The sequence below is a fragment of the Larus michahellis genome, chromosome 6 (genome assembly GCF_964199755.1).
Source record: "Larus michahellis chromosome 6, bLarMic1.1, whole genome shotgun sequence".
Classification (NCBI taxonomy): Eukaryota; Metazoa; Chordata; class Aves; order Charadriiformes; family Laridae; genus Larus; species Larus michahellis.
Window position 1 is genome coordinate 66,738,613 of NC_133901.1, and position 72,089 is coordinate 66,810,701.

General features: G+C 40.9%; 1 protein-coding gene across 3 annotated transcripts; it reads right to left on the reverse strand.

The window, feature by feature from the left end:
• Nucleotides 1–4,759: 4,759 nt before the first annotated feature.
• Nucleotides 4,760–59,714, reverse strand: CACUL1 (CDK2 associated cullin domain 1). 3 transcript variants are annotated; one of them, XM_074592317.1, is made up of 9 exons: nt 59,263–59,714; nt 52,618–52,744; nt 47,964–48,066; nt 37,562–37,657; nt 31,796–31,898; nt 18,627–18,716; nt 13,970–14,108; nt 9,878–9,921; nt 4,760–8,247 (listed from the first exon to the last, which is right to left on the reverse strand). In XM_074592317.1, exons 1-9 carry the CDS (start codon nt 59,555–59,557, stop codon nt 8,207–8,209), a joined length of 1,038 nt encoding a protein of 345 aa, XP_074448418.1. In that variant the 5' UTR covers nt 59,558–59,714; the 3' UTR covers nt 4,760–8,206. The 3 variants fall into 3 exon arrangements, with proteins under 3 accessions (XP_074448418.1, XP_074448419.1, XP_074448420.1); XM_074592318.1 differs by lacking the exon at nt 37,562–37,657; XM_074592319.1 differs by lacking the exon at nt 13,970–14,108.
• Nucleotides 59,715–72,089: the final 12,375 nt, after the last annotated feature.

The following is a 72,089-nucleotide window of genomic DNA, read 5'->3' on the forward strand; positions in this document are numbered from 1 at the left end:
GCTCCGTTCTTTCCCGAAGTCCAAGGGAGACCTATCTTTTCTGCTCGCCTAAGTAAATCCAGGGCAAAGGACAATCTTTTTTTTCCCCTGTTTATTAGGCAAAAGAGGTACGGACCCCAAAGGTTAGCCATGGGCCATACCCGCACTGTCGTTACATCTTTAATTAAAAACTTCACTGCAATGCCCAGGGCACACGCGCCAGGGCCGCGGGCAGCGCTGGGCACCCAACCTGCGCAGAGCTGAGCGGGGACCCTGGGAGCAGCCGTGCCAGTCCCACGCGGGGCTTGGAACCAGAAAGCCACAATTACGATCTCTTACAAAAGAGCCCAGAGATGACGTGCTTCAGGAGGAGCACAGGGGCTTTGGTAAATATGCCTCAAAGGCGATTCCTGAAATTTGCACATCACTGACTGTGGTTTATTTTAATATAAGAATCAAAGAAGCAAGTGTGATGATAGGCAATTTTGATAGCAAGGCATTAAAGTGCCCTGTCGGTGAGAGAGACCATTCTGCAGCCACAACTGCGGATGTTAAACCTCAGCCACAGCAGCTGAATTGCTGCCAAACGGCTCTGCTCGGTCTCCTTTGCTGCATTTGGATCTTCAGGTGCAAGCAGGTCCTTAGGAGATGAGCAGCTGTGTTGGCAAGCAGGCAAGAGGAGCAGGCAAATTATAAGCTCGCTCGCTTTCTTGTCCTGTATCAGCAAATCATGAAGTGGCTGATGACCAGTTAGTCTGAGTTCAGAGAACCTGCAGCAAGGAAAGAGTTGTAGAAACTCTTTGCTAAATAAAATGAATGAAACATTCTCATGCTGTAAGTCTGTCTTGTTTCCTTGTACCCAAGGAAATCATCTTGATAATTCCCAATTCATCAGCAGGATCAGAGCGTGACATCACAGATTCCCATTTGAACTCATCTGTGATGTCAGAGTTTGAATCGTAGAATGGTTCAGGTTGGAAGGGACCTTAAAGATCATCCAGTCCCACCCCCCTGCCCTGGGCAGGGACACCTCCCACCAGCCCAGGTTGCTCCAAGCCCCGTCCAGCCTGGCCTTGAACCCCTCCAGGGATGGGGCAGCCACAGCTTCTCTGGGCAACCTGGGCCACCACCCTCAGAGTGAAAAATTTCTTCCTGATATCTAATCTAAATCTACCCTTCAGTAGACACTTGAGTCTGTCCTGCAACACCTATGTGCTAGAAAAAATGAATGATTATGGCTTGTTCCAGTAGTCTATAGTATGGATACATGGCTTTGTATGACAACAAATGTAGCTGGGTTACAGCAGGCAGAGCAGTCAACAAGCACATGGCAAGTGAGATCCTTTGATAGAGATTTCCACAAGATGTTTGGTAGGCTCTCTTACCAAAAGCTCTCTTTACAAAGCTACCTCGAGGTAATGAAAAAGCTTTTCCACGTCAATAAATTGCCACTGGAAGACTATGGAGCAGGAACCGACAGTTCTGACGAGAGAGAGAAGTCACCAGATGAATACCACAGCACCGGGGTCGTGCTAACTGCTGCGTTCATAGAGTGCTGAAAAGGAGGGGCACAGTGAAACGCAAAGTTCACATGGTATCATCCAGGGAAGTAGAGGAGGATTGACTATAAAGAGCTACAGGGCTTCATTCCACTAAGCAATGGGGTGAAAATCCAGATTACTTACGTTTACGTTGACTGACAAAATGATGCATTGGGAAAACACAATTCTAATTTTCCTTTCACAAGGAGGAGCTGCTATTACCCACAAATGACATCCTGAGATTATAACAGCGCTAAGAAGCGTTAGCTTGATTTACACCGGTTATTAAGAAAAGGCAAATTCAACGCTGCGAACTATTAGAAAAGAAAGAACAAAACGTTATTATGCCAAAACATGAATGAGGTGAAGGATTTATATCAACAATTGTGCGTGCAGTTTTTCAATTCCTGACACATCCCTGGAGGGAAAGATGAAACAGAGGGATGCGTGGAGAATTTCATTTTATTCCATGGGTCGGTCTCTCTCTCTCCTGTGTATCTGTACTCAATAACTACGACACTCTCCGACGCAGAAGGCCGGAGCCATAACTGGAAAGCGTATTATCACTTGAGCACACTTTCAGAAGTTGTAACTGAGGGAACAAATAGGATAATGAGATTATTTAGATTACAAGCAGATAATCACCAGGTATAATGCATCTCTGTATTTTAAGGGAAATGGTTCTATAGCTCAGACGAAATTCTGCCTAACATTCATCCCAACAGACTAAAACGTCAAAACGGCATACCTTGAACAATTCGGTCTATCCAACTGGGAACAGCAGGTGCCTGCTCAGTAAAGACTTCATACAAAGATCATTAAGAAAAAGAACCACACAGACCTGTTTCCCTTCTTCTTTTGCACAGGTAGGACGGGTCCTGTCTGGCAAGTTCTGCTCCCGGCTCCTTTGATGAGAAGGGTTCAAGTACCAGCAGGCCATGACTAGTAACAGAGACCCAAAAATGGAAATCTCGAAGTTTACCCATTTAGTGCTGGCTGGTACCTGCTGGAGACATGTCTTGTTTCACATTGATCATGTAGGGAGTTTAAGTTAGGCACCTTAACAAACAGGTAATTTTAAGACTTTGTGCCTTGACCCGTTTCAAATGAGGCATACGTCGCTGCTCAGCCATTCCTGCCACGGGAGCAGGTGACCACGAAGATAAAATGTGAATTTGCAGTCCCTCAGCTGTCCTGTGGTAGTTTACCCTGCGGAGACTCTTTGGGTGTCTGCTCACAGCACAACCCACCTCCCAGGCGCTCCACGCGCCTACGGGACAGCAGCAGGAACCCGGCCGGACGCCCCACCTCAGCTCTCGGGCCGTCTGTTCAGACCTCTGCCCGCCTTGTACTTTGAACGGGTGCTCTTATCCTGGCAACGCACCTCGTCCACGGGGTAACATCTACCGACCATCCTCAGGCACTCATTTACGACCCGTTCTCTGTACCAAATTGTTCAATTTGCTGACAGACGGCAAATGGCACTAACAAATAAATTACCTGCTGCCTGCCAACACAAACCCACGATGACCCGGGTCATCTCAGAAACTGTAACAGTTTTTCTTAAGGAATGATTACTTGAAAAACTATACTAAAGAGGCAATAAGCGCCGCTACTAAATTCATTCTGTTGCCATCATTAGGGGAGTAACTTTCTTGTCCTGTGCTAATTAGATCAGTTAGCAGAAGCTCAGAAAGAAGAACATTAACCAAAGTGTATGTGAAGCATCCCAGGGACAAGACACAGGCAGCCAGAAGGGATTTCTGACTATTCATTGCCTATGAAATTTTGGAAACCCCTTAAACCAGTCGTTCAAGCTAGGTGAAGATATATGGGTTTAATCCTTCCACTCCCTCTAGCAAAGTACAAAGCACTTTGTCAGGGAGCTTTCAACTGAGGCCCAATCAGCAAGTTTGGGTGTTTTGCTAATGCAGTAACGCTGATAGAAGATCAGCTGACAGAGGATGTGCCTCCTGACAGAAGGTAAGACTGCCCCTCGCACGCGATTCTGCTTCCCATTTAAAGCTGATGTATTTCACTGCTGAAAAAGATGAAATTCAGATTCTCCAACATTTTTCTGTTAATGGGCACCATGGGATTAAAAAATATCTTGTTGGACCAGTATTACACCAATTTACAGTATAAAAAGTAATGTCCTCTGGGACAAAATAACTTCCTCCGTCCTGTAACGACACCTGCCAAAGGTAGCCTATCCCTGGTTCAGACCTTCCGTGATTACCACTACCTGAAGTTCGTAAGCCTACCAAAAAGATCATTATTTACCCTAGATTAAATCCAGAATCGACGTTGCCTGGGAGACCAGCAGGCAAAAACCAGAGACAGATGACCCATAGTCCTCCTCCTTGGAGGAAACATCCCTCTCCTGTACCAGCCAGAGTACATTTCCCCAGAAGGAAAGATCAGACTCCGCTTGCAAATTCTCTTCTATCTTACCTAGAAAAAAACCCAAAAACTGAACGGGACTGAAATGTCCGTTTGCTTTCACAGCAGTTGTAATAGTTACTAGTAGTTATGGACTGAGGTCAGGCTCTGTGCTGAGAATATGCAGGATGGGACAGGAGTAGCTGCTACAGTACGTGACTTGCACGCATCAGCCTAGCGCAGCATCCGCCCTGCAGGGCTCCCCCCTCCCCGCTTACGCTCGGCCAAAGGCGCCGCACAGAGAGGGCGAGCGAGGGACGGGTATCTGCTACCGCAGAGCCCCAGCTCAGAGAAAGGGGGACACACAAAACCTGACCATCGATGTTTTTCCTGCCCGGTGACAATGCTGGGAGGACAGTTTGCAGCCGAGTATTACACCACGCAAACACCTCCACAAAGATGCCGTGATCTTTCATGTGCGTTTAAAGTCTTCTACTGGAGGTGCTCTAAGGGCAATGAACATTAACAGACTTTACAGTTTCCAGCTGTGAAAAGGTCAACACAAGATATGCCTCAAAAAAAGAATCTTTAACCAGAGTGGCATTAGCACAGTGACGATCCCCATGTTATCACACGGTCCCAGCAGCGCAGAAAGGGAAGCAGACTAACCCAAGCAGTGACCATTCCTCCCTAGCAGGACCTTTCCATTGCGGTCAAGAACTATATTGATCCTAAAGGTACCATAACTTGCCCATTATGAGCTGAACTAAGTGCCCTCTGGGTATCTGGTGCTCGTCAGGTCATCAAAACATCTTTGTTTTCTCTCAGCTGGAGCTGGGTTGAAGACAGGAGTCAAATTCAAGCAGTTGGTTTTTTTATTCCGCAGTTCTACAGAATAGTCCTTTCACCGGGGTTGTCACAGCATACATGGAAAACATTTTTCAGTCACTCAGAACATGGCCTTTGTGGTTGGTTTCTATGTTTGTTTTGTTGTTTTGTTTTTTTAAACCTGTAAACAATCATATTAGGGAAAAATTAAAAGGGGTGAATCTGGCTGATCATATTTCTACCTAATGACAGGAGTAAACAACTTCTGCTTCAAAGTATTCATCCACGAACACTTCCTCAACTGCACAAAGGCATCAAGGAGATGCAACTGTAGAGGAGTTGAGCATTTACCTAGTTAGACACCACCCCACCCCCCCCCCCCGTCAGCATTTGTATTAAAGACCTTTTTGACCATATATTGACAATTACCTGCTATTACAGTAGTCAGCAGGACGAATTTAAATATTTCAACTTCCTAAATCAAGAAATTAAATTCATCTAAAAATATTTTAATGTAGCAAGTTTGGCTATAGAACCAGTGCAACATAAAGAGGACACCCATCGTATAACCAACTTTACCGCTTAATCTTAACAGAGTAAGCTACAGCTGCAACGGATTTACCACAAGTTATTTGGTTAAATTAAATACTGCAGTTAGGATCATGCTATAGGTAGTTGTGGCTTTACAGTACCAACGCTCAAGTTGGCTGGGTTAGTTTTACTGTAAGTAAAATGCAAGTTTACAGAGAAACAAAATAATTTAGTATAGTACGCTGTATTCCGTTTCATGCTCAGTCACAATGATAACGTCTTCGACAGATAAACAATATTTCAGCATTATGTTAATAATGCCAAAACATACAGGAATTTTAATGCCAAGTTTACAACATAATACAGTGCTAAACAAACAGATTTCTCAGGTACGGTGGCCAACTGAGAACGCTACACAGGACTGAGAAGCATCTGAGCACTACACCCAGTGCGCACGAAGTGAACCACGCGGTTGGGAACGTTCTACCTTTTGATGGAATTATTGTTCTAGAAGTTTGTGTCCCAAACATAGTGCAACGTAAAATGAACGTTGAACCCTCGCCTCAAACACGAAGCAAAAGGGCTACGTGTTATTTACAAACTTGAACAAGTAAAACCACTTTAACAGAAAAACACCGTGATCACTTGACAAAGACGACAGAGCTTGATTACTGTATTCTGTGAATTAGAATGGTAACGAAGTTGTAAACAAATTTTAACCAAATTAGGTTAATCCATCTATTCTTAACTCAAGAATATTATCATTTCAGCAAACAGCGATTTTTAAAGCTAAGGACACTATCAGAGGTTTTATTTTTGTTTAAAGCCAAAACTGATAAAGACCTGGAGGCTGGCAAATCATTTTTGTTCCCTATCAGCCTTCATTAAGTTCTCCATTGCATACTTCAGCAAAATCTTCAAAATTCCTGATTTTGTTTAATTCTGCTTCAACTGAAAATTGAAGCAAACACTACCAACACTTGAAAACCCCTCCTCAGAGCGGTTTGGTTTTCCACTCTTGGGGATGATATTAGACCGCTGGCATTGCTCTACACAGAAAACAAAACACCAAAGCGTTCATTTTTAATTTAAAAGAAAAACTTCCTTGAAATTAAACAGGCTTTGCAAATATGTAAAGAAATATATAGGTAAATGAGATTTGAATCAGTCAATCACAGCAGTGTCCTCCGCATTCTTCCTCCCCCCCCTCCCCGCTTCCAAATCAACAGCATTGCTCAAGTGGCTGATGTGAAACAGAACTAAATCCATTTACATGAAGGCTGGCTACAAAACAAAAAGAAAAAGAAACTTTGTCCCTGACGCATCTACATTTTTATCTTTTTCCTGCATTTTGTAACGAACTCATGCAAGCATAAAGGGGGCTGTGTTGGGGTTTTTCTGTGGGTTTTTTTTTTAAACAGGCATAAGAGTTTTGCAAGCCAAAGCTGAACAAGCTTTTGTTTCAGAAAGATTTTATACTACCAACTCATTTATCTTCAAAACTAAAGGTGACAAAAAATAAATCCATAGTAATAAAAAAAAAAAAACAAAACACAAACACAACCCTGTAGTCAAACTGCTTTTTCAAGTATGTTTCTCCCCTCATGAAAGAATTGCATTAGCCACGCTACTGATGAAAACCCATGTCACAATCATTAGGATTCAGACCAGAGGTCCAGATCTGCTGGACCTGGGCTCAGCTGTATCTCCAGCTGAGTTTACGCAAGACTGGAAACAGGAAGCCGATGGGTACACATGCGCGTATTAACGCCACTCCTCGACACCCTGATCCTGACAACATCCACTACCACACCCCCATCACGTCCCCGAAGCAGGAGAAATGGCACAGGAGCCACAAAGTGATCTTGGACAGGTACCATCATTCGCTGATCAATCAGGTGCAAGTCTGGTTTGTGCTGCCGGAGATGCCCTCTGCAGACCGACTAGCTGGAGAATTTTGCCCACGATGTTTCTACATAGCACAGCGTAAACCACGTCTTAGTTATTTCATTCAGTCTGGAATTCACACCTCAATCTATTGCAATTATGGAAGCCAAGGAAAAGTCAATGAGAGAGGTTCTACAAGAGCTGGTCCCAGCATTAAACGCTAATACATATGAAAAATAAAAGGGGACAAACTTCCAAGTCACTATTAGCGATGGTGATAGGTTCAACTTTTCTTCTTTCTTAAATACACCTCCCATCAATGCAAGAGAAAAGTGCAACTTTGCAGCATGTTTGTTCACATCAAGTTTTTCCTCAAGAACACATTTTGCAGTAACAAAATATGGTCTATAAAGTTGCAAAGTGCACGAGCTGAAGGCACAGAGTACAAACACATAGGAAAACACATTTCAAAACAAAAAAACTAACAAAAAAAAGCAATAAAAGAAAAATCTGGAATTTAAGACTCCCTGACAGAAGATACATTTATATGGGACCAACTCTTAAAAGGTGACAATTTTTAAACTAATGAACAAATACTGCAAAATAATGAAACTTTATTCTTATTATTTAAGTAAAAGCTCCAGAAAATACCTTGTTTAAAAACTAATACACTGACGTGTTAACTAGTTTTAAGAATGTCCTTAATATTAAGAAAAGAGTGCAAAAAAGATTCTTCCATTCTAATGCTCTTGGAAGCTGCTGATTTCGGCTGCCCATTTCCACTTTGAAAGGATTGTTTTTCAAGGTGCATTCCTCACAAAAATCGCAGAACATGAACTTGTTGAGAGGCCAGACCAAGGAATCGCATCTTTCAAAGTCATCCCAATTGTAGCAGCAACGGACATTTTATTATATAAAGAAGAAAGTCCAAAACTCTTCTTTGAGGCATAGTTCGTGTCAGAGCTTGAGTATCAGCAGTTGCCAAAGGAGGCCCCGGATACCACCTGCTCCTCCAGTGTCTGTTCTGGCTAGGAAGAGAAGCTGATCCAGTATATTCACTATCTGTACCCCCTGGAGCTTGCACAAGCTGATGAGCCATCTGAAATTACACAAAAAGTTCAAGAAATTCTCTCATATTAAACGTCCACCTTATGTCCTTTGCTCCCCTTCCCCCAACCACCCGAAAAACAGCATTGCCTGCAAAACACAAACAGCGTGAACTGAAGCAGGTATACCAAGTAAACAGCTATTCACTCCTTTCAGGTTGCAATAAGAGTTCAGCATAAAACTGCGTGACATTTTACGATAGGAAATAAAGCAAACATACTCTGCTGAAAGCATAGGAAGAAGGACAGCAGAAAGAATGCGATAAAATGAACTGAAGTTAACAGCAGCACCAGAACAGATGCTATTTCCCAATCCCCAAGGCTATTTAATGACCAGCAATCAGAACATTGTATTTAAATCCTAACCTAGAATTTATGTGACTAGATTCTCCCCTGGCCGAATCTTTAGTCAGCACAGAAGAGGGAACCTTTGACTGTCTGCACCCAAATTAGGGATGTCTTGGAATAAAGCAACCAAAGGAAATAACATTCCTCCCTGTGCTTCTTTCCCCCCACTCCCTAACCCTTAACGGGGGAAATTAAGGGAGTTACAAAGTGAAGAACCTCGTAGTTAAACATGCAGCAAGAGACTTCATCTACAAATGGAAGAGAACTTCCCAGATACTGCCTTTAGTATCTCAATGCAGGTGGATCCCGTGTTGTATTAGACACGTAATTGAAGCTTCGAAGTTGCAAAGCACAACCTTTCCATACCCTCTGTTCTGTCAACAGACAGAAACACGCATCACCAGCGGGTGATTTATATCAGAGGTGGACCGTCTCAGCATTTCTTTGCTGTTATGTATATCCTGACCAGGCAGAGACTCAGGACAGCTATGTTCTTTTTCCTTAAGACCTCATCCGTGTACTTAAATGAAGTGGAAGTATCTTGATCTGGGTAGCTAGGTTATCTTACTACTTTATAGGTGGCTGTGGGACTCTAGCACAGTTAGCCAGGCTCTAGACTCAAGAATCATAGAACCATTTAGGTTGGAAGACCCTTGGGATCATCGAGTCCAACCATCAACTCCACTCTACAAAGTTCTCCCTTACACCATATCCCTTAACACTACATCTAAACGAGTCTTAAACACATTCAGGGATGGCGACTCCACCACCTCCCTGGGCAGCCTATTCCAGTGTCTAACCACTCTTTCTGTGAAGAATTTTTTCCTAATGTCCAGCCTAAACCTACCCTGCTGCAGCTTGAACCCATTCCCTCTTGTTCTATGGCTAATTACCTGTGAGAAGAGACCAGCACCAACCTCTCTACAATGTCCTTTCAAGTAGTTGTAGAGAGTGATGAGGTCTCCCCTCAGCCTCCTCTTCCTCAGACTAAACAGTCCCAGAAGTTTGTATCATTCATAGAATCATAGAATGTCTTGGGTTGGAAGGGACCTTTAAAGGTCACTGAGACCAACCCCCCCGCAGTAAGCAGGGACACCTTTAACTAGATTAGATTGCTCACAGCCTCATCAAGCCATCACGAATGGTAAAAGTCACACGGGCAGACAGCCAGCTACAACGTGGAGTTGCAGCCTCTGATACCTCGCCATCCCCCCGAGAACCCAGAAGCCCACTGCTACCTGTATCCCAACCCGTCAGGCTTAGATGCACACTTACTGTAAGTTAACTCTTCTCCAGCTCTCTTGCGTGACTGGTCACCTCTAGGAAAGAAGGGGAAGACAGGTATTTTCATTTTAAGAACAGGAAAACAATAGTGAAGTTATCTCAGCACAACCATCAACTTCCACCAACTTTAGAAACAAAAAGCAAACATAGTAGCAATAACACATAACACACCTGCAGGATTCTCAATTAACTCTAACAGAAGTGTAAGCTATAGTTTATAGATTTAATTAGCCCATCCTTTTCTTGAAGATAGTAGGTTCAATTTTATAAGAAGATGGGGAAAAATTGCTCCTATGCAGTGTGGTCTTAAGTCATGCATAACATTGGTTTCCTTAATTCAAACTTATTAACCAAACTTTACAGAACTTCATGAAAAACTCCACATCTATCAGTCTAAAAAGGTAAGATGCTCCTGAAAACCCAACAATCAGACTCTAAGCAAGTCTGCGCTGACAGCATTCCCTCTTGTCCTGGTTTGAGGTAAAACAGAAGCAATTTTCTGATTTGTAATTTTACTTTTTAGCTGGGCCTCTTCTAACTGACTAAACTCTGAAATTAACAGCACATTGTTCAGAAACTGTTCACTCTCAGAGTGATAAGACCTGATTATACCAAGGAATGGTATGCCCAGAGGCTCTTGCTTAGACTTATTGCTGTAACAACCAAGGTCAGCTAACTTCGCTGCTTGCCCCGTTAGAGGGTCGGAAGCGGAGAAGCGTAGAGGGGTCCCACCTGCAGGGAGGAGCAGACGGGACAGGTGACCCAACACTGACCAACAGGGTATCCCATCCCATCTGCATCACGCTCAGTATAAAAGCTGAGGGGGCAAAGGGGCAAAGGGGGCTCTGGCTCGCTTTTTCTTCAATGGCTGACGTCTGAGGAAGACCCTGTCTGTTCATCTGCCTTTGATCCCGATCCGAGCATTCCTGACTCTAGTTCTGGAATTCAGTTCCTGTCCATCGCTGACTCCAGTCTGGGACTTTCCCTGTGTCTGCTGGTGACGCAATCGTCATCCTGGGAGCAGAATCCAGTTTTGTACATATTGTATGCTTTTTTCCTTTAATTTTTATTATTCTATTATTATTTATTATTTTCTTATTTATCATTATTTTCATTAAAGTAGTTTAGTTCTTTTTCTAAACTAGTAAATCTCCTTATCTCTTCCTCTCCTCTCTGGGGGGGTGGCGGGGGAGGGGGAGAGGGCCATCTGTCATTCTGATTGGCCAATCCAGCCAAAACCACGACACCTCTTCAAGCAGATTTAAATAACTAACTAAAGTTCTATAAACACTGGTTTCATCACTCCCGAAAACCCAAAAGTTAAATTCCCATCTATTTGGAAAACAGTTTTTCTTTTTATTCTTGTGCACACAAAACCATAAAGCCAGAAAAATCCTCCTGCTTCACAAGTTTCTTGTGATGATAGATCTGCTGTTGAAAAAGTTGTATAAGGGAGAGAGAGAATCCAATACATTTTTGTCACAATGATTATAATTTCACATTTATCTGCTGTAAGTTGGTGGAAACTGGGGGTTTTTCTAATAATACGAGGTGTTCTTCCCTGAAACCACTCTTGAGGTGATGGACCTGCTGTGTATGCCTTGATTAAGGTCTTTCATAAGAGAAATGCTGACAAGCAAATGGTTTGTGTTCCCACTTTCTGCAGCAACAGTATTTGCTAGCGCTGATAAGCTATTTCAACTAGAACCTGACATGCCATTAATGCTGATGAAGATACCTCACTGTGCTGTGTTCTTTATGGTAATTGTTGCAGGAAGTGCAGCAGCAAAGACATCACCATTTTTTGGCGCAATTATAGGAGAAGAGATGACATTTCATGCTAATCCAGAAGAGAGCAGACTTAGCACACTCCTTGGTAAAAGAGAACACCTACCCTTTTATACACGTAAATATATACATTTGTATATGTAGGAATGTAACCTCAAAGCAATTTTGAAAGGTTATAAGTAAATACAACTTACATTCCTGAACACAGGAAGAAGCATATTACATTTTGAAATCCCTTTCAAGGCGAAATACATTTCAAATACTACTGCAAAATGCCATGTAGCAAATTGCATTACCTGTACTTCAGTTTTCTTTTACCTGTGTCCTTTTAACGATGACAGACTCGACTCTTAACACTTTATATAACCTTCATGTTTACCAGACTGCACTGACTCCCTGGCATATAAAAATATAAAGCATATAAAAATATATTGTGCAAAACACATTCATCAGAGACTAAATGCCATCAATCAGCTACTCCACTGCAAGGTTTCATTTTGCTTTTTTATGTAATAAATTGAAAGCAAGCTACATAGAAACAGCAGTTGCACCAAAGCGTGGGCTCGGGTGGGCCAATTTTCTAAACCTACAAGACATACCAAAACTCTTCACGTGTCCAATACCCAGAAGATCACACGCTGCAGACAAAAGGAAGAGGAACTCCTAGAAATGAGACTCTGCAAACAGTGTGCCACAGAAACCTCTACTCAGTTCTTTCCTCTACAACTGTCCTCAAGCGCTAATCTCTTTTTGTCCTCACCTATCACACAGGACAGAAACAGTTTCCTATGGATTTGCATTAGTTGCAGTGCTAGAGACGTGGTTTTCTGCATAAACGAGGATTTGTTAAAATGTCTTCTGAGGATCCCACCAAGGGAGCACCAGAGAGGCATCTAGCCTTTGCAATGGCCAGTACCCTTCCTACTACCCTTCCTATCCTCTAGGATACAGATTCCTCCTCAGAGTACCAGCCAAAGAACTTCACAGCCAAGCTGACACACCCATCTTATTTTCAGGTACCTAGGGAAAAATGTTTTTGAAACCCGTATGTTTTTGTGGATATGGAGTTACTACTTGAAACTTCATTTTTAGTTCTCTATGAAGTGTGAAACCGGTGAAACGCAGTTGCAGAACTACTATAAGCCACCTACAGAATTAGTAAGATTGAAAATTAGACAAAACTAAAATGTTCCTTTTTGTGTTTTGTTCTGTGCATTACATTCCTTTGTCAGCATTATACGCCTACTCAGTTTCAGTCTTGAACGTCTATTTCTTGGGCCAAAGGCACTGCTCTTCTCAGCCCAAACTCTTATGGCTTTGTTTTTAGTGTCTTCACTCATGCTCATCTATCAAAAAATATTTTCCCTCAACAGAAAGCCTTACAAGGAGTGAGTCTACAATACCATTTGCATTTGGGTCAGTAGTAGAGTTCTGACACTCAATAGCTTTGAATACAGAGATTACCTTCCAGGAGAACTACTCGAGAGTGTGAAATCCAGGAGTACATCTAACACTAAAGGGTGTTTAAACTACAGCACCAGATTTTCAGTGCTGCTGTTGCACAGGTAACAGCAAGGATGAAGACACACTCTCTTCACACAGAAATGAACCTCTTGGAAACAGAGCACGATAGCTTCCCCAGCCTGGCCTTGGTTTGTCAGCCTACTGCAAAAGCGCTGTGCTTCCACCTAGGCGCTTAAATAGAGGAGCAGAGAGCAACAGGCACAGCCCAGAGTGAACAACATAGGTTATGAGAATTTTTCACTGCCTCTTTTACTGTTTGCTCTTCCCCCCCGCCCCAATTCATTACTCAGAAGAGAAATGTGTATTTAAAATAAACACCTTGACCGTATCAATAACTCTGAAAGTGGAATAAGGACAAGTCATCAACTGACATTTTCAGAAGCATCATGAAAAAAAAAAGACAGCTCATAGAAAAAAAAAATGGCCAAAGTAAATAAAGGCTGAATGAGAGCATGATTGTGCATCAGAAGCGCAATCAAAACGCAGGGTGCCATGAACTGTAAAGCAATCTGTTTCATGAAAATATTTCAAGACTTCCAAATCATCTGTTTTTTCGTATCGTCTGCAGGGTTGGCAATGCTCAAAACACATGGAAAATGAGGCCATTTTGAAGGTTCTTTTTTAACTGAAGGTTCTTTATTAACTCTTAAATTATTTCTTCAATATTTTAGGTGTATCCCTTTTTAAGGGGATATGGAATGGAATGTCCAATGAATGCTGGACATTCAGCACCGTCCAGCACAATTACTACTGGTGACTAATAATTATTACCTATCAAATCCATTCTGCATAAGCTCTCTTTGAAGTTTCTGGTCTTGAGCAGCATATTCCTGAAGCTCAGATTCCACAGCAGGGGGCAGAATATTTGGGATGAATTTCGAAAATAAAGCTGGTGCCATCTGTACCCATTCTGTAAGAAGAGAGGAAGCAACAACAAAACACGTGGAAAAGATCTTCTGTGAAAATTTTACTCTTTGACAAATGTAATTTTGATCTATTTTAAATACATTTTAGGTTCTTGAATTTAAAAAAGAAAACAGAACCAAAAAAACCCAAGCCATCACCCAAAACCCACAGAAACCAAGCCTTAAAGCAGAACAAATAATCAGACTGTTAAAATCAGATGTTTACATGAAGATAAAGGAATTACTATTTTTTTGGGTCATCAACTTCATCATCAAATTGAAATTCAGCTTTTGCTGCATCTCACAGGGCCTGCTGAGTCTCTGGACAGGCTCAAGGACAGGCACTGATGATCAGCAAATTCACCTTGATAATCAGATAATTTGTGACACTTTACTCCAGCAAACGTATTCACAAAATTTACACCTCTCTTCGCCGAGCCTTACTTCTAGAAAACACAGTAATATCACCATACAACGCTGCTTCTCCATCCCCCGTTTCTAATGAATTAATGCAATTCTCTCACTGATCTTCCAGAGCTGAGATGAACACTTTTTAATGATCATTATATAATTTTAACCTGTATTAGTTCACCTTCAGGATAGAAATGTGATTTAATTTCACTACACTGAACATTGCCTTACAGAAGCAAGATAATTTACCTTACAGCTGCTTCAAGGCTGATGGTAAGAAAAACAGAAGACTGCGCAAAGGATGAAAATCGGGTTTATAGAAACCGTATGAGAAGTTCTAAGAAAAATAAATACTTGGCAAGTATTTCTGAAGCCAGACTTTCCAGAGATTGTAATGGTTACCTTAAATTTCATCTTTACTTGGAAAAAAGGGATGCTTTTAAATATATTCACTAAGGCACATCACGCATTTTTATCGAATTCCCACATAGGGTTACTTGGTCCATGACAAGCTTCAACAGTCTCTAATTAGCAAACTCACTAAATAACCATTACTAGCATACAGGTGATTTAAACAGAACACAATGCACTAACCTCTCTCATCGCAGAATGATTTAGGTTGGAAAAGATCTTTAAGTTCATTGATTCCAACCATTAACCTAGCATTGGCAAGTCCACCATTAAACGACATCCCTCAGCACCACATCTACACGTCTTTTAAATACCTCCAGGGATGGTGACTCCACCACATCCCTGGGCAGCCTGTTCCAGTTCTTGATAACCCTTTGGGTGAAGTAGTTTTTCTTAATATCTAACTTAAACTTCCCCTGGCGGGCTTGAGGACATTTCCTCCTGTCCTTATCACTTGTGAAGAGACCAGCTCCCCCCTGGCTACACCCTCCTTTCAAGGAGTTGTAGAGAGCGGTAAGGTCTCCCCTCAGCCTCCTTTTCTCCAGGCTGAACAACCCCAGCTCCCTCAGCTGCTTCTCATAAGCCTTGTGCTCCAGACCCCTCACCAGCTTCATTGCCCTTCTCTGGACCCGTTCCAGCACTTTAATGTCTTTCTTGTAGTGAGGGGCCCAAAACTGAACGCAGTATTTGACGTGGGGCCTCACCAGTGCCAAGTACAGGGGGATGATCACTTCCCACTTCAATAGTCCTGCTAGGGACTATTCCTGATACAGGCCAGGATGCTGTTGGCCACCTTGGCCCCCTGGGCACACTGCTGGCTCATATTCAGCTGACCGTCAACCAACGCCCCCAGGTCCTTTTCCACCAGGCAGCTTTCCAAACACTCTTCCCCAAGCCTGTAGCACTGTGTGGGGTTGTTGTGACCCAAGAGCAGGACCTGGCACTTGGCCTTGTTGAATTTCATACCACTGGCCTGGGCCCATTGATCCAGCCTCTCCAGATCCCTCTGTAGAGCCTTCCTGCCATCGAGCAGATCAACACTTCCATCCAACTTGGTGTCGTCTGCAAACTGGGGGTGCACTCAATTTCCTCATCTAGATCATTGATAAAGATATTAAACAAAACTGGCCTCAATACTGAGCCCTGGGGAACACCAGTTGTGACCAGCCACCAACCAGATTTAATTCCATTCACCACAACTCTTTGGGCCTGGACATCCAGCCAGTTTTTTTACCCAGTGAAGAGTACATCCATCCAAGCCATGAGCAGCCAGTTTCTCTAGGAGAATGCTGTGGGAAACAGTGTCAAAGGCTTTACTGAAGTCTAGGCAGACAACATCCACCACCTTTCCCTCATCTACTGCCCTTCCCTCATCCACCAAGTGGGTCACTTTGTCATAGAAGGAGATCAGGTTAGTCAAGCAGGACCTGCCTTTCATAAACCCATGTTGACTGGGCCTGATCACTTGACTGTCCTGTACATGCCATGTGATGGCAATCAAGATGGTCTGCTCCATAACCTTCCCCAGCACCAAGATCAGACTGACAGGCCTGTAGTTCCCCAGTTCCCTCAGACCATAGCAGCATTCAATTAATAAAAAAAGAAACAAACCCAAAACTTTACAGAGATGAAATGGCACTTTTCATGTTATGAAACACAGTAAAAAGCTAGCACGTAGAACATGTTACCTACTAAAAACCTACTGCTACTGAATACTTTAGCCAAGCTAATAAACTGACTTGGAATGACAACATGAAATGCTGTGGTAGCTTATTTCATGCCACTGACAGATCATTATAGGTGAGGTGACAACAGTGTTTCAGATTAAATCCAAGTGGACCAACTACTAGCCTGAGCACCTGCCCAGACTTCAGCATTTTCTATCGTGGCCACCATGTACTGGAGCTAGAATTAGAAGACAGTCTTTTCTGGCAACATTTGAAGTCTAACAGCTGTCAAGTACTTTCAACTTGAAGAGAAAGTAAAAGAAGAGAAGAGAAAGCTCGTGGCCACCAGCCACATCAGCACCGCTTCTCCTTTTGCTGTCTGCGCTGCCTAGACAGATGCTTCCCAGTGCTGCTCTAATACCCCAGCACCTCCCACTGGCCACATTTTCTGCTACTTCCCCAATTATCTGCTCCTCAGTCCCCATGATATATCCAATGGAGCATGCCCCAAGAACAAATGAGCAGCACTACCTCAGAGGAACTCTTGCCATGATTGTTTCAGAATTCATCCTCAAGAAACAGCACCACCACCACCACCAGAACAGCCTTTTACATCAAGAAGTTTATCCTGTCCTCTTCTGGTTGGAATGACATTAAGTTCCTCATTTTCTCACAGGCTGAGAAGTTTGAGGACCAAGTCATGAGAGCAAACGTGTATCTGTTTAAGCAATAGCTTAAAGTCAGTCACCTAGCTCTTCCTACCCAGCTGTGGAAAGCAGATACTACAAATTGCAGGATCAATTTTTATACTTAAATATCTTACAGACATACAACAACTATTCAAAACCTAAGACCCATGATACCAACCCAAACCAGTATCTGTTGTGTTCAGAAGTAGACAGCAAGACAGGGATCATCTGAAATGGACAACTGGGAAATCACAAGTCCATCACGTACAATATTAAGTGTGGTACAACAAAGCCATACTGAGCTGCTTTCAAAAGAATTATACTTTTATACTTACATATATAACCTTCCTTTCTTAGGTACTAAACAGTTTATAGACATTAAATTAGTATTGCCTTAAAAGTGATGGTAAAATATTAATTTTGCTGTTGCAGAAATAATCCTTGTTTACTGGAAGTGCTTTATCCATGCCTTTTGTAAATGCAGGATCCTCCACATTCCTGGCTTGTATAAATACGAAACATTGCACTAAAGCTTTTTTGTAAAGCTTTCGTATTCGCATTTCTATTTCTCTAAATGGGAGTTGCAAAGCAAAAACAGACTGAAGTTCAGACACAATCCTTCTCTCAGTCACACCAAGGTAAGGAGAAAGTATCAGCATTATAAAAGGAAGGGAAGTAAGTACCACTTATTTATGGATATTTTTAACATTTCCTGTTTCTAAAATCTTTTCAGACACAGGCGAGAGCTCCACTCAGTTCTCCAAAACTTACAGAACCGAAGATTTTGGTACAAAAATGATTAAAATCTGCAACACCATTTTCCTTTCAATATAATCGTTGTCACACAAGACATCATGATTAATTTAACTCGCGAGTTAAATTAAGCTCTTCCATGAAATAATACCAACCAATTAACGGGTTCAGAGAAGAAATAGTCATTCATCTCATGTCAAAGATCTGGTCATTTGAAGGACGACTCATAATATAACTGTCACCATTTCAATACTTGTAAACTCCTGCCATGACTGACTCATTAAACAGCCTTCTTTCTTCATTTCTACAGAGCAGAAAAAATAGGTCTTCCCTTTGTCTCCAGAGTAGAGGGTTGGGTGATTTTTTTTAAATTAATTTGGTTTTGGTATGGTACCTTGTGCAGGTCACTGAGATGGACAACAAGAAGCACCAGGGTGTTCACATAGTAGAACTCAGAATGATGATGGACAGAACACAGCGCATATTTGTTTGTTAAATGTGCATTAGGTTAAGAATGCAACCGCCTACGTATTTAGTAAAACATATCACAACCACTGTAAGAGACATTCCTAGAAACATTTTTCTTTTTTACCTGGTCGTAGTGTATACAGGCCTTTCACAATATTTGCCATGGTTGAAGGAGTTATTTGAAACGGTGTTGACTGAGCTTCCAAAAGTAAAGCTGAAACAAAAATTATGAGAATTAACAACTTTTCTAATCAAGCAATACAGGTTCTTACACACACATTTTTGTATCAAAGAAACACAGCAGTTGTGCTTCTTTTGTTATCTGATGTCCTCGACAAAGGAAACAGCCAGGTATCTGATTGACAACTTAATACTCAAGCGTGGTAAAACATCACCTTTAAATAGAAGTATTCTGTTCAAATTATGTATGATGAAAACGTGAAATAACTTATTTTTCATCTGTTTTCAGACAGGTAGCAGGAGTTGTGAGGAAAACCCAAGCAAGCGATGGCTCTAAGTATTCAGATGCAGAACTGAAGTAAACAATTTATTTTTAGAAGCACTCTCATACTGAGTGTGCTAAACAACTGGAGATCTATAAATCATCGCTTTACATACAGTATTTAGCATCTTGTCCATAAAACTAAGGCTGGATTGAAGGTCTAGGAATGAAGTACACGTACTATAAAAAAAAAAGTAAAAATCAAATAAGAAAGGTTGTTCTTTTAAACCCAAGTGAACATTTCTGTTTCATTTTTGGTATCTTCTGTAGTAAACATTGCAATAATTGCATCTTCCTCTTGATGAAAAGTCTGCCAACAGCGGATTTACTGTTTATATTACAATATCCAGGCCTTCAGCCTTGTATTTTTTTTGTTGTTTGTATATCCATCTGAATTACAGGAAACAAAATTAATAAGGTTTTTCAGTTTTTCTACCTCTACAAAGGAGTTGAGCAGTATGTACCTTTCTGTACCCGCTATGCAGAGGAGAAATGACCCTTACGATTCTACCTTGTGCTTACACTGTAGAGACTCTGGTTTTTAAACTTCAAAGCTTCCCCAGTTCTGTCTTCATTATCTGCCGCTAGAGTACTTAGCATAAAAAGAAAAATCTTTGGTAGCATGTTCTTCTCTTTGTGAAACTCTAAGCGGCTCACGTAATAGTAAGATTAAAAAGAAAGTGTTTTTTTCTAATCTCCAAGTAATCAAGGTGGTTATATTTAACTGTTATAGCTGAATTTGTTTTACAAAGAACCATGTTAAAAGTGCTTTCTCCTTTCAGCTGAAGCCTTGAGTGGGTAAGAGTCTGTGATTTGTTTTGTAATGACATATTTACAGCCTCTTTCCTAAAGATTTTTTGAACAGCCTCTTGGCAGCCAGGAAAGGTACAAAGCATAAAATTAGAAAGGGGATAACGCTTTATAAGGAAGATATGCGGACAGTAATGCACAATTCATACAGTGCATGTGTATTTACATATATATATTTAATTAGACTGTAGCTACTCCAGCATAAGCTTCAACAATAGATTTGTAGTGTCAAGAGAATTCTAGATTTGCTCTTCATATATGGACACCAAATTATGTTCCAAAGCTACGTATTACGAACTATTTAAAATGGAATAAGCCTAAAAAATTAATACTGACTTGAAGACCACAAGTCCAGAGTTAAAACTCGCTTGAGCATTTTAATAGCTATTAAGCAGTAATTCAATTAACAGAGCTTCTTGATTTTATTCCTGATAAACTGAAAACTGTGCTCTCCAGTAGTATCCAAGTTGTAACTAGCAAGAGCAATTTAAAAATATTTCAGAAGCTACTTTACAGAGTTGCGTGTGTAGAAGGCATACTGTGGAAGAGAAAGAAGCTATTGAGAGTTGCTTTGGGGACAAACCCAAGCATTAGCAGCAGCTGCCCACAACTACATAACTAATTAGAGGGCATCTGATCACTTGAATATCTCCAAGTAAATGGAAAATTGCAGGTCACATTTATTCCATCTATGGATGAAATCTGAAAAATGGTGCCCATACCCTGAACACACAGTCATGCGTACTGTCATCTTTCAATTTATTTATTTTTTTTAAACAACATAGAACAAGTAGATGGCAGAGACAAATAAAAATTTTACTTTATGATATGTATGGATCAAAGACAAGAGGTGATGAGCACAGCAGGCCAGTGGCCCACCTCACTCCTCTCAGCCTGCGGTGCTGGAGACGCGCTGGGGATGCAAGATTTCCTCCCACCTTTCTCCTTCCCCTTCAGGTAATGAAACCGCTACAGCACTCCCACAAGTCATCCCCTAACATGTTCAAGGTGATGACCAACAGAATTATTTGTAAAATCAAAAACCAGTTTAAGAGGATAGTCCACGTAGTTCACTGTTATAAACATGCAATATTATTTGTCACTTTTTTAAAGTAATATTGTCCCATGAAACTCATTTCAATTGTGATCCTTTGAGGTAATGTGAATGGATATATTTGCAATATAAAGCAAGTAAAATGAGCAGCCACCTGTTTCTGTTCTAGATCACTGACCACATCACCTGGCATTAGAAAGGGATTTCATGAATAAACCAGTGGAATAATTCACCTGGAGATTAATTCTACAGAAATATCTTCTTCATCACTTTATTGCAGCTTCAGAAATTAGCATTTCTTATCTTTGTTTCTGCAACTGCTTACACCACATGCTACAATGAGAGCTTCAATCACTCCTGCTTTACAGTCAGTAAATACAAACACGATGGTATTATATTCAACAGCAACGTAACAAAGTAATGGCATGTATTTCCTGTTTCTCCACAAAGGAAACTGAAAGAATATACTATTCATGAAACCATACAGTATAAACTCATCCAGCCTACACCTTTTCCAAAAGCTAGGTATCAATACCTGAAGGATGAATAGCACTGCTGTAGGAAATGTATTTTCAGAATGATTTCCTTAAGGATGAACAAGGCTGGATAGATCCAAAAAATCTCAATGGAGGTTTACAGACAAAGATGTAAGTGTATAAGAGATATGAAACTCCTTCACACGCAAATTCATCTTCAGTTTTGCAATGAAACCTACTCAGCCTTTCAATCCTGTATTACTTCTTGAGAGGGTCACTTTAAACTGACAGCATAGAAACAGCTGTGCCAGACACACTGAAGTTACCTCTGCTGTTATTTTACAATCTTACAAAAGACCTCCAAATGTTAAGGCTTTGTATTGTGCTTTATTAGAATAATTAATGAGACTCCACAACACAGGAGCTGCAGGCTCCCACCTACTCCCAGAAGCTCCACCTGCGGCATTTACAAAGACAGAGCAGGGTGAGGCAGAATGAAACCCAGCCTCAGATGAACGGCAACGGTAACGACTCTCTGATACTATCTGACCACCTCCACGGTGTTTATGAACTAATATTGCATTTTACAGACTAAGTAAGCGATATGCAAAGAAGTTCATTAACCTGCAAATAGTCTTGAAAATAACTCACAGCAGAATCAAAGAAGAGAAGTGTGGGTTCCCATGATGAAATGCTATAAATGCAGAAAGATACAAGATGCTTTGAAACATTCTTGAATATATACAATACCCAGAATGGCCACAGGAGTTTTTTGGGGAATGATGGATGAACTGTATTGGACTGAGCGAGGTATGAACCTGCAGCACTTCAGGTACTCTGCAGTAACCGAGTTACTCCATTATTGCAGAGTAACACTGAGGAAGCTCGTCCCTCAATGCAGGTTTAAGCTATTTGATAATTACAGTGGGGTACCTGGGGCAAGATCCGGGACCTCAGTAATTCCAGGAGCAGCAGATGATATCTTACAAGTTCAAACTCACTCGTTCATGAGTCAAGATTCACTTGCAAAACCTAAGAATTAGCTATTCTAAAAATCTTTTTCTATCCTTCAACATTCCTTTCAAAATAGATTTATTTTGCTTGGTAAAGATGTAATTTTTCTGCAGAACAGTGAAACTTTTGTAGTAATCTAATAGAACTTCAAAGTAAGATATTTTAACAAGTCATACATAAGTATAGCTCAGGCAGATGTATTCAGAATGGTAATTATTCAACAACGCATTTAAAAAAATTATAAAGTGTATTTCCATTAAAAGCAACTCCAACAGTTTCCACAACAAAGGCATTAGTCAGCTGTTGCTCCCCAGTCTTCAAGAGAAGCAGAACTGATTGCTTAACAAAGCTACAAAGTAAACCAAATGTATTCCGGAGATCTTTATCCCATTGTACAAACTCTGCTCTTTCGTACTTAATTCCAATATGTACGCAATATTTATATTATTTTGCAGAATAACAACTTTGATACAGACCTGTACATGAGACACAGGGGGATGCACAGCAGCAGCGATGGAGCTATCACCAGCGCACAGCCTCAACAAACCGCCGTAGCACTGGCTCACCTGGCAGTCCTGCCCTCCAGGAATACCACCAGATCACATACAGTCCAATCTATAGTTTAATAAATTACCTTTCTCTCAGCTAAAGTATATCGGCTCCATCTGACCACACACACCCTTCTACTTCCCTGTGATAGCATCAGATTCACCTTGAATACGGTTCCTGTACCCCAGCCTTCACTCCCAAATCCAGTCCACGCAAAGCACTTGACTGGACCCCACAAGCCAACTGCAATTAAATAGGAAGGGAACCGCTACGGCTGGCGTCCAAGATGTGGCTCCAGGGTTTTGCTGTTGTTGTTTTGTGTTGAGATCCTTTGGGAGGCTAGTTGTTTTTTAGGTTTGGGGTTTTTTTGTTCTTTGTGGTTTGGTTTTTTTGGGGGTTTGTTTTGGTTTTTTTTTTTTTTTTTTTAAACCTACTGCCTATTTTATTATTAAATTGACCGATGGATCTTGATCATATATTACCTTTTCATTACTTTAACCCACGTCCACTTTTTCCATGTTAACTATCAATCCAGACCTTCAAAAGCCTTTTGCATGAGAATTGACCTTCTCTCTGGCATAACCCTCACGTTTGCAGTTACAAACTCCTCGTGATTCTGCATTTTTATTTGCCTTTAACAGAACTTAAAATGTTTTTTTAGCAACTTAAATTCTTCAAAAGTTTGTAATGAGTTAAAATGTAGATTAGAAAAAAAGACAGAAAAAGTTGTATTTATTACTAAGCATTTGCCACGACGCATTCAATAAAGCCACAGATTACTTTTGAAATATTCGCTACATAGCCCAAAAGCTTTATTAAGTATCTAATAAAAATGCTACGAAATAAAAATTCCGAGTCTTAATCACATGGAAAATATTCAGTTTTGTAACAAGAATAAATATGAAAAACACAGCTATAAATGTAGAAAAATATACTTTTGGGCTTCTGTAACTGGAAAATAAGGTGATATTTTCGTTTACAATTTTATGAAGGCTTATTGAAATGGGAACATTATTTCTCTTTCTTTACTGAGGACCAGATTAAACATGACAGTCATTACGTGAGACTACATTTCCCAATTGAAAAATTCCCTTACTTTGAGGTGCTGCAACTTAATCAACATGAAACAAGAAAAACAAGAAACATAGCTGCAACTCTTTAAAATAACTTAAGTTCTTCGATGACTTTAGTTCAGTGACAAAATTTGTGTGTAGATTAGGTGTTATTTAAAGAATATGAGAGTATTCTATGACACTGTTGGTATCAATACATACTGTTTCCAACATGGTTAGAATACAATTACTTCACCCTTAGCTGTCGATTTACAGCTACCACTTCAATATTACTGATATCACCCTTAAACTGGTGAGCACGGTATTCTTGATTATTCCGACAGATCCACAGAGCACAGAGGGTGTAAGGAAGATTAACAGCTACAAAAGCTACTCTACAGAGCCCCTGCGAGTGTCGGGTACCTGCTGAGGTCTAAGAACAGACTGACATCGATGCGATAATGCAGCGTTTTGGAGGAATAGTCGATTACCCTGCACTAGCAGGATCCCAGCACACTCCCCACATGCTGGAAAAGAAGCAGAACATACTGCGGGTGATTTTCACTATTGATTATCTGTGTCTACTGATATTTGGAAGGAAGACAGGAAGGAAGGAGAGGAAGGAAAAATGTTGTTTTTAAGGTTAGAATTGGGAATTTGAAGTGGAGGGGATAAGGTTAAGCTATTTGCCTACATAGAATAAGCCAGAAATTAAACACTGAGAACAAATTCACAATGCTGTAGATGCATAGAAATCTTTACAAATTACTTTTAGTGAAGAACTTGACAATAAATGCATACTCCCTACATCTCAAAAAAGGATCCTTTATGCTACAGAACCCTCTTACCCCCAAAAACATTTACTGTCAAAAGCTGGCGTTTCAACAAGGTTATACCTGGGCAAAAGAGTAAATTAGCTTTTTGTTGTAATGTAATTCTAACAGAAATCTCCCTGGTTTAGTCTGGTACAAATACACTGGAATAAATCAGTACTTTCTGCTAGTGCTCTGCAACCGTGCTGCATTTTTAAGGCCCTCGGGAAGGAATCTTATTTCATTTACCGATCCAGACATGTAGCCTGATTCCAAAGACAGAGAGCAAGTCACTCCTCAAGCAAGTAATTCTGTCTTTTTTAATTTATTTTTTTAAATTTTTTTGAATAAATCTACCGTTTTATTTTTCTGTATCATTCTTAAACTTAAAAAGCAAGAGGCATAGCTTTATGAAGGTGTCACATTTAAGATTGTGCAGATTTTCTTCTCATACTGATTTTGCAAGCTTTAAGGAAAAAAGTAAGCAAAGTAGCATCGTCTAGGGGCTGAGTAAGACCCAATATATTACAGAAGGAAAGAGCATCAGCAACTGAATGGCACTTTTTTTAACAACATATTGCTTCTGCCATCACAGTAGACACTCTTATGTCTCAAAGAAAAAAGAATAGGGATTTCAAATGCTTAAGGGCAGATTCTGTATTAATGCTTTAGTTCAGATCAGAAATGTGCTTCTGAAGGAAATTCACTGATCATCCCCACTTACCGCTGCTTGGTTCGTATGACAGAGCTGCCTTGGAGCATATTAACTTGATTCCTTTCGGGCAAGATTAAACCAGATGTGCTCGAACTACTAAGTGGCATCCTGCCCACAGGACCAGACATTAGCAAGTGTGAAACAAAACTTTCCAACACACATGTAAAGGCGAACACTGGGTCCCCAACACCAACATGTAGGTGTTTCATACTCTGTAGATATGCTCCCTTTACACCACACCACTTATTAACGTGGACATAGCCTACACCATGCACAGGAACCTTCAGTTCTTCCTACAGGGCACATACCTTTCAAGATATAAACCCATGGTCATCAAATTCTGCTGCACCAAACCCATAATGATGCTCTACGCATTTTTGTCAAGACCAGGACCATTGGGCTATGCTGACCTTCGAGCCAACTCAGTAGAGCCATTCAAGAACAAGTTCATTTACGAAACAACTGCAATTCTCTTATAAACATTAGATCTTAAATGAAACTGAGAAGCACAAAGAAGAAAAACTTCTTAAATGTAAATTTGGAAAGGCAGCATACAGAAAGGGTGGGAGCAACACTTTCTGTAAGAAGGTGAAAAATAATGTTCCCTCCCCCATTCAGAAGATTTTCTCTGCAGTTTGTGGGTCAAGGCAATAACAGGTTGCTCCTCAATATGAAGATTATTTGACACAGATGTCAAAATGGAGGTGGGGGGCGGAGAAAAGAAATGCCAGCTTAAGCAGGGAAAAAGTCAATCCAATCCATCTTTTCCTTGTCTATCCCTGACAAAGGGTGAGGTGTGGGGAGCAAATAAAAAAACCGCAACACATCAAAACAAACCTCCTGTTCTTCTCTGTTGTAGCTGTATAGCCAGGCTACAAACCTGGCATCAGTCACAGTCCTTCTCTCAGCCTTTTGCACTGCTCTTCTTCTCCTGGGGTATTCACAAAGAAAAGCTAGATATGGAATTTATTAACGAAAGCCATTATGTCATAGCAGTACACAGCCAAAGAGATGAGGGTCCCTTGCTTCGCTGACATCAACAGGCTTCTGGAGGTCAAGACAGCAAAACACATCTGCTAAGTATGTCGGTCTGGGTGCCCACGGAGCAACGCACCCCCTTCCTGTAACAGCCATAACTAGATTCATTCTTTATAATTTTGTATTTAATTTGTACCCACTGCAACCAAAAAGGACAGTTGGACAACTTCATTGTTAGAAAGCTGTTCGCAACCTTTTCCAACTTTTGAGTTAACTTTTCTAGTACTTTTCAGAAAGCCTCAATGCATGGGAAATATCCTTCCTGCCGTCTTTATAAAGGAAAACCTTTTCCAAGGTATACGGCCCTTCTATTGAACTATAATATACCTCCATCAAAAAAATAAAAATTAGGAAAACAGAGCAGCAATATCTCTTCACCTCAGCCGAATCCAAGTGACATAACTGGGAAGAAATGAAGCTGTCATGAAGAATCTTCAGAGAAGAGTTTTTCCTAGTAACTAATCAGAAACTGCAAACATAATGAAATAGACTGATTCCTCCCCTCCTGCCGACTTTTTACAAAAAAAGATTTTCTTGGAAAACCACGAGAAATGCTGCTACTTTTGGTGAATATACACAATACATTTTTACACTGGATTTTAGTTATGAACATGGAGAACTGGACTCAATAATTACCTACTTGCTATTAGAAACTACATACAGATAACTGTTCTGTATTCTCAGGTTCCAATAGCCAATTCTGTAATTATCTTGAGATTTCTCATGAACAAAAAGATAAAGCAAGCCAGAAGTTGAGATCTAGTGCTTTAATCCTCAATAAAAGTTTTGCCTAAACTTCATGTGTTTTCAAGCCCATGCTCTAGTTCTGAACCAGTAAATTTCAGGGAATTGTCCCATTGGCAAGCCGTATGCCACCTTGGATCCTGGTATCAATTTTAAGAGCAATGAAGTCCTGGGCCCTATCTGTTCTATAGGATTTTCACCATGGTCCAAGAGGCTTCCTTTCCTCTGGATAAAAAAGACCTGTTTCTATGATCTATTCCTGATAGAGCAGATCAAAGATGGGAACACGCAAACATTGATTGCTCACCCCAGTCAATAGGGACAAAACCAGAAGTGTTGAAGAAAGCAGTTCTCCCTCTGACAGAGGTCATGACTTCCTAGTTGAGTAACTTTTGTCCAGAAGTACAGGCAGATGCTTCTTTGGAAAGAACCAGCTTGTACTGAATGATACCTATCAATTCACTGTTCCTGCAAGAGTAGAAGCCACCTCCTGAACTCAAAATACTAACATGGAAGGAAAGAAACAGCTCACACACAGACGGAAATGCCAGAAGTACTTCAGTGATATGGTAAGCCTACTACTTATTTAGAAGTGCCGTAATCAATCTGATATACCCCATTTCCCCCACAAACACCATTGCAAGCAAAGAATAAGGAGAATTATTTTCCTCAGATTGCCTTCTAAAACTGCTTTCACCTATATTCACCTATACAACCAGTTTAAGTTATTGCTGCTTTTCTTCTCAACGTGGAGATGCAGAGAACCTCAACAACCCTCCCAGAGCAGGACTCCAGCCTAGCGCTCACCTTCCTTCCTTTAGGTTCTGGAAAGAGAACAGGGATAATTGCAAACCCTTGTAATTGGAAACCAGGTCACCTATCCGTCAAGCAGAAACAACAGTACGCTGTTAATAGCTTCTCTCTTTTTTAGATTCAAAAGCAAGCTTGTTTGGGGCACTAAGCTGGCAACATCCAAAAAGAATAGCAGTTACTTGCAAATACTCTCTGCCATTGAATTCTACCTCCCGCAAATACTGGAAGTAGAGAGTTTCAGGAGCTGTTATTCAGTTTCACCACTGAAGACAGTTAAAATCTGCAACAACTGCCATTCTTCTAGACACAAGAACAAACAGGCAGGATGTTTCCAGAGCACTGAGATGACTGGAAACCCAGGTCTAACCTACTGGAAGAGACAGTGGCTGCATAAGGAGAGAAAACACCTATTTCTGAATTTTACTGCTTACAAGTCATCTCATGCAGGACTCTAGCAAGAACAAAGACAATGTTCTCCACCACCCCTTCCCTAGTGACAAGGGGTTAATATCTCCATCCCACCGCCCCCAATTTCTGAAGTTTATTGTAAATAAGATGCTATATCTTTGCTTCTTACATTCAGTTAAGCCGTTCTGCACACAGCAACTTCTCCCAAGCCATTTAATACAGCAGTCTTATCAGCAAGAACCAGCTTTGGCTTTGTAAGGAAAATAATCAGGTTATATTCACTTAGTCCAAATGTATCTGCTTTAATTTGAAGTATATTGACTTGATAAATATGTGTGAATGTACAAGCGTTTCACAAATACAACTGCGTTCATGGAGCTGTGCATTATATAATTTTTTATGTATTTAACTGCTTACAAGTGCTCTAGATAGTAGAGCTTTTTAAAAAAAAATTCTATCAAAAAAAAAAAGGAATCAAATTGGTGTTTGTGAAGCCAAAATTTGTCCAAGTTCACTTAGAGGAGATTTCTTCTGTAAATAATGAATTCACACCTTAATCACTCTATTTTCTGCAACTAAGTGCTCAGATAAGTGCTCCCACCACTTGGACCATTGTGCCAGGAGTTCATTCTGCATCTTCCGCTACGCAGCACAGGACCAGGGCCGACTCAGCCAGTGGGAGTTTGAGCAAGATCAAACACTAAGGAGGAGATCTGTGCTGCACTGCTTTTCTGGCATTCCTCCCCCCGTTTTTTGAAGTGGAGCGGAAACTTTTTCTTAAATCAAATGAACCTGAAATGTACTTACAGCCCTTCCTGAACACCACTTCAAATAAAAATGCCAGCTTCCAGGCTCTGATAGAATGACAAGATACTACAAACAAAAACCCCTTCATACAAAAAAACCACCATAGCAACAAATTTCAAGAGCAAGAGCAGATGTTTTTCTTGTCCTCTGAGTCTAGATCACAAACTGATTAAACTGATTTTGTTGTTTGCTTTTTAAACTAGAGGGAAGGCATGCGTCTTCTCACTGAAGGGGCAGCTGCAGCATCTCTTTAAAATATAGCCCCAGGATTCCATTTCTCTATATAAGACCATATTTTCATTGACTTTAAAATTCTTAAGCATACCCACTCAAAACCTTGTTCTTTTCCCCTTCATAATACAAATACACTTTTCTGTTGAACCAAGTCTATATCGAATATCAGGAAACGGTACCGCACACTGACAATGACATCAGGAAGTAATTAACAAATGCTGACTTATATCCTGTTTTCATACAGCACTCACAATTCCAGAAAAATTAAGGTAATATTCTTATCTCCTATGGTCTGAATTTCAGCAAGCTAGAAAGAACACCTGGGAATGGCAAAAAAAATAATACACTAGCACTTTTTCAGCACCTCTACAGGACTATATCGTGTGCTGTGTGTCTTCAATTATTTCCCAGGAATCTGTTATCAAGTTTAGAATTTTACTTATACTTTAACTCAATGTAGTGATCCTATTATCCAAGATTTAACCAAGTCAGATCACAGTTAGGAGTTTATAGATGTCAGTATGCATTACCTTACCTAGGAGTAAGGGACAAACTAAATCACTTAGTTTAATAAACTGACTGAAATGAAATCCAGGAAGTTGCTCATTAAACAACAAACTCCATATACAGCAATACGGTTCGGTGATGGCTTATTTTTATTTTTCAATGTTTTCTTTTAATTCTACTTCTGCAACTAGCACAGAGCTGGGAAAAAGCATTTCAAATTTCACACTCACACAGCCACAGGTCTTTTTCTTTCAATAGTTCATCTGCAATTTCTATTTGATTTTCATATAATCATCTACAGAAAACTAATTACATAGCAACACACATCTGACATTACTTACGCTCTAGAGATTTGACGGTGTTACTTTTGCTTTGTCATTGAAAAAAAAAACAATAAATCACATTAATGTTTTCACTGCCTGAAAAATGCTTATACTTAAAATGAGATTTATTTCATTTTAAGATAATATCAGCTGAATTTTCCATGTTCCTGTTGCAGCAATCATCTTACCAGGTTTTAGGATACCATTAAGTCTCTTCGGCACAAATAAGAAGTCCGGTCTGTGGGTGGACATTCCTCATTGTCCTGCGAATTCCAAGGTGATCTGATCTGGTACATGGCTAAGAGCTCTTCTTAGGGAGACTTTTCCAAACAGCAAGAACAAGCTGGCATCAGAGCTGATGATCTCCCACCATTCTAGGGTACCAGGCTCCCTGACCTCAGGGTAGTCACCTTGTTCACCCACCCTTCTCCCAGAATGCCAACTCACAGTGATCCTAAAAAACATAGCAAAGCTCCTTTCCCCCAGCCTTTTGCTGGGGAGAGAAGACCATTACTACCCAAGACAAAAGGAGAAATATACTCTACTTTAATGGCCCATCCTTTGGTCTCCGTTTAGCATACGGATAGCAATTGATTCTGAGAAGAGGAAGGGAGCAGCTGGATGAAAACAGGGACACTGCAGTAGGGTCACAGAAAGGAGTACACCAGGCTCGATCCTGAACTCAAGACGGGGAACTATTCAGTTGCACAAAGCACCTACAATTGCAATTCTCCTGGTCAACTGCTCACCGCTATGCAAACTTTTCCAATTTGAATTCCAAGCCTGATTATCTCTGCCTTTGTTAATTGCCCTCTCGAGCTAACCAGGCCAGTACCGAGGTCCCCATGCCCACACAAACACACGCTGGTGGTGGCAGGTTGCAGGCAAACTCAGTGGTTCACCGCAGGAGTTACCCACAGGAGCACTTAACGGGAAGCATATCACTTAAAGCATATTCTATTTGCATTAACCCATTAGCTTAACAGAGAAACTGCTGTCAGCATTACGCAGTTCGCTAACTAGCAGGGAGTACTCAAGCACACCATGACAATAACCCCAGCGGTATCACAGGTCTTTGACCACACCACATCTTAATGCTAACTGACAATATTTTGATAATGAAATTAAAGAGTGACAGCATAAGCAACAGGACAATAAAGCATTCATTGTATCATAACCACAAGTCATAAGGGAAAATACATATTGGTTCTCCCACATACGCAAGAAAACACTGACTTTGTACAAAGTCATATTTTTGAAAAAAAAAGTTGATGTGTGGCATATTTCTTCATGTGGATGCCTTAAAAAGGAATTTGTATTTAAGTTCACTAGTCATTTGCCATTTTCTCCTTATTTGCTGTGGATCTCTGCAATACCTGAAAGCACTATGTTCTTCCAGAGTCCCATTATAAGAAAAATTCAATAGATTACTTACGCATTAGGTTGTAAATGTGCTTTTCTGCAACATGTTCCGTAAACAGCTTTATAAGGTCATCTTTTAAGTCTCTGTTAAGCTTGGTTTCTATGTAAAATTTATTCTGGAAAATAAGACAGAAATTTTCAAGTTTGTTTTTCATAATAGCAAATAAAGTAAACTTACTTTTTCCCTGAATAAAAATAGTTCAAAATTTTCAAGTTCTAGAATATTTGACCTGTAAAGTGCCTCCTTGGTGACTGCATTCGTATTAAATAGAACACTCCTGTACAACAAAACTCTATGTATCTAAAATTAAGAATGAATATAGTACTATTGGTAACAAATCTACTTACATACAGGCATGTATTTATTTATTTTTTTTTTACTGTATCTACAGATGTATCTGCATATGGATCCAGACTGGGGAGTTTGCAGAAAAAAACCACTGTATTTTAGAACTTTACAAACACTCTAACACCAAAATAGGGCTGGACATCATGTTTATAACAAAAGAAAACATTTTAACCGATGTCTAGAAGTGATTAAGCCATTAAAATGGGTATGTTACAATTATAAATCATCAGTAAAGCTATCCACTTCTGTGGTTCATCAGTAATCTCAGAGGACAGCTACTCAGGACTAATCATCTGTGGAAATAAGTGATATATACGAATCTATAAAAAACTGAAGTACACTAATTTTTTTTTTGTATTCACTATTCACTTATCTTGACCCACTCAGCATTCATAATAAATTCAATTCTTCAGCCCTCAAAGGAAATTCTATTCATGAGTTCCTTGAGGGCCTCTACACCTTATGTACTATTTGGTGTTATCCCTCAGTTCCCAGCCTGCAATTAATAGTAAGATTTCTTGTCTGTATTTTATTCATACGTGGGTTTTAAATGCTGGAAAAAAAAAAAAGACTGTTTCAAGATAAATCTCCTATCGGTACAACACTAACATGGAAGCAGAGCAACTGAATTCATCTGGACAACTTATGTAAAAGAGTTAAACAGGTACTATAACAGAAAATCAACTTAATCAAAAATTATGTACTGGAACACTTATCTGAGAGATTTACTAGAGAAAGGGATATCTTAAGGGAGAAGGGTTTTTCCGCATTTTAAATCAAGTCGTTCTCCTATTCGCTAAAGCATTTAACAAAATTGGAACAAACCCTCAGAACACTATTAGAGCAATTCTTACATTTTTTTGTGAAACCCATTCTCTTGGCCATTACCATAACTACACACACACACACAACAGAATAAACTATCCATGCAGAAACCACTTAAATTTTCAAGGCAGGCATTCAGCAGCAGTTATTTACCTTTAATGAAAACTGAGCCTGTTAGAACAAAGGCAATCCAAGGGCTGAATACATGCCCCTGCTGAAGTTAGACTTTGTTGCAGTGATGGACAACGATTGTAAAAAAGATTTTAAAAAAAAAAAGTTAGTACCTTCCTACTGCCATTTCCCTCCCTGAAGCTCTCCTGCCTGCAGAGGTTTTGTCAAGGGCTATCACTCAGTTGTTTGCCCCTCCTGTGGGCCTATTCTTGAACAGAGATTGAGGAAAAGGCTCTGCACACAGAGTAACCTGTCTTGTAAGAAACAAACTTCATTTGGACTATTTTTGTCAATGGTGAATTGCTATTGCAACAGAAAGTCAGAGCAGCTGAAGATACACACCTTTCTAGGAAGTGTTGAGTTATAGACCATACCACAGTCTTTCCTCAGACCCAAACCATTTCCACCTTGAGCGTCCCGAGCACATACTGCCACGTACCTACTGGTGCAACACACAGGAGCGACCAGAGCATCCCAGCACGAGGCTACTGACCCGAACCAAACCTGGCAACGTCAAACCGCTGACTCTTATGAGTTCACAGATGAGATGCACCCAGCTAAAGAAATAACTTACTCTGTTCCTTTCCCAGCCTCAAGACCTTCTTACCTTAAAAGCTGCTGGCAACAACATGTGCAAACTGTGATGCTTCCTTTTGTTCAAGAGTTGGAAAGACTATGCCTTAAGTTGTATAACTAGAAAAGCAACAAAAAGAAACCCCAGGAGTTTCAAGCTGAAGAGTTAGAATACGGTACTTATACACTGAACAACTGTAAAATACTCTTCATGTGTGCTCACTTGGAAACACCTTTCCAAAAAGATGCTACACTTGCATGAATTTAAATAGACAACGAAAAATCATCTAAAATCAAAAAATCATCTAAAATAAGTACTTCATTTCTAATCGACAGTGCTGAAAGGAGATAGCAGGAGAGCTGTCACCTTCACCATTCTTGTTAGTGGAAAACCAAGAAGACTTTCTGTATAAGATGTCACCACCTAGGCTGTACCAGTATTTCTGGAAAAGAATACCAAGTCACCTAAAGGTCTAACTGACAGGTAAAAGGTAAGCAGATACCGATACCTGAGAAAGTCCGATATAAGCATTTCTACTACAAACCACCACATCATAAAGCAACGTGGCAAATGTTAAAACACATAATTGTGTTAATATTATCAAAAGGAGAGCAATAAGTACTTGAAAGAGAAAAACCGGTATATAAGAGTGCTCATCTCAACCGCATATATACATGCACGCTATATTTGTGTATATATTTGTGTATACATCTATTTGTGTGTACAGACACACAGAAAATGCCCTCTAGCTGATGAGCAATGAAGCACAATACCACCCAGTAAGAACAGTCATATTTTAGAGGCAATGAAAAATTCTTAACTGTCTTAAAACCACAGTGCTCACAAATGTTAGACTCATTTCGTGCCACAAGATAACAGATTTTCAGCTACACCTCTAAGTACAATTAACAACCTATTAAAAAAAGTATATCATCTAAATGCCGATTTTAATTTTTCTTGATGTGGAAATATGTTTTTTTATTCAGTCATCTGTGCAGCATATGTATAATCTGTAAGCATCTAGAACAACCTCATTTAGATTTACAAAGCAAACAGTTATTCCCTAGGAATTATTTTTAGGAATAAAGCACCGTGTGCTAAACTGACTTCCAGCTTAATTTGCTTTATCTGAGGTTACTCCCCAGAACTTTTGAAGGAGCTTAAACCCACAGAATTTTGGAGGGACAGACGTGCTTTGGGCCTTCATGCTTTGTTGAAAATGCCACTGCAGCAGCATCAGACTGAAAAAAATCCATCACCACGTGGAGAAGAAAACCACTAGTGCCCCTAGCAAAAGGAGGAAAAAAGAAAACTCCCTCAATTGCAAAGTCAGCACCCTATCAACCATCACTCCAGGTAACCCTGAAACACCCCTTGGTCACCACATACAAGGAGGTTAAGAAAAAAACCTTTCCTGTATTCCCACCATTCACACGCAGGAACATGGTTTGGAACACACCAGGAAAAAGAAGAAAAGTGCTGCTGTGCTGCTGTTGATACCAAAACACAGCAGACTACGCCTAAGGCAACGTCTTTTTTGGCCACCAAGGGACAAAAACATGTTCCAGTTGTCCAAAAAACCTTTCCTTGGCCTCCTCGATTTTTAAATATTTAAATGCCTATTAAAAGTTTTTCTAAGCAGCAATATAATTATCCTTTCAGAAGAAAATTTATCAGTGCAACTCGTCAGTCTTGGAAACTCCTGATTAAAGTAATCACATCCCTACCACAAAAGGAAAGACCTGCCATCTCTGACAAAAAGGCAGAGTTCAACAATTTAGTCCACTTAAAAATACATTGAAAGTATCTATTAAAGTAACTGCAAAGCTGTAATTTATATGGTAGATAATTAGGCTTTCACCTCTTGCAATTGTTTTTTAATTGTATTTTCTTGCATAAAAAAAAAAAGGAAACTGATGCTGCTGTATGAGAGAAAACTTGATCGGGTGCTACAACGTAAAATTGCAAGAGTGGCTGTGCATAAACGTACTTCCAAAGGCACACAGAAAAAAAACCTAAGAGAGAACATTTTTCATCCTGGCTTGTCTAGAGATATTTTCCACACCATGCACAACACTGATTAATAAATTATTTCAGCGAAAAAGTATGAGATTTAATTTGACATTAGCCTTCAAAACCAGCTATATAGCTGAGCCAAATCAGCACCGCATTTGGCAGCAAGAGGAACTAACACATGACCCACTAACTCTCAGGCCTAACTTGAATTAAGTCACTTAAGTGAGAAAGTGTTTGCAGGAACAGTGTTTCACTGCCTGAAGAAGTCACCAGCCATGCTTTTAAGAAGCTCCTCCTTTAAAATGGTAGAGTACTTTCACTTTTCTTCTGAAATAAAACAAAATTACTGTCTAACTATTCATTTTACAGGTGTGTTTATTACTCATTAACCATTTTTACTACGTTCAGATACCAGACTTGAACTCTAAAAAAGAAACGATGGGATACAAAGCACACCTCATTTGAAGATACAAACACCACATCACAACTGTGTACAAAGGAAGACAAGGTATAATTGCTGAATAGATTTCCATATCTGGCCATATAGCTAAAGCTTATAATGATAAAACCTGTCTGTTTATATGTCTATCGTGAACATTTTTTTTAATGTTAGTTACTGCAATCTTAGTTGTTAAGGAAGGCTTTTGACCTCTGCGATGGAGGAACCTCCGTGATAGATCTGAGCACTCAATAAAAGTACACACCTCAACAGCTTATCTCCATTTGGAAATGGGTATTAAATTATGAGATTGCTTAAACACCTGCCTGCAATAAACAAGTGTGCAACAAGCGCACACACAGGTGAAAAAATGGCTAGCATTTAAAAATAGAAGGCAACAGAGGAGAAAAAGCCTCTTCCTAGTTTTTAAGGCAACAGATCGATATGGTGACACTACCCTGAAAGACTGTAGCAAATCACCTGGTTTTCAGTGCATTCACTGAAACACAGGAGATCCTTCTAACAGATGCTGCTTCCCAAACTTTAGGAAGCTGCCAATGGGAACAATTCTGGGAGTCTGAGATTCATTTAAAGAAAAGAAAAAAACCAAAATATTTAAACTGACTTAGATTTAAAAAAAAAAATTTTCCCCAACAAATATTTCCTTTTTCTTTTTATTTATTTCTAAGTGATGCCAATACAAGGACGGTTTCTGGGAGAAGGGCAAATTTCGAGCTTAAGTTATCATCACCATAAAAAAAGCAACAAAAGTCTTGGCACTTTGAGAAAAACGATGCAAATTATAAACGTCTTCAGAGGTATAGAAGACTTCAGAAATTACAAAATCAGGATGACAAACACTTATGGTTTCTGAACCTGCCGAGTATGCCTGAGAGTGCTATGCACATAAGTTTGTCTTCTTCCAGTCAACACTCTGAATTGCTTTATCAAGTGACACAGACATTTCCAAGAGACCTTTCCTTCTGTCTTGTCTGAAACTCTGCAATTTAAAGGCAAGAAGCAATCACCTTTGTAACCTGTCCAAACCACCAAGCCAATACATAACAAGCCAGAAAAATATCTTTGTTCAAAAAAGATACAAACAATGACCTAACTATTTGGGAAGACTTTTTTTTTTTCATTCAAAACAAAAACAATTCACCCCACTCCCAGGAAAGAAATATTAGGGCAGAAATCAGCTGCCAAACTCCACATTTAAAAGCACGGCTTCCCCTTCCTCGCCCCACACAGCTTGATCAGTACTGTTATGCGGGTAGCAAAACCAGGCACGAATCGTAAGTTCTACAAGTTAAAAATCATTATAGCTGCATTTTATTCTTTTCACTTTCAGTCAGCATCTTGCGTACGGACATACTTTATTTGAAAAGAATTTTCTAAAACTTACCATATATATGAAAAGAGGCACAATGCTCTGCAATGCTCCCATATACTGTCCAAGAGCTACGTTAAATCTTTCAATATAGAGATCTGGAGGGCTGGCCTGCAAGAAACCGTAAAAGTCAGGTTGTAATTTGAACAAGAGAAAGATCTGGAACAGTATGGGCTATGCTTTCATAGCAAACTCAAAAAACTACAAAGTATTTGATACACTACGTCCACACAAAGCAAGCCACACATCATTCCAGAGTTTCTGCTATAACTCCCTCCAGCAAAACCAGTTTTCTTCAGTAACTGGTTTTCGCCTAGGACTATGTGTCAGTGCCCAGCAAAAGGTGCATTCAGTAAGAAACAGATTATGTCTGTAGCAAACTAGCATTTAGCATACGCAAATAATAACACTTATTAAAGACCAGACCTTCTTTTTGAAAGAACTGTCAATGCCTAAAATCCATAACCACATTTCAGCAAGTGCTGCAGTGTGTGCTGCGACCCCCCTGCAGGCTTTTACTCTGAGAGAGCAGGGTGGCATTAAACTGCATCTGAGCTGGCAGCGGCTCATCCTCCAGCTCCAGGGAGCACTGTCCTTCACAGAAAACACGTTTCAGCTTTTGCTGTGTCACCTAGGGCAAGGCAAATATTCGGGGTTTTGAGCTGGAGGGACTAGGAAGCAGCATCTTCAGGTCAAGCTCTGCACCTGGCGTCCTGCGCCCCAGATCAGGCCCATGGAAATGTGCTGCAGGCACAGCATCGCCCTGCACCCCCAAGCAACACTCTGCTACACAAAACGTGAAGGTGCCAACTTTACGATAGGCCACGTAGTGCTAAATAGCACTGCTATTTTCTGTGTACAATACCATCTTTCCCAAAGCAGGAAAGAAGGAAGCTAAAAAGATCTGTTCTGCAGCAAGCTAAGTTAAATTGAGACAGGAACCTGAAAAATGGGAAGCACTAACCTCTGTTTCTTTTCTAAATATTTATTTGGAGGGATGCAGGGGAGCTGCGTTAGAGCATTCAGGAGTGCACTTACACACCCAGGGACGGAAGCAGAGATGGAGTAACGTGTTCCTCCACTATCCCCCTCTCCATCCCAACTCACCCCCATACAGCACTCTGCTTCTGGCCCAGCTCGCCTCTGCTTTTCAGAGGAGGGGGCAGGTATCCGCCCCAGTTCCTGCTGTTCATATACAGATACACACCTATACACAAAGTGTTCTTGCTAGTGAGAAGCAAAACCCTTCCCTTGCACTGTTTTCTTCTCCGACAGTGCAAAGCCAGAAGAGGATGGAGACCGCAGCAGCGACCGTGACCTTGCAAGAAAACGAGCTCAAAGATTCTTCTAAAGCCAGAAGCGTCTGTGGTGTGAGAAACGCTCAAGGCCAGCTGCGCCTCAACCACCTTATCAGAACTTACAGCTCTTATCTTTACAAAGCAGATTTTTCAGCCTTTATATGGAAATTCATCAGGGGCTCTAAGAGAACAGTTAAAATTTATGTTGACTTTTTGCTCTATTAAGTATTCTAAATTTATAGAAGTTTTTTTCCCTTTAAACTAGCTTCTTTTGCCTCCCTCGTTAATATGCTTAATGAAAACATGGGTAATTTTCACAACAAACACCGATACAGAGCAGACGTTTCAGAAAGGAAAGCAAAACTGGCAAAGGAATAAAGAGTGTTATTCCATATGCTGTTGCCAAAGGTTATATATGGTTATTCCTCATTTTGATCCTAAGTTTTTAATCTTATTGCAGATGCAGTTCTCAGGGGTGGCCAAACACATTTTAGTTCAAAATGCCAACAACGTATAGAAGTGGCTACGAACTCAAAGGGCTCCCTTTCATATATAGTTACACGTATAATTGGTTGCAAATAACATGCAATGAAATCTGCATTTCTAAACAGTATGTATTCCTGCTTCACTCCTTTTTAACCTCAACTTTAACCATGGTTATACTCTCTGATTTGCAACGGCTTGGTATACAGCTTCTAAGATTAAAGAAAAAGGAAAATTCTACTTCAAAGAACATGCCAGACAAAAGGAGACCACAGCCTGACCCAGGGCACCACTCTTCTCTCACTGACAGTTTGCACTTTTCATTAAAGCAAAACAAAAAACCTCAACACCAAAAAACACAGAGACAGAAGCTGTTTGGACAGTATGTGGTTCAATCTCATGAACACTATAGGCTACAGCGTACAGTCAGTCTGACACCCTTTTTACAAGGGACAGCAAGGATCGATACGATCGATATCTTCTTCCACCACTGAAGATGAAAACTCTGCTAATTCACATCACAATTACATTAAAATTAATGTTTTAAGAAGGAAAAACAAGGAAGGTATCCTAATGGAACAACAACAACAGGTATCGTAATGGAAGGATACCTGTTGACCACGACCACCACCACCCTGCAACCAAGTGGAAAAACAACTGCTCTAGATGAAGACAAAGCTAAGAAAAGTCCTGACAGCTTCAGGGGAAGCACTCACTAGTGTCAGGCAATAATCAGGCCTCGGTCTTAACCTCTGGAGTGCAAAATCACAGTGTTAACTGCTTTATCAGCGTGAGATGTTACCTTTGAGTTTTATTCTCCTGGTAGTGTTTCACGTCAAGCCTCAACAGTCAAGAAACTAACAGGAAAGCACGCACTACCAGTCTCCTCCATTACTGCTTGGCTTGTAAGCTGACAAAAAACCCAAGCCAAAGAGAAATCAATAATGGTATTTTCACAACTCATCTATGAATTATCATAATCTGTGTGGGGAAAACAGAACCATCTGTTTTCTGTTCATTAGGGTGTTACTGTGTGGCTGCTCAAAACTGCTAGACTGAAATCAATTACTTGTTTGAGCACAGGAACTTTCTCTGGATCTCTACGTTCACACTAATACTACAGTAACTGGAGTGGGACTGGCTTTATATAAAACTACATTAATTTTATAAACTGAAAAGCACAGCACCAAATTCATGAGTAAATACATGCTAAGATTTTTCTATTAAGTGGCCATCATTAGAGAAGAAATTGCATTTAAAAATCCGTATTTCTTCAACTATAGCTATTATTAAAAAAAACAACAGTGCTTAGGCTGATATTTTTCAGTCTTGGTCTTAGTCCAGAAAAGATAACACGTACATTCAGCTGTTATAATTACAGGGGAGGGGCACAATTCAGCATGACATTTACTTCTTACAACCCCCCAGAAAATATTAAGTCTTTAAAAACCACTCCTATCTTACCTGAGGGATGTATTACAGAGGCTATTCAAAGAAAGAAAAATATACCACTAGCCTAAAGTTTTCCAGGAAGGAAGAGGATCCTTCGTTCCTTCACTCCCCATCCCGGATTTCTCAAATTGTGATGCAGTTGCATTGGCTTAATATCTTTAATTTGGTTGTGAGTCAACTACTTCTTCGCATCAAATACTATGGCTGCTGTTAAAAAGCTACTGTTAAGGACATCATTTAATCTCCTTACACACCACAGCGGACATCTCAGCACCAAGAGAAACGAGAAGTGACAAGAAAATACATTTGAGAAAGGATGACATACAAGACAGACATCTTCAAACAAAACAAGCAATTAATTACCCTTCCCTTATTTGAAATCTGCTATCTAGGCATTTCAATGAACTTGTGAGCAAGAAACTATACATGAAAAAGATGTGGTTTTTTTCAGTTTGAATATCATTCTTTGACTGAACACATGAATGAAACCAGAAGACATGCTGCTGGCTCAAGACAACGCAGAAATGGCTCACAACAAGAGAAACAGTGACAACAGTTCTTTGCTTGGGGAACACAAATTTAATCTGTTTATGAATAGTCGCCTGGCGCAATCAGCAATATATTCAGTAAAGCTTACATTCCTATGTTGAATGGGCAGTTCCATTTTCCTGGGAACATGCTCACTGCCAAAATGCCAGCGTACATGCTGCAGCATCTCTCCCACGCCTGCCAAGTGAAAAGGGAGAATGGCTATGACTACACAAATTAAGCTGCTATTCATCTAAGTGGTCTGAATCTTTTAAACCAGTTTTAGTTGTTTCTCAAGAAAACGTAATTTGTTTACTTTGCTTTGCAGACAATTTATGTGATGCCCAGGTCTACCTCACTAGACTATTAAAACTTTTTGCAAAAAACAGCCATCGAGCCAAAGTATAATTCATTCGAAAACTGACTGTGTCTTCCTATTTGAGTCTGCACCCAGAACTGTTCAAAGCTGTACAGCATCGTGACGTGCTCTCGTATAATTGTCTTCGAGCAGGGTAGCAGATGTAGGCCATGTCTCTATTTCCATTCTACAGGATTGTGAACAAAAAGACATTGTATCTAAGGACCATCAAAACTCTATTTAATAGTAAGAAATCTTCAGAACCTTCTCCGTCTAGTAAATGCATATTCACTTGTGCTGTATTAACTCATATCTTTCTGTAATTACATCAGGGTCTGCAGCAGCCAGTGTAGTGGGGCAAGGAACTAAAAGTGACTGCAGGAATACAAGCCTTTTGGAAAAGCTGCAGGCAAGGATACTTTTCTCAGGTTAGCTTGCTCTTGGCCATATCATTTTTTATGGCAATTCTGGCAACACGGTGACCCCCACCTCTACCTCAAATCCAAAGCCATCTTTTTGATGTCCACACACAAAGATGCACACATTTCTAACACTTCTGGTTCCTGCCATCTGAGTTCTACTACTGGATCATTCATTTGATATGATTCAATTCAGTGTGATTCACAGCATTAAAGGTTTGTTTCACACACAATTAAGCAATGCTCCCCAGCAAAACTGATGAATAAATGCCTACGGCTTTCGATGCTTGGGGTTTGCTGTTGTTTGGGGTTTTTTTTTTCCCCCCTTTTAAATATTATGGACCAGATAAACAGCCAGTCTGAGTCTCCTTTTTAAAAAATGGACTGTCGATATTAACAGGTAATGCAGTTGACCCAAATGGACTTTCAGAAACACTAGTGATTTAACATATTGAGTAATAAAAGAGTTAGGAAATGCACATTCTCAATTTCCATTTTCCACCTGCTTCTGATCTTTTCTATAGGCAGATTTGTTTTCTACGCAAGTGTTTGAGAAACTACTGCAGCTATGGAAATTATTTCAGCTGATCAACTAATGACAGACTAATGAGAGTCAATTTGAGTGTTATTTCTATGCTAGAAGAGATGAGACATGACTCGTGAAGAAGGCTCGATATTTCTCATCTAGGTAGCAAGTCAGACAATGCCTACACAGGCAGTGTAGTAAAAATGGGCTTCTTCGTGTGGATGGAGCATATAAACCCGGCCTCCCACAAGTACATTACTGAAGCCTAATCTTTACTTAATTATCAATCTGATTTACTAGGTTTGCACAAAACCAGCCACAGATGATTTTGTCAAAAGTTACAGTTTACAGACTGGCATAAGTGTTCAATTACAATATAGCACTATGTAATGTGATCATCAGTGTACCTTGGAAGGAAAGTAAAATATATCTACAAATCAATCCGGGGTAAAATAAAAGTATAAATAAAATAAAAAGTATAAAATTAAAGTATAAATATCAAGAACTACTATGAGGTGGTACCCATACATAACTCTGCCCACAGCCAGAAGCTCAGTTTTACCAACCCCTCAACACACTACTTGGATGCATTTTTATACCACCCTGACTAAATGCAAGGCTCACAAGATAAACGTGACATGCCACCCGAGCGTCATGCTTTTACTCCTGTCATCAGGAGAAATACTGAAAGTTACACAACTGTTTCTAAAAGACAAATAAGGAAGTTCAGAACTTAATCTGAACTTTGGAGTAAGGCATCTGACAGCCTTACTGAATATCAGGTCGGTAACTATCAGATTAATGCTTCAGAAAGAGTCGGGGCAGGAGATCACAGATGGCAAAACTCCATGTAATCACAGGAGACAAGTGGAAGGTAAACGTGAGACAGAAGGAAAAGGCAAGGAAGGAACAGGTTGTCCACAACAGATATTGCTGACATTTTTAAGAACAGATGGCAACCAACAGTGACGTGATACAAGGCACTCAGTTCCCAGAGTTTTGGCAGTCCTCAAAATACAGTAACCTGACTCCAATGCATATTTTTCCGTGAAAACAATAGGTGAGAGGTATTTTCATACACTGCACCGACTGGTTTGAGAGCTGTCAAGACAGAAGGCTGAGAAGTTGTAAGGATTAATCTGCGGCAGGAAAGCCTTCTGGCATTGCAGTGAAGGGCCTAAATCTGCAGGTCCTGGGGGCCACAGAGCAACCATGCAAATTATCTACCATGTTCGTTATAAAAAAAATACATATTGTTCATAATAAACAAAAATACACACCTACATACACATCTCAAGACATAACAAAGGAGAACAACCTCAAGCCATCTGGAGTGTTCAAGAGCATAAGTACGTTATCAGCAATTGGTTCCAAATTTAATCCAATGCTTTTAGGCAGATGGAGTTTAAGCAAAAAATTCTGGTGGTTTAGCTCTACCACTTCTGCTTGATTTAAAAATCGAAAAAATGTAAGCAAACCAGTGTTTATTTACTCAGAGAAAGACTGATTCTCACTTATTAACTTCAACAAACATAAGAATTCCATATAGTTAGTGAACTCAATGGTTTCTGGTCAAGACACAAAAAAAAAAACCCCACAACACACACAAACAAAAAACAGATCCCTTTTTCTCTTTCCTCTAAAGAAAAAGAGAGTGCAACATGAAGAACTGCTTTTCAGCTCTCGATCATTTCTTAAAGGAATTATTGAGATTATTTTAACTAAAATGAAAATATTCCACTGCACTTGCACAAGAAAGCTGTTTTTGTCATGGGCCAGCTCAATGCCTCGGTGCATTCTGATTGTCAATGCTTAAAGTATTTTGCAGTGGCTTTTGCTGAAGAGACACGTAACTGGCAGAGTACTTGATTTTAAATGACTTTATCACAGTAGGTAAGAATAAGTTAAGCCAGAAACAATAGTGCCTAACGCAAACACAGTTTTCTTCGTTTTAAAAAGAGATATATTTAATTTGAAAGTGTAAGCCTGTGTATCCACCCTACCTCATACATGTGAATGACTCAGCACTTACCGACAAAAACAGCTGTCATTCTTTTAAACCATAACATAATGGGCTATGTCCATTACTGATAAAATGTTCCCGAATAAAGCATCTTGGAAAAAATCATCTGTATACTACAAGCTTCACAGACCTCAAGACAACAGGAAACATGTTCATTTGTGTTTTCTGCAGCCACCTTTTTTTTTTTTTTAAGTACACAAAATACAAAATTCTGATCAATTCAAGAATTAGGGAAATTTAATTCTCAATTACTGGAAGCTCCACATGGCAAAACTCAGTCTTACTAATGCAGAGAAACTGGTCAGACATCGACTGCAAGAACGGAAGGCAATCCTTGCTCAGAGTCTTTCCATAACTGAAACAGCCTGAAGAAAGAATCATTTACTTACACACATGGTAAGATGGGAGCTAGAAATGTCTTAGGATATAGGAGGCCCTATATGAAAAAGCTGATGGTCCGATGACAAGCAATTCGTCTCATCTAAACATACTACAACCCAGCAGGCGATGTTCACTGCGTTTCACCCAACGTCTAATGTCAGCCCACCCATGTTTTCATAACACCTCTGCCACCACTGGAAATTTTTTTTTTTTTTTTTTTTTAGGTGAAAACTTGTGAAGCAGACCTTTGGGAGCACATGTGGTGACAAACACCAATGCCACACAAGGTGTCCTGCAGTCTGGAAGAGCAGAAGTCATGCAGTGGATGACCAGGGAGTGTCACACGTCCCTGTGTGACCCTGGCACAGCCCCCGAGACACCCAGCTCAGGACACCCGAGTGCCCGCCACTCCACTGACTTCAGCTGGTCGGGAAGCTGAGGGCTAAGCACATGGGGAGGAACAGAGGGAGTTTCTGCAGTGAATGCCTCGCAGGAAGCAGACAAACTCCAATAAGGCTAGAGGCGTGCACGAGGCCACGCAAGAGCAAGTCTGACCGGTCCCCTGGGATGCTCCCACTTTTACTCTTTGGTATCTGACAGTTTTACTGCTTTTGTGTTGATGTGTGGTTCTGGTAGAAAACAGCTTGTTCTGACATGTTGGTTACACACAGACATTCTGCAATCCACCTGCCACTAAACTGTTGCACTTCTATGCAAAAAAGTTGCTCGGCTCGTCCAGAGTAAGACATTGCATTTGCCTGCCATTTCAATTTTCATGATTATCTGCTTTCTTACACAAACCAACATTCCTGCTTATACGGGGCTACATTTGCATCCCTGTATCTAAAAAAAATAAAAATTATCTTGCATCAAGTCACACCTTGCCAATTAAACAGAACTCTGCAATTAGATTAAATATTGTTGGCAGGCAGAATGAGTTTATGTCAGGGAAAGCAAAACACCATATATTGTGCATTAAAAGGATTTGCATACACAGGGGTTTTTTTATTGTTTGCCTGTGTGAACCAGAAACCTCCAAGTGACCAACATTTACAAAGTAGTTTGTTGTTGTTGCTAAGGTAAAGATCTAGCACAACATTTTCAACATAAAACCCAAGTGACTACGTGTCATCAAAATGTATTCAGATCAAACACGTATCAGAATATTAAAATATATTGCAGTAAAGTAATTTCTTAAGAGTAAATTTCACAACCCACAGTTAAAACAGTTTCTTTACAGGACAATTTTCTAAGGCACATGAGTTTTACTTCGAGGAGCTCAAAAAGATGGATTCACCATCCAAAACCAAAGTCATGTTCGCATCAGACAAAACCCACCTGACACACTCAAAGATGTTATCACGTTACATTACAGTCCTCCTGCCACCTGCCACAAGGTGTGTCTAATCTACGTAAGGAAACTTTTGCAAGACAAAGGTTGCATTAAGCAGTTGTCTCAATTACTCTTTCAACAGCTGACGTTCAGAAGGCAGCCTTGTTTTTAGGCAGAAGTATTTAACACGCATATGTGCTAAAGCAAACTTTAAAAGCAGCTGCTTCCTCAGTCAGTTTTGGAACTTTAGAGAAAGAATCAAGGACAACCACAGAGTAAAGAATTCAGGGTATTCCTAAATTCAAAGTAATGCAGTACACCACCATGGGATGTATCAGAAGAACTGGCCAAACCTGTACAGCTGCAATAATTCGCAGTTCTCACAAGCAGAAGAAAAATGTACAGGCTGCACCAGCTCAGCAGAACCAAGGGAAGGCTTTATTTTAAATACTATGTCCATCTACTGTAACCAATTTTTTTACAAACAGTGAGGCTGTCATTCCACAAGGAATAAAGAAATTGCAAAAGAAAAAGAGAAGCAAAGAACCTAGTTCAAGACAACCTAGATATTTTATAGCCAAAGATTGCCCCAGAGACCACGTCCATTAAACACAGGTTGGTTATTTTTCTTTTTAAGGAAAGCAACAAGAGGAAAAGAGTGAAACGAGAAGGACATCAGAGTGACCACAGTGCTACATAGTTTTATGAGAACGCACATTTATCCAGAAGTACCTGATGCAGTTAAAAGTAGAAAGACTGCTTTTGACTAACTGAAATTATTTATCAGTTATTAGAAGCACTGCAGGAGCTGCTGTAGTTTAGGGTTCCTTTGTATTTAGCACCTCTACCTGATGCACTGCAAGTCAGAACAGAACTCAAACATCAGTTACGGAAGTGACAAAAGCTGCAGGGAAACAAAAGTGTTGCTACTACAGCAATGATCATTTCAAGAAAGTGTCTGGGGATTCTAGCCTAGAAGGAATTTTCAACACGGAACACACATGAAAACAAACATGGATGCACAAATAAGATGCAGAGAAGGATAGGGATATACAAAGTGTATTAGGACTGCTGTAAACCACTGACATCTAGAGATAGGCAAGAAAAATGCAGAATAAACTGTAGCACAAAACTTTCATATGCAATAAGTGCTAATTTATACCTTACAATTCGTATTTAAGTCACTTCAATTTTTTCCTTTAGATTTTCCCTTTTGTGCTGCTTGTGATGCACAAGGACCACAAACAGTTTATACAGATTAACACAGCAATGGCAGACACCCATGTCATGTTCTCAGATCCCATTTGACTGAAGCATTTACATCCTAGATTATACTGTAGATTTCCCGTTCTCTAGTCTTTGATTCTGTATTATATATTCAAGTTTAGCCACTGCTCTCCATGTGGTTCAGATCTCAAAGGCTAGTCAGTGCCATGCATTTGGATCTAGTAGTTGGTATTCTGTCTGACAGCCAGTTAGTGAATGAAGCAGTCCGCAATTTAGTAAACTAGTGTAAATCAGTCTTAAAGGCAATCCCCTCCATGGGCCATCTACATGCTGCTCTGATATAATCACAGATCCCAGGAAAGACAGAATTAGATTGTGCAGCTTCTTACCTGCAGCTCCTTTGAGACTCTCTCTAAGTGGTTAGTTATCTTTTTTATTAGGTCACTATACATCTGTTCCGAATGCTGCTGGCATACACACTTATACACACAACTGCAGAAACAAATATAGGAACAAACAATGAACTTACAACAGTTTGCAATGAAGGGTAACAGAGTTCAAAATACTTTGTTCAAGTCTCAATTTAAGGAAAACAGAGTTAGTTGAATGATTGCTGAACTTTTAAATACAGCCCTGAGCTTGGAATGAGCTCCAGCAGACTCTTAAGTCTGCCCTGGATGCCCCAGTGTGTCCGTCCCAGTCCCACCCCCCAACCTCACTATCTTACAATGAGTTCTCTTTACGGTGCACTTCAGAACAGCCAGGATAGTTCTGTCAACAGCGCACTCCTAATTCTGGCTTTCATCTCTCCTATGCGAATGAAGTCCCCATTAAAATAAGCAAGTTTAGTGATTATACGCATATGCTAGGGCAAAACCCTTATTAAAAGAAGGGCAACACTGACAAGCAGTCATAGAAGCTGCATCAAAACTGTGCTAGTGTTCTAAAAAGAAACAGCAAAAGTTCTAAAATTACAGACCCAAGCATGTTACTCCATCCTTTGTCGCTTAAATTCTAAGAAAACCCTACATTTTCATAATAAACAAAGATGCAGAGAAAGAGCAACAAAACTTTAATTCTGCATTCCATGGCTTGGCTCTGTTAACTCTGGTCTTCAGTGTTACCTCTGTTTTTTTAAGAACGTTTTATTGGTCTCATACTGCAACATAACATATCTGCAAAATAAGGCTATGTATTGAAAACACATTTACAACAGTTGTAAAACACACATGTATTACTTTCAGCAAAAAGTTACATTAAGGTAGTCATCATCGTCAGGACTAACAGCAACATTATCTGTACCAGGCAGCTTTTACTTCTCAAGTGCTTCCATTCTTTAAATCAGCATTTTGAAAGCCAGCTGCCACAAACCAAGAGACACAAAGAAGACTTCACCTGGTATCTCGGGCAAAAGTCAAAACTCCTCCCCACGCCTCCATTCGGCTCCCCTCTCCCACCATCCCTCTGTATGAATACTGCGCCAGCAAGCAATTTAGAGACTCTCCCTAGAACATGCGCAAACAAACTATTTCCAGCAAGGGCCAGATCCCAGACTTGAATTCTGCAGGTTTTTAAGAGCACCAAAAGCCTACGGCTATGGTACAGCCATACTGTGTCTCTAAGGGAATTATGACATTCCAGTTCTCTACTGAGAAGGTGGTATAATGACAAACAAACTGCAAAGATAGGATTAAAACAACTATAGACCATGGGCTATTGGAATTTTGTAACGCAAGTGAGAGGTTAGGCACCAACTCCGAGTCTCAGGGGCCAAGACAGTGCTCTCATTCAATAACTGCCACTCTCAAAGTCTTCTGGAGGAAGGTTTTACAAGTGAATTCTCAGTAGCCTTTTGTATTTATTCACTTAGACAACTTCAAAAGCCCCCAAAACACAGCATTCATCCCTATGCAAAGTCTGCTCTTTTGGCAAACCAGACTATCCCTTACAAACCAAAATACACCCCACACCTCTCCTACTGCTGTCTTTTAAAAATAACGGAGTATCTGTAGTTTGATATTATTTAAATAACAGTCAGATTCGTCCTGTTTCTTTCACATGGAGTCTACTGACAGCAGATCCCACTTTGGAACAAGCAAGCGCAAAAGACATTTTGGTATGATGCAGTTAACAGCAAAAAAACAATTTGATTTGGATCAAAGAGAGAAACACCGAAAAGAAAAGCCAGACTCTTTTTTGTGATCCCTTACAAACCAGCCAGCTAGGTAACAAAGGCAAATGGCCATATGTGTGTTTGCTCCATAAGTAACCAGGAAACAGCCACTTCCACAAGCTGACCACTTCATGTGCAGCGATCTAACTAAGCTGAATTTTAAAGTACACGTCTGCTTAGTGTTACATACAACATCGCTATACCTACTTCTGTAACACATTCTGTAGTCAAACACCAATCTTCATATGTTTGTGCAGAATGCGTTTACATTTTATTTGAACCCATCTATTTAGAGGTTCCTTCCCCATTTTCACATCCTGTTTCCAGTTCCTGATTGCGGGCTGATTCTGTGAATCATCCTTGCCCTGCTATTACCCAAAAGAAGTCAGCAGTTTGTTAGTCTTTTAGCATAACCAAACACTTTCAGAAAAGGAAGACCCAAGCAAGACGCTAGAAAGTAAGCATTTATTGAGAGGGATGAAGACCTGAGATCTGTAAGTTGTCTTAAAGAACAATAACCTGATCGCATTGTACCTGGGAGGCAGCTGTAACAGTGCCAGAAGTACAACGTAGCTGTTCACGTTTTCGTCATCTCAAAGTTTCCTTCACATCTCTCTGTCAATACATTTAACCCTTTTAATAGGAAGTGACTATGCACAGGCAGGCTTTGGACTCAAAGATGAAAACAGTCACTAATCACACTTGGATACCTCGTGGGTAGACTGATACATAGCAAATATCTGCATACACACCTCTGAAGTTATCTCCTAGCTCTCACTGCTGCGGAGTAGGCACCTACAGTTATCACTGATCATGTCAAATATAGTAGTTTGGGTACCCAATACCATATTTTGAGTCTGCATTATGGAAACCTTGATTCCTTTAGTCAGCACAAAGACGATCAAAAAGACCACTGTATTTTCAGCTCAGTTTCACTATAAAAAAATATAAAACATACGTAGCTGTTTGAACCACTTCTAAAAACACCCCATTTTCAGATTAAAGAACTAGCTTAGGGAAGCAGAGGGGATCTAAACCTCAAGTCTGCTACAGACTTTCTGTAACACTCTAAGAAAGCATCATCATTAAATTCAACAAAAAAGCAGTTTTTCTTCCATCCTCGATCTTTGTTGTCTAGATTATAAATAAAGCAAAGGGACACCCTCTACGATAAAATAATAAAAAAAACAACTGCTGGTTGGAAGTGACTGTGTCAGAGTAATTACCTCCACAGACATAATTTTTAGAAGAAAACTTAAACTGACACACTAGCTTTATCAGTAACACTAAGCTACAGACAACCTTTTGTTTTGGTAATATACATGCAACAGACACCTGTGCATCATTACAATATTGCATAAAGTGTCACCCTGATGTACGAGGGTTAGCTAGGAGAAACTTAAAACCCATTATTCCTTTAATAAATATAACTTCTGAGCAGTAAAAAGATGACAAAGAAACTGCAGTTGTCTGAAAACCATAACTAGGTACAGATCTATTCTAGGTATTAAAGCCTTACTTTTGCACACCTGCTCTGAGATAACTATCAAGAGACTGTGGCTTAACTCTTACTGATGGCTCTTTGCACATTGGGGATTTCAAGATCTGGAAAGGATTTTGATTATTTACACTAAAGCTGCAAAACGTCTCTCAATTCAAATTACCATCTCAATTACTTATACGCATGATGATGCCTGAGTCCTGATAGTAGCAATTCCAAAAGCTTAGAGAGGAAAGAGGAAGTTTATTAAAGTTTTTAACTGGAATTAGGAGGAAAGACTGAACATCTGCTGTTCTATCTGGTTCTTTAACCCGAAATTTCAAACCAGAGAGACAAAGTGGCCAAAAGCAAGTGGGCAGGAGAAAATACAGCTGAAAGCCTCTAAAAAGAGCAATCAGTGACTGAGCTGCCTATGTTCTTTCTTAGGGTGCAATGCTATCGTAAAGAAAACCAAGACAGCAGTGCTGCTAGTTGTGTTGCTGGCAAGGGCCAGTAGTTTTAACAGTGCCTTGGCCAGCAAATGCAGTAGCAGTTACCCAGTTTACACTCTATTTACATACACCTTGGATACCTGTCACCTACGGAACAGAAATCTCCATTTTTGCAAATCTCCTAAGAGAGGAGAAACTGCCGGGTCTCTACAGCATTTAGCATTTCGGTTTGGAGCAGTAGCATGGTTTTGAAGCAAATCCCTTACCATCCCCACTACAGTGCACTAGCTTAGTCCGCAGAGCAGTTCTGCTCAGCGAGTAGATCCCTTTTAAAGCAAACTGCAGTTCCAGGTCAGGAACAAAGTGTTCTCCAAACAAGAATGGAGATATAAAGGACTGAACGTTGTGTCTGTCCTTCAGACAGCCTCTAACTGCACATGCAGACCAGATCTACCTGATGCAAAACACACAAATGACAGTTTATATGGACAGACCTTGATACGAGTTGCTTTTATTTACTTCTGCACCACTACTGCACCAAATTGGTTCCTATTTGACATGACAAAGAAGCCTTTTGAAACATTAAGTCAAATACCTACCATGCCAGCCTCTTCTTCCCCTTTGAGGAAAGGGATGCTGAGACTTTAATACCCTAATATATTACACTTAGCAACTATGGTGAAGCTACTTTAATTTTAATGTCTTCAGCACTTAAGCATTTTAATCCTTTAGCATTTACTCCTGTTAACATGGGATGTCAAGAGAGTATCTATTATTCACCCATTCCAACCATTTAAACGATATCGTACTTCACGTAACCTTCCCACTTTCCTCCTCATAAATACAAAATGACAGATGCACGGGCTGCAAGATAAAACAAACATTTAACTTCAGAGAAACAAAAAAAAAGTAACATAGCACTTAAAAGATTTCCTTACCTGTATATTTGTTCATAGGAGATAGGGATATAGTCACCAGGACTCTGAGTTAAAAGCTGATCTATGGCACTGTCCAACTTTGGCCAATATGTGCTCTTATAGTCTTCAATCGTTATAACATTCATTACTACAAGAAAAAGACAAAACTACATTTAGTAACTTTAGCTAAAAGATTAGAACCAAGTGCATGCTCTGCAATTTCAGATCACACCGATAAGCTGGCCAAAAAAAACTGGGAATAGTTCACTTCCGCTAAGATAACCTCACCTAAAACTAAAGCCCAGACTTGAATTTGTAGCTTTTTATTTACAGAAAATAAAATCAGAAAGCCTGACAAATCACCGCTTGGGTATTTCTTAGGGGTCCAAGTAGCAGCAGAAACCAAAATCCTAGGAATTCTAGCACAACAATCTAATAAAAATAATTAAAAAGAAAGTAGTTCAGTAGTTAGCTCAGATTAGTAAATTACACAACTTTGTGGGAATCCAGAATCAACAATTAACAGTGGGGCCTCATATGCAGGAGAATAAGATTCAGCAAAGTCTGGTAGTTTTTAGACTGCTCCTTCTCACCAGATGTATCAATTTTACAAGTCTCAGGTGGGACCAGCAGCTTCCATGGCCTAAAAGCTGATGCAATTCTCTCTGCCTTCCATTGCAGTTGGGCTCCCAGGCAACTTTTTGGGATCCATATTACAGTTCCCCCTCTAGCAGGCACAATAATACTCCTTTTCCAGATAAGGACCACCACAGGGAAGAACAGGAGGCATTTAAATTAGCGTTCCCCATCACTCCTTGATCTTCCTCCTGAGCTTCCCAACTGCACCCTCTTGTGCAAGCCATTTGGTGTGCCTTCAAAGACACAGAAGAGTTTTAATCTCTCTCTTTTCAGGGAGGATTTCTGAACTAACCACAGGTGGCTCAGTTCAATAGCGGCCACGGGAGAAGGGTTAACACCTTCCCTTCACAGATGTACTGGCAGGACTATCTTGTGGCTTGTCACACCACTGTAGCTTCACAGCAGCCACTCAAAACAAAGCCCTCGGTAACTAACAGTGCAGGGTACACTTCATATCACAACACATCAGGAAATCTAAAGTCATGTCTCCATTTAACTCCACAGGTGGGTCAGGGCTATATGGAACAGAGAATGAAGATAGTTCCCACCCCAAACAATCCAGTTTAGACACCGCACCAAGAAGAAATCTTTGAATAGGGCTGCATTTTAAATACTTATGTAAATGTAGATTCACTGCTGGGTTTGAGGAGTAAGATTTCTGAAATGTTATTTTCACAAGGGATTGAAAGGAGCTGGGTAAGTCACTTTTGGCAGCATTATGAAGAAAAATTCTAGGGAAATACAGGCAAAACAGTACTGTGAGGAAAAAAAAAAAAGAGTATAAAGAGATTGTGGAATAGAGAGAGGTGTGAGACAAGTGTTACAAGAGCAGGTATTATAGATTCACGTTGTATGTCTTTTTTAGGGCATTTCAGCCAGAAACCTTGCTTAGTGAAGAATGTTAGTGCAGCACTCCTAACCCCCTCTTCATCCAAATAACCATTGTTCACTCTTGCTTCACACTTGTTACAGAAACAGACGTCGTTAACCTAGTAAGTGTCTGAGCAGTGAACAGATCACCAGTACCAAGTGCTGCAGCCCAACGCTCCAGCCCGCGATCTGAAAGTACAACACCGTTTGCTAACAAGTTGATAAAGGTTATGGGTCTGGGTACACAACTGTCAGGACACAAGTTATCATGTCCACCAAGCCAGCTCAACGATGTAAAAGCATCCACGTGATCGGGAACAGCACGGCACCCGCCTGACAGTAAATTCACCCCTTATTCAACTGCCTCGCAGTGACTTGCTTGAGTTCTCGTCCCTTGCAGAGCCCGGGCTCCCGGCAGATGTTCTCAGGAACAGCTTCCACATAGTAGCTTTACTATTCATGCTTACACTCAGCAGCAAAATTGGAGCATTTGTATTTTGCTTTGTTACCCCAAAAAGGTGGTTCTCCACAGAAGCACTCTGTTCTACAGAATTCATTAAACTGAAGTCAGCATAAACATAAGACCAAGTTTGGTTTTAAAATTTCAATGTATAATCACACCCACATCTGGTTTTACATATTAACTGAGCTCTATTCATTTGAAAGAAAAGAATCAAGTAAGAATTGAGAACACCACAAAATCATTTTTGTTGAGCAACTCACAGGTTGCTGAGATGTCATTTTTTTTTTTGCTTTAATTTTTTATTTTTTCCCCCCAATATGGAAAAAGAAAGTAGCAGCAGACAGGAAGGCCTGACCATTAGAAGTGCTGCAGAGGTAAAGGAAAAAGTACTTTTACATACAGCCCCAGGAGACTTGCATAGGAAGCCCAGATGAGTTCAAAGCAACATTCTAGAAAAGCTTCATTTTTATTCAAAAGATTCTTACAAGTATTATTTCATTTGATCTCCACACTTCAGTTCTGAAACTAAGCCAACTATAATATTTATATAGTTAAAAGTCCAAAGACTACACACTGAACAATCACTATTTTTATTCTTCTAATCCAGAAAACAAATTACTTCAAAATTTTAGTAACTGTCACAAGTTAGTAACATCCCTTTTTTCTGGCAGTGCTTACACACACAAAAAGCGAAAGATGACTTAAAGAAGCACCCTCCACTTACAAACTCTGCAAAAAACAATCTCAAGACCAGGAAGGAAAGGAATCACACAAATCCTTAAAAAGAGAAGACAGATTGCCTTTTTGAAACTTCCATAATTTTTTACTTTTCCATTTTTTAGGATGTCATTCTTAAATGTTTATCCCTGCATTAGGTATTCGAGATTTAAAACGAGCCTCCATTTCGAAATTGTAAGGAAAGAGTGACGCTAAAAGATGACTTTCATTTTTGCTGAGATTTATTAAGTTTCTGAGAAGCAACACAGACATTTTGTAAGAAATCATGCTAGAATGCATGATTTTACCCAGCAAGTTTGGGGTGGGTCAGGGAGAGAAATCAGGCTGATCAAATGGAAAGGAAGCCAGTGTTTTCCAGGAAATTATAAAAGACTTCGCAAGTAAAGCTTGAGAAGCAACTGCTGCTTTTCCATATACAGAAAAGTTCAAAAGAAAAACTGTTTAAGCCAAAAGTAGCAGTGAAACCATTTCAGTGAAAAAGAATATGCATAAGCTTCACATCATAACCTAGATATTTTAGTACCATAGCCGTAACTGAAACATAGCCTGCTCCAAGCTACCAAATTTTTTGATGTCGACTTCAATCAGAAGAATGGTAAAAAACACCAAGACTTTAAAAAAAACAAAAACAAGAAGTCCAAGAATAGGTATATCTCTCCCATGAAACTGATAAGAAAAAAAAAACAAAAACTTACAAACACACATAGCTCAAAAAAGATGCTGTAACAGTAAAAGGCACAGGATGTGAAGAATACAATAATGATTTAAAAAGAAAAATCATTGATACTGTTAGTTTTGTTATTTAGATGAGACAACCTGAATAGCTACTCAAAACGCTTACTATGTTCACATACAAAAAACATCCTTTTTTAAACCTATAGGTAAAAAGGCAGAGGACAGAGCAGGACAGGAAATCCAACCTATTGGCAAGTAAGCAGACATCAGTCTGACAGTTATCTGTCATTTATTTAGACAATAAAACCAAAGAAAGCAGCTAGGCATCTTTCAGGAGCTTTATTTCATCTCACAAAGTGGCATACGTAAAGCTTCACTGCTAAATTAGCAATGCACCCTACAGTTCTAAAATATTTTCCCGAAGTGTACAAACTCTTCAAGCAGATATCTGAGACTAATCTACAGACTTTAAGCTATCGCTGTGGCTCTAACATTTTCCTTTTTCTCAGCCATCATGCACATCTTTACAGAATAGATTTTGCTGTATCCCCTGCCTGACACATCCCAGCATACATTAACAAGTTTATGAGCCTATCCTTTAGTTGCTTTCAATTCTATTCTATTTTTACTACATGTTTCTCAGACTGGTTAGTAAAAGTAACCTTTTTTTTCCATCAGACAATTTGCCTACGCAGGAAAGCACACACACCGCACTGAACTTCGTTACGCAACAGAGCAGTCAACAGATTTAATGGATATGCCAACCCTCACAGCCACACATGCCCATCCTAAATGGGACTGGGGTTAAACACATTTATAATCATTCTTGCTTGAAAAAGATGAAAAAAAAAAAACAAGACGGAGAACTCTTAATTTTCTTCACAACTCAGATACGCTGCAATTAATAGTACAGAAGAGTTTTGCTTAAAGTATTAAACTCTCTTATCTTTTCCCTTATGGCCTTTAAAAAATACTTTTCATAACACTATTGCTTCATAAATCCATAACTAGGACTGAAGCTGATGAACTGTAAATAAGGGTTTAGTTATAAGTTTATCAAAACATGGAACATTTTCTTAAGGTACTTTAACTAGAAGAAAAGCTATTAAATGAACTACACATTATTATATCTCATTTTAGTTCTCAGTCTTACCAAAATCTCAAAGAAGGAGACCTGGTTTTGGCCCCTCAGAAAGATTTTAAAGGGTTTCCACCTAACCTTCTTCCCCCGTTATTCTGCCAGCTGCATTAGACGAAAAAAGGCACACCACACAGCTTTAGCCTGCAACTATGAACATGAACAAAACCAACTCGCTGCAAGTAATTAGGTATTGGAAGACAGGCATTGGATTTTCTGTTTTGGAGTAAAGAATCAGAAGGAAGAGACCTATCCAAATGTCAAGGGTGCTCCAGTTCATCATAGGACTGCTGGAAACTGCACGTCACACAGTTTTGAAGGCCACCTGTACAAAAACTTGTCTAAGACTAAGCAAGCAAGGCACGAGTCCTTGCTCATTCAACTGCAAGAAGTTCTTCATGCAGCAGAGAACAGGCAACTTTCCTATCAAGCTTAAGGCTGACAATCAGCTTCTCCACGCATGTTCTGCCATTGCTAAGACAAAGCAGGAAGGAGGGGATCCAGCACACACTGTCTCCCTTTTCACTGGATATTTTTTTCCCTTTTTCTACACATGAAAACTAAACAGAGGAGATTAAGGGATCCTCTGCCAGAGCCGGGATTAGAACAGGCAGGATCCCAAGGCGGCTCCTGTATTTTCTCAGACCATAATATTTCACTGAACTTGTTCTGTTCTTATATCGTGAAAGTTATCCACAACACAAAGGTGCAGAAAAGTTCTAATGAACTTAACTCGGAGAATTTTGTATGTTACAGTTTTAATTTTCTTTAAAACAATACTTAATATCAGTAGGACAGACATTGTGTTGGGATACCAATGCTGGAGAAGTGAAAACAAGAACTCAAAAACCACACCCTAAGCAAAATCACGCACAGCCCCTTCTTCTCCCCCTCAGACATAAACTGCAGATTAGCTGGAAAGTCACGTCCCCATTTAGCAAAGATACAGCTCAAAAACCATTTTCATTCTGAACTAGAAGGAAAAACTAAGGTTCTAAATTTCTGGATTGGCAATTCAAGAGCTTAGTTTAGCAAGGCTGAACAACATTTTATTTCGACTGACTCAAGCGTTTATGAGCCACCCCAAGGTACCTGGAGCCCTGACAAGCAAGGCAGGCAGAAAGCCAGAGAGCTCATGGAGTCTGGGAACCTTAACTTCAAAGCAGCCAGCCTTGGCAATGTGCCTAAAGCCACGAAACCCAGGCTACCAGAGAACAGGGATTCAGCAGCCTGAACTTCAAGCTTCTGATCAGCTCTGGAGCTGGGCTGCTGAGAAGCTGGACAGGTGAGCTAGCATTGGCAAAGCAGGGAAAAAACAAAGAAAAAAAAGAATGTTATCCGTCCAAATTTCATCATGTCAGTTACATGGTTACGCTTCCAGGAATATTTCTAACTAGCCAAATCCAAGTTTTCCTACAGCCGTTAAAGAAAAGGGCATATTTTGCCCAGAGGAGTGACTTTTGGGAATAAAGGTAGAATTAAAGTGAAGAATAGAAAGATCTTCCCTTCCCTCAACCTCAGCTCGGAAAACCAACAGAAAAATTTGCCATTTCTGCTAACAGCTACATGCAAAAGATATTTCAGAACTGTTTTCTGGGGAGTAAATTTGTCTTCAGTAGTTCCCATCAGGCCTTTGCAGACATACATCCCTTGCAGGGCAGCACACCCCTTCCAGGGGCTCTGCACACATCGCCACCCACCGTCGTCAATCACGAACAGGTTTCGGACTCAGCTTTGGGTTTTTCGAGCAGAAAGAAGTCGTCTTTAGAAAAACAAAACCTGGGCTAAAAGCTACAGAGAAAGGAATGGTGCACAGCTGAAAACCCTGCCTGCACTTGCTCTCCCAGTTCTAGAGCCAGACCTACCACGTCACCGTGCCGTGACAGGAGAGCGGCAGCAGAAGTTGGGGTGCATGCATGCAAGAAGGATGGTACTTCCTCCTTCCGAAGCGCCTTAACCCATTTGGTTGCGCTTCGAGAAGCCTCTCGGGCCAAGACCCACCTCAGGGACCCGCCGTAGGACAGACCCGAGCCCGGCCACCGGCACGGAGCAGCGAGCGGGGGTCAAGGGGGAGCGCAGGCTGCGGAGGGAGCGGGCGACAGCGCCCGGGGCCCGCGGGGCGGAGGGCAGGGCGGTCACTCACGGAACTTAGAGGTCGAGGCGTTGATGTTGATGGCGGCGGCGATGGCTCCGGCTCCCCCCTTGCCCGGCTCGCAGCCCCGCAGCACGCCGTTGGCCTCGGGCACGGCGGGGAGCTCCGTCCCGGCCGTGGGCCCGGCGGCGGGGCCGTGCAGGAGGCGGTCACCGAGCGGGGCGGCGGCGGGGCCCAGCAGGTGCCGCCCGTAGTCGCCGGCGCCCCAGTTGTTGTGGTTCTGGTCGTCCATCATGGCCTCGCAGCCGCCGCTGCCGCCCTCCTCCTCCATGCCCTCCTCCTCCATGGCTGCTGCCTGCCTGGCGGGGAGCGAGGCGTGGCGAGGCGACGGATCACCGCCCGCCGCCCATGGCCGCTCTCCGCCCGGCGGGGCTCGCCGCGGCACAGCTCCGGGCAGGGCCCGCCACCGCCAGCCCAGCCTCCGGCCGCGCAGCGCGACACTTTGCGACAGGCGGAAGACGGCGGCGGGCGGGCCAAGCACCCCCTTGCCGCGGGGCATGCTGGGGAGTGTAGTCTGGCGGGGCGGAGCGGCCATTGGCTGGAGAGCGGAAGGAGGCGGGGCCGGAGAGACGCTGTGCATTGTGGGGCGGCTGGGCGGCGGGAGGGCGAGTGGGTCCCTGCTCGGAGCGGGGACGGCCTTAATTAGCTAACTAATTCATTAAATAATGTTAACTTGCGAGGAGAGGCTTTAGCAGGTCCCGTGTGTGGCCTCTCTCTTCTGCTGAGGGAAGAGCCGCAGGACCATGCCCCGCCCCGAGGCCGGGCCGTGCGCTCGGTGCCGGGGCCTGTGGCTGCATCCCCCTCTAGTGGGATGAGGCCCCGCAGGCAGGGAAAGGGGCGCTGACACGGCAGAATCCCCCTTAGAAAAATACTTAAACATGGCTGTGGGTGCTGTACTGCCATGTGCGCTCTTACTTTGTAAAAGTACGTGCAGAATGCTATTGTACAGTGTTTTTCCTGTTAATGGAAGAAAAGCGTGCACAAATAATACATAAAGCCATTTGTCTTGTCACTGAGCAAAGCAACAAAAACAATTTTCTAGTTGCCTTCAAGTGTACTTATTTTAGGTTTTGTTTTCATTTGCAATATTGCAATGGAAGAATAGAAATGTATAGTGGGGTTTTTGCTGAGAACAAGTTCGCACTGTGTGGGTTTTGCTTTTGCTTGGAAAACAAAAAAAAAAAGAACCTCAATAAAAGTAGGGGTGTCTGGCCTTCTTTCCAAAATGCCTTATGAGAAGGGAGAAGCACGTCAGTTGTTTTCCAAATAGAAACGCTGATTTCTTTTTTAGGATGAGACAAAATCATTCTGTTTTATAAAAGCATAAAATGCTGCTGATCTCACGGCGCTGTGCAGCGGGTCTATCTCGAGTTGCCTCGACAAAGGCAAGCGATGAAAAGACCTTGTCCCTGTTGCATTTTTTTCTTGCACGTTGGAACTACTGGTGTTTTTCTTAGATGTAAAGATCACGCTGTGAACATCAATGGCTTGTTCAAACCAATGTACAGACCTCTCCAGTTTTATCTTGGCAGACGCCAGCGAGTCACAGTTCGTCTCAGAGACCAAGAGCTGATTTGGCGCATTACACTTCGATCATGTATTCGGCATATTCACACGCCTGTTCTGGCTGTTGATTTATTTCTATCTATCTGCACCTTAACCATCACTGGGAAAAGGACAGAAAGGATGTTTTTGTTCAATTCTGCTGCATCTTTGTATTTACTGAGTGGGATGTGTAGGATAATGCAAATATCAGTTGCATCATTTATAATGGATATTAAACTTGGAAATCTAAAGCAGCAAAACGTTTTTAGCTTAGGCAAGTGTTGCAATTTTCTGGTAATCAGAAAGAAACGTAAATGAAGTTTGCATATCTTCACTGCTTCAAGAAAGACACGTTTGTGTTCTCAACCTGCAGAGCAACTCCGTTGTACCCTCCTACTCATCCGCTTCCGCTGATCTCAGGAACGGGTCTCAGATTGTTTGCCAGCATTTAAAAACACTGTGACCTGAGGAGAAATTGGGAACTTATCCTTGTCAGCACAGCTTTATCTTTGTCTTAATAATTTCAAAAGTGCTCATGTTAACATCTAAGAGCAGTGGAAAAGTAAGACAAACTGCATTTTTCAGTTCTAGCATTTCTTATTTTCTGTTTCGTACTCTGTTGTTGCACACACCTGTTTTTGCCGCTATCTTTGTAATTTATTGACCAGCTGGGGTCTTTTGGGGTTGGTTGGTTGGGTTTTTTTTTTTTCTATGATCTTTAAAGGTATGTTTCTTTTCTAATCCCTTTCACAATGTTCCTTGCACTGTGCCTACACTTACTGCACTTCCTTGTGGCGGGAGTCCAAAACGGCTTAGGAAATACTTCACTATGGAGTTCTCTACAGAGTCTCCTCTGTTGCCTTGTGCAACAAGCCAGCTCATCTTACAGATCAAACAAGAAGCTCTTTCTTGCCTCCCATAAGGCAAATGACAAGCTGCAACAGTCATCTATGGCTCATGCTATTTAAACACATGACTGCATGCTGATAAAGGCTCTATCAAATACTTCATCATTAAAGCAGCACTTGTTTTTGCATGCACTTCAGAGACTTCTCTGTATTGTTTCCTTTTTTCCTCGTCAGCATGTGAAAGTTTGATTCAGGCTTTAAATAGTGTCTTGGCAAAATTGCATTTTGCAATACCACAACTATAATTATTGCAATGTTAGTTGGGAATACAATGTACAAACGCAATTCTGACAAGACCTGAGTAGTCTCACGTCTCCATAAAATCCTTGGAGACTTGAAACTTGTCTCTATAGTAACTAGCTCATAAGTAGAGTATGGTACTTTAGCCAACAAAATAGCATGCAGATGTCACACTTTGGTTTTAGACTCCTGACTCCGTATTTTCTTACCTAGCCAAGCATCAGAAGCGTTTGTTACATCTTCATAATATTTACCTTTTTTTTTTTTTTTTGGCTCAGCACTTTTGATAACCAGGTCACAGCTGCAAGCTTTACTACAAATTAAAAGGGAAGATCAAGGTTTCCTAACAGTACCCACGGAAAGTGTGAGTCATTAAAGAAATATTTGTGGAAATGAGGCTACAAAGGAGCTTTTCCCACTGGGCTCTCAGAAGCAGGTTGTGACACTTGCTGCTGCTGGATGGTTCTCTTTTGTGTAATTTCAATTTTATATGGATATATGTAACAAACAGGTAAGGGCATTTTCTTTTTCTTCAGGTATTTGTGTTTATAAAGCAGAGTTATTAGGTACCCCAGAAGAGCTGTTGCTGCGCTCTGTGTCACAGCTGGGTGTATGTAGGTAGCAGTTAAATGATACATGAGGCCTGTTGGGAAAAGACATGCATAAGATGTTTGTTTTATTTCCTGCTATTCGTAATAAACAATATGACATGCATACAATTCTTATTTTAAAACAGACCCTTTTTCCTTATTTCCCAAGCACCCGGTCCACTAAAGTCAATAGGAAAGCTTTCATTGATTTCAATGGGATTTCAATCAAGCCCTAACACAGCATGTAAAATGCTTCCCAGATTTATAGCTCTGGTTCTAAAAACCAAATGAAAAAAGAAAATAATTCTGACAAGAAAGAAATATGAATGCTAAACCAAGCCTTAAATAGCGCTCTGTCAGGAGGAGCATGAAACGTAGCTCTTTCAATGGCAAATAAGGCAGCCTCTTGCAGAATACTGGCGGAGAGCAGACAAACCGAAAGGGAGGTTAGAGTGCTTGTTATTTTTGAGACTTATTTTGACTATCTCCAAGAGATGACTTGCTCGAGCTTGGAGAACCCATAGTCCCTCTGCAGTCTGGCAATCTGTGGCATAACCCTTCCAACAGCAACTACCACTGAGGGCAAGCTGATCAGTGTAAAGTTTTCATGAAAATGTGCCAGTTACGGTATGGAGAGACCATCCTTCGTGTTTCTTGACTATATACAGTCTGCGAACACAGACCATGTAAAGCCTGGTGCCTGCACAGTGCCGTTGGTGGAGAAGAGAAGCACACGCTCGCCACATAGGCAGGGAATAGTAAATGTAAGCTGCTGGTCAAAACCAAACACAACTGGTCAAAACCAAACACAAGTGCTCCAGAGATGCTTGTCCTTTCTCCTGTACTGTGCTAGACATAGAGGTATGCCCCTGCTGTGCAGGGCACAACAAAAATACATAGTCAAGTCAGATCATATTCTGCTGAAACTAACAAAAGAGTCGTAGGAGACACGCCACGATCTGCTCGCTGTTACCCCTGGGTGCATATGCAAAAACTCAGCTGGGTAATTTGCATTTAGGGTAAATGGGACAGTTTTACATTAGGCTCAAGTGCATACCTGCTTCTGTGCTTTAGCAAGTAAGGCTGTGTTCCTCCTCTCCAGCCTTACAAAGAGAACAGGACCCAGAACTGTGTGAAGCTGTTTATAATGAAAATATATTTTCAAACCAGCTCCCTTTTCTCTGCCTGAATGCAGTCATCAGCAAGGTATTAAGAGCACAATGACTACAGTAGTATATCCACTGAAATTTTCCAGCTTCCCCACTAGTGGTCACATTCCCTGCATCATCTGTGCCTCATGTGAGAGCCCTCAGTGCACTAACTGGCCATAATTGACATGACCAGCCTCACCTAGGACCCTCAGCCATAAAATTTCTGCCCTTTTGTCCAGGAGCTCCATTTAAGCTCAGAGCTTGAGGTTCACTCCTTGCCCGTGCTATGTTGTGTATGTCCTGTTACCTTTCTCTACCAGGTCCTTGCATATTACTCCCTCCCTCATAAATTCTTAAACAGGATTATTTCAAGGTCTGTGTCACTCAGTTCCTGGACACGAGGACAACTCAGTATTTGGCCCATGGGACCAGGCAGAGGAGACAGTCCTGCACAGCCGTGTTCCCTGGGCCAGAGGCTCGGCTGAACGTACGCTGGATGCTCTGTTATGTCAGTCAGGCACTTAAAGCAATGCCCTAACGCGAGCCCTGAGGATAGCGGGATGGGTGGCATGTGTATCCTGTAATTTTACAGCACGTATATTTTGCTCATATGGGTTTGGTTTTGGTTTTACAGCACCGATACAAAGCACAATTCTTTTAGCATAACTACACTACGAGCATTTTTGTGGCATGTGATACGGGTTAATCCTTTCTAACTACAGGCATGACCAGACTATTCTGCCCCATAAGCCAACATCAAAAGGAACTCACATTTAAATAATAAAATCTGTTGGTTGGTATTCATTAGTAACCTCATTTTGGTTGTTTCGTGTATCAACCAGTCTAATATGTCTGGATGACACTGTCTCAGTGCAAGCAATAGAAAGGAGTTTCTGAAACTGTGCTCAGCACTTTGCAAAACCACCTGCCTGCCTCCAGCACATGTGAAAAATCTGGAGTGCAACCTATCGGTGCTTATGCACCACAAAATATGAAGACAGTTGGAGACAATTCCCTACCACCAGGGAAAGCTTCAAGCATCTGAAAGTCCAGGATGCACCCGGCCGCGGCTCTTGCCCAGAGTGTACACCACCTCTTGTGTGCAGTTAGACAAAAGACAAAGTTTTGGCAGCATCTGAGCTACCCATGACAGCTAGCACCATGCCAGAAGATCAGACACGTTTGCCGTTACATGATGACACCAAGACAAAATTTCCACCAGCCAGGCTCGAGCCACTGCCTCTGGTCTGGGTCTGACCATGCCACTCCTGGCAGGGGCTCCTGGCACCACACGATCCTCGCTGGGGACGTGATGCCATTTTCACGCAGATTTCTTCAAACCCGTGGCTGTCAGACCTTGTGCTGGGTGTTGCTCACACAGGTTCTCCACTGAGGGTCCCCACCAAGACTGGCTCCAGCCGCACACCACCCGTGCTCAGCAGCTCAGCCAGCACCGGTGTGGTCTCACTGGGTCTCATTCTGGCTCACGGATGGATTTAGGTTCTTCAGGAGAGTCCCAATGCATTTAATGCAGTAAAAAACTGTGGAGGCTGTTTCACTGATGCTGTTTTTACAGCCCGTCATTAGATGTCAGCCCGCTCCCCTGGGACCGTGGGGCTGGGCAGGTCATCAGCCTCACAGGCACGTCCAGCGACACGCGCTTATAGGGTAGCATTTGTCAATAAACCCAAAAGCCATGGTTTTATTAATGCAAAAGGAAGAAGCAAAACAGCATGTAAATTTTCTGCCGTTTCATCATGTTTTCTCATTTGACTTGCTCCATTATCTCCTGGTAATCTTCTGCCAAGCCTCCACCTCCGCTCGGGTGTGCAGGCTATTGTAAGCTCACTAAAAGCACCCCATTTATCAAACAAGTGCTTCTTGACTAAAAGCAAAAAGGAAACTCTAGAATTCTCTGAGCAGATTTTGTTTGTTGTATCATTAAGTATTTCATTTCTTTTTCATAATGTAGTCAGAGAATATGCGTGAGTCCATGAAAACTTTGGTTCCAGTAAAAGAAGGGTAAATAATAAAATACATTAAGTAACATTTTCGGAGAAATTGCCAAAGCTTTTGTGCTTTAATCTTCGATCCAGGTTCCCCTTTCCACTTCTTCAGCTGAGAATGCAAATACAACGATGTATTGGGTATAAAAGCACAACAATTTTAGTCATTTGGAAAAAAAATAGAAAAGTGAAAAGGATTTTGCTATTAACTGATGCCAATAGGACTTTCTCAGTAGTAAGGAACTTTTTTAAAAGGGACATTACGAACGCATTTAGATACAAAATTTAGGAAACATTTGTGAGTTTTTCATAATAGAGTGAATAGAGTGAAAACTTTCATTCCTCCTGGACTTTCCACAGGTGAGCGTAACAGCAGCATTGTGCTGGTTACTGAGAGCCACCAGTGTAACAAACCATTCTGGTTCGGTTTTTAATAAAACAAAAAATAAAACGAAACAATATAAACAGTGATGGGCAGATCACCCCATAAAGCCGGCCCTCGTTCGCCTAGAGGTGGAGCCAGTCATCTGCAGGGCTGAACACAGAGGAATGACATTTTCTGAGCAATAATGCAGGAAAACTGGGGGGGGGGGGGGGAGTCAGTCGTGTGTTTGCTTGAATATGGCTATATGTGTGTGATACATCCTCACCACTGCTGAGTGGCAGACTACTGGAAGGTTTAGAATATGTTTGTGATTGATAGCCACAAGAGAATTTTTCAGGGGAAAATCTGGGGAGACAGGGGGAGGAAGAAGAACAATTGCACAAGCAAAAACAATATATAAAGGGGAAGAGAACAAGTAGCGCCTCCCTTACAGAGCAATGCTTTACTGCCCTACCATAAAGAGCCCTACTAATGATTACTGTCTCGCCCAGTGCTTTTAGGCACTTCTCCTGCTGTTTCAAAAACAGGCCTTTCTAGGACAGTTTAATCAGAAAGTAGGAAAGCTTCCTCCATCACATCTTTCACTTGCTTTCACATCTAAGACATTCTGGAAAATAATTTGCGCACCACCTATCTGGCTGGCGTGAACCACCAGCATGCAGCGACAGAAGAACTGGCGCCCAGTCTTTGTTTTGCATTAGATACTGGATATCAACTTCCTCATTCTTGGCAGTTTCTCAGAAAAGGGAAAAATAGCATCCCATAGTTCCTCCTGCTGGAAGATAGTGCATGAATTCACCATATCTAAGTTTTAAACTGGGGCGCTATCTTTCCGTAATTATAAGTGAGGAAATACTGGTCCATTAAAACTTTTTATGCCAATAAGCTGCCAACGGTGGGGAAGGCTTTAATGACAGTCACTTTGTGGTTATCGTAGCTATCGCGTGGTTTCTTGGTCTGCTTTCAATTTGGTAATTAGAGGAAGGTCCACCCATGTATTCTGTGGGACCTGGTGCCACTTCCCGCTTTCCATTCTGCATTCTCCAGGTTCAGAAGTTGACACCTCCTCTGATCTGCTCCAAAATCTCAGCTGGCCAAACTAATGTCCCCTTTGTAAAATACTTCAGGGTGAAAGGAATTACACAAATGCAAGAGGTTTTACAGACAAGCTTAAACACAGAAATAACAAATGTAAGAGATTTTTAAGTGTTCTTTGTCAAGGACCAAAGACACACAGACGCCAGACTCTAGCCCTCATGATTACTGTTCTTACCAGTGTGGCAAGTGGCCTTATCTTAATCAAACTTCACAATTAGTGCTCCAGCCTCATACTCCTCAGTCTGCCCAGAGCTTTGGCATCATTCACCACCCACAATCTTTTCTTGCCTGGCTTCTTTGCACAGTACTCCATAATTTTCCTCCTATTTCTTCAGTTATTTCTTCCCTTCAGCCTCTCTTCCCCCACCCAGGTTGTGTTTGTGTCCCTGGCTTAACTTTCTCTCCTCCTCCCTTCCTTTCTGGCAGTAATACAACCTCAACATATCAAAAACTATCAGCTCAACTTCAAAGAGAGCTTTTAATTCCCCTCCAGACTCACTACCCTATCTCCTTCTCTTACCTTTTCCCTTGGGCATAGTCCCATATCCCACCTGGGTGCTGTCCTGGCTTGGGCCACCGTGTCCCACATCCTGCCATTCTTGGAAATTGGTGCAAGTAACATTTTGGCATACATCCACTCTTACCCACCCAAAGGTGTGAGTCTCCTGAGCACATTCTCTCCTCTTTCCTCAGTTACAGTGACCTTTTTTTAACCCCCCCTCACCAACCGACCATGTTTGTAAACCATCTCAGACCCCTCGAGTTTCTGGACCCCCTTCTCCACCGCATCAAACAGAAGCTTCCCTTTCAGGGTTCTTTATGATCCAGTTCTTGTCTTTCTTCAAGTATCAGGAAACCAACTGTGTTCTCCAGTCCATTCAGGATAAAAGCCCTTATCTCCCACTTGTTAAAACACTCATTCCGGCACCTTTGTGCTTTTTCCCAGGCAGCTAAAAGTATCTGTGAAACTATTCTCATTATCCTTAAAATTCTCCTTTGACATTATGTCAATAAAATCCTTAAGTGTCAGGCTGCCGGTGTTCTGAAACCCTCTGACTAAGAGTGGCTCATATTTCCTTCTGCCTCCCTCCCTGCCTATATCCATTCACTAGTTCTTGCCTGATAGTGGGCTTTGAAGGACAGACATTGCCTTTCTCTTTCCCAGCCCCCACCACAGCAGGGTCTTGATCCCCGACCAGCTGCTGTATTACAACAGTAGGGGAGTAAATCAATCCATAGTCTTTTCCCATCAAAATTGTGCTTCAAACCTTTTTTGAGTTGGTAGCTTACTTGTCCCCAGTTCACCACAGACTGCAGGAATTTAGGTGGAAACGGCAGATAAAACATTACATAGTAAAAGGAGGCAATGAACCAGCAAGAACGTCAATGAACATTATTGGAGACTAATTCTGACTTCACATCACAATGAAAGAAAAGTAAATATGGAAATTCCTAATAGCACATAAGCAGAAAAGGAATTAAAACATGCAAAAGCATTCCTGGGAGGTTTTTATATGTACAATATTTTAATTGCACTCCTTTACTTCTGTCAAGTATTTGTGTCTAACCACTGGTAGACCTTATCAGGAAACAAGAAGAGAAGGAGAAGGCAGGTTTTAAAGGATTCTAAAACCCTAGCACCCTTTAAATGTCATCTTCCCACATTGCAAAAGATATCAAATCCCATCCTGTTTTGTGGTTGTTCCAAGGTAATAAGTAACACGAACAGATTATGCTTCAGGACAAATAGTTTCTCTGCTCTTGCCACTCCTTCTTGCAAGCTGCTCCTTCCCTGCTTCAAGACTGATTCACCAGGACAGATTTTATTCCTAAATCAGAGAATTTAGGATCCTATCCACCTGGCTTCATAGAGGTCTCTCTTGGAGTCAAAGCAGAATTCAAAGAATATACACTTTCATACTCCTAGGGTCAAAAATACTGTGTTTTCCTGTTAGACAACAATTTCTAAGCCATAAATCTTTTCTAGGACAACTTTTGCTGGCAGAATAATAGTGGCAGCGAGCTAGCATAGCATTCCTGATGCTTTACACTGCAAACACTACCAGTTTGACATATGCCTAAGTCTAGAACAGAGGGACTAAGCTTTTAAATAGCTTAATTCATTGGTGCAATTTCTTTGATATATATATGAGCCGAAAATGTCAGCCAGGATCAAAATCATAACTGAGATGCTGCAAACTAACAAAGTGCATGGAAAACAATGTAGGGGCAAATATAAACAAAATAAACTTTATTTACAGTGAATAAAAGGACATGGGACAATAGCAAAAAAATCACTTCTCTTTATGTGCGTTCATTAGTGTGGCTGAAGGCATGTGGCAATTTTACTACAAAGCGCACTGCTGCAATGCAGAATTAAGAAAAGCAGAGGGACTACTTGCTGTTACAGCAGGAAATCTCAGCCGAATCTGACCACCCTTCATATAGTTTTTTTCAAGCATTCTCTCTTGGGGTGCAATGAGAATTATCAAGTTGTAGATGAGCTTTTATGTGCTGCTTTATAGAAGAAGTTGACTTCTATGCAAAAAAACCACAAATAAATAAACACCATGGAGGAACTGGTTGAATTAGACAAAACAAATGAAATAGTAATCTGTTACTTAAATAAAAATAAATAAAAAAGGCAGCAAGTAGCCTGTCATGTGTTACCTTCACAGACAGGAAATAATACTTTGAATTCTCTTTAAATGTTTCTTCTCTAAGTGAAATAGGTAAAGAAAAGCCCGTATGACAAAAATAAGGGGAATTAGGTCAGTTTCTGGACTCATCCATCAGTGTAAATGCAGCACATCTCCAGCTCATACAATTCCAAAATCATTTAAAGTGATTGTTTTCAAGTCAATCTTCCATCGCCCACCTTTCTGTCTGCCAGAGGCCAGAAATAGCACCCCATAATTTATCTTCTATGTCAAGCTTTGCAACAGCTGCCCCCTTCTGAGCCACTGAACTCAGTTTACTGCATCTGCTTTCAATATACACAATGGAACCACATTTTCTCTATTGCATTCACCTGTCAAATATGGTTTAAGAGAACACACTTCAGATAATGCTAAGAAATGCTACATCCAGAAGACTGCTCCTGCACTTATAATTGAGTGTATTCGTGGACTGTCTTGAAAAGCTGACAGAACTCCGTCAACGTTCAGCACATTGCAATGAACTAATGCTGCTAATTTATAGGTTGGATGCCAGAGACAAGTTGGCTGGTAGTTTTTAAATTTATAAAATTAAAAGTTGCCGTGGACCAAAACATTCAAAATTTCCACTCAAAAAAAATGGTGAAACCTTCCATGCTTTTTCCAATCACCCTGTATTGTGACCAGTCTGGGACAATTACCTCAAATGAGTTCCCAGAGCCTTTCACAGTTCCCAGGTCGGGGTGCAAATCTCCTCCGTGTGCTGGCTCTGTGAAGATAAGACTCAGGCATGACGAGCCCTTGTCACTCTCCATCTTGACCTTGATTCTCTGCTTTAAGCAGGAGGAAAACTTGGGTGGATGGATGAACAGCAAAAGCACTTTGGGCAGGTTCCTCTTCTGGGCGATCAGAGTAGGATTGTACCACAGCTTGTGCTTGCCATTCAGCACAGATTTAGTGTCTTTCCTTTTATAAAAGCTGATCACAACATCTCAGTGTACCCAGGCTGCTCCGCACAAGTTCTTCCTTCTCTGCAACTTGCCAGGAATTTCTCTGGCTTTTCACATTGCCCAAATGAAATTTAGCCTGGTCCAGTCAGAATGACACCGGTGGAAGGGAATGCAATGCTCTTGCCATTTATTATCCATTGTAGGAATCTACCTGGAAACACACACCCAGGCCCAGGTCCCCCCTGTACTAGGCGCTAGCCAAGAGGGGAGTCTAGCAACAAATCTCTGCTCTGCACAATTCACTGAGTAGATGATGCACCGGGTGAAAAAAAACCAATCCAGACGATGGGAGAAGTCTCCTGAAGTTGAACCTTACCACACCAGGTTATTTATCTGCTTCCACACCTGCTGCTCTGAACTCACAGATTCACGTCACCTGTACGAACACGCACAGTAAGATTCAAGTAAACGGCAATTGGCACGTGGCGGTTTGTATCCCTTTGTGTCGGTATCTGCTGCTGCTTCTTTCAAAAAGTAGAAGCAGCAGCCGGTCTGAACTGGAATGCAACCAGCTTCAGGTTGAAATGGGAAGAATTCCCTTTAAGAGGTTAGCATCCAGCCTCAGCTTTGTTCAGCACCACCTCCTGAATAGCAAGAATTATATTTGAAAGGTATGTTCTTTTGAGCAGCTCCTGAATAGGAAAAACTATAGGAGACTGCACGTTTTTACAAAGAAAGGCTGTGCTCTTCTCCATTTACTGATCCAATGCTCAAAGAGCGCAGAAATCACCTCCTGCGGGTGCCAGGCTTTGAGAACAAAACAAAACAAAAAAAGAAAAATTGATATTCTGGTAACTATGGAGAAGCTAAAAAAATCTTTTTCTAGGTCACTGAAAGCAGGCAAAACACAGGAAATGTTTTCTATTGCCACTCTGCTCCCCTCCCTGCTGCCCCAAAACATAAATAGTTCCGTGATTCTTTGGAAAGCTGCTCTTTCCTTGTTGAATCTTGAAAGAATATATAATTGCTTTTTCCATACACTGGTAATGATGAGAGAAACCAAGATACGTTTTCTACATAAAGCAATGTGTCATTCGTTAAAATTACTATTGCCTGAGCTGAGGAGTTTCTAACAGAAGTGACATCTTCTCGGAACATGTATTGAAAGAAAGTCAGATAAATAGAACACAACACATCAACCACTAGTTTGCAGCTTAACAAAACCTGCCTTTTCTGTTCTCATAGGAACTTGCGCGTTTGTTAAAATACCAGCCCAAAGCTGGTATGT

Excerpts from the sequence above, each read along its gene's own strand:
- CACUL1 (XM_074592317.1), bottom strand. The coding sequence starts at position 59,557 with ATGGAGGAGGAGGGCATGGAGGAGGAGGGCGGCAGCGGCGGCTGCGAG. Across the intron at positions 37,658-47,963 it reads GAGTCTCAAAGGAGCTGCAG|GCCAGCCCTCCAGATCTCTA; the intron begins GTAAGAAGCTGC and ends GGTTTCTTGCAG. Across the intron at positions 8,248-9,877 it reads TGGAGAAGAGTTAACTTACA|ATGGCTCATCAGCTTGTGCA; the intron begins GTAAGTGTGCAT and ends GTGTAATTTCAG.